Source organism: Mya arenaria, chromosome 12, assembly GCF_026914265.1.
Source record: "Mya arenaria isolate MELC-2E11 chromosome 12, ASM2691426v1".
Taxonomy (NCBI): Eukaryota; Metazoa; Mollusca; class Bivalvia; order Myida; family Myidae; genus Mya; species Mya arenaria.
The window spans coordinates 2245980-2318068 of NC_069133.1; the positions used below are offsets into that span (position 1 = coordinate 2245980).

General features: G+C 37.2%; 1 protein-coding gene across 6 annotated transcripts; it reads left to right on the top strand.

The window, feature by feature from the left end:
• The first annotated feature begins 1501 nt into the window (after positions 1-1501).
• LOC128212534 (pleckstrin homology domain-containing family A member 1-like) lies at positions 1502-58432 on the top strand. 6 transcript variants are annotated; one of them, XM_052918022.1, is made up of 15 exons: positions 1502-1563; positions 7178-7330; positions 12364-12429; positions 15043-15088; positions 22920-23017; positions 23765-23857; positions 26746-26841; positions 27373-27441; positions 32364-32425; positions 35083-35149; positions 37109-37183; positions 39326-39354; positions 42533-42555; positions 50784-50885; positions 57014-58432. In XM_052918022.1, the coding sequence occupies exons 2-15, from the start codon at positions 7190-7192 to the stop codon at positions 57031-57033; spliced, it is 987 nt and encodes a 328-aa protein (XP_052773982.1). In that variant the 5' UTR covers positions 1502-1563; positions 7178-7189; the 3' UTR covers positions 57034-58432. The 6 variants fall into 6 exon arrangements, 4 of the variants coding, with proteins under 4 accessions (XP_052773982.1, XP_052773979.1, XP_052773980.1 ...); XR_008257472.1 differs by lacking the exon at positions 42533-42555; XR_008257473.1 differs by lacking the exon at positions 39326-39354.
• Positions 58433-72089: the final 13657 nt, after the last annotated feature.

The following is a 72089-nucleotide window of genomic DNA, read 5'->3' on the forward strand; positions in this document are numbered from 1 at the left end:
TGTTCACGAGGTGAAATATCTTGCGATCTTACACTGAAACAAACAATTTTATATTTATTTTATGTTAAAAACTGATATGAAATTACATGTAAATGCAGTTGTTGTTTTTTTTTCAGAAAAGCGAATCAAACTGTTTTGTGAACGTATCGCTATTTCATAAATGACGTCGTGTGATATTTGATTTGGCAGAGAGAGCGAAGAAAAATCAACACAGACACAGTGAAATATAATTTGAATTTCATTGACAAATCTATATATATAAATCACCGGAAAGCATATAATAAAAACTATTTATTGACAGCATCGACTCCGGTTGCATCGTCTTAATCGGTATATTATTTTAATGAATTAATATTACATATGCTATTATTCCGATGGGCTCTACAATAAATATTTTACGCTGTTTGCGAAAGACCTGGGTGACTTTTCAAAACCGCAACACAAGCGGTGAAAGGTCTAATAAAAACATTAAAAAGTATTTGTCGTTCGGTAAAATCTTAAGTTCGAACACAATTTTAACACCCCTCAATGGCAATCGCCATCAGTAACATATTTCAAAAGTTATCACTACAAAAGAGAAAAAGAGAGAAATAAAACCAAACACAAAAAAGTCTTGAAAGATATAAAAAGCGAACTGCAAAAATAAACAATGACTGAATCGTCATACCTGTAACAATTATTCCAATCAAAACAATACTATTTCGGTTCTTGTTCAGTTTGATTGTGATTTTCAAAAATTTCATCGGGTTTATAAAGAAACCGATGACAGTCCCTGAAAATGGTATTACGCCTCTTTTGTTTACGTATGAGATCTAATTGGCTACAACTGTCGCAGATAGCTGGAATTTTGTTCACGTCAGTAAAAATCCCATCATGTCAAGTCAATCTTTACACAGACAAAGAAAAATTAAATTGTTCACATATACATAAAAACATATGTTGACTTCAAGAGATCATATATTATGATATGTTAACAATGATTATCTATTGTTCACTCACGCGATCAGCCTAAGAATACACAGGTTTTTAAACAATCATAGTTTATTTTCTCAGCTATACTTATATCTGGGACCAATGACAAATCCAACTCCCAGCTTATATATACTATTATAATAATAATATTATAGAATTTGATTTTCTTGAATAAAGTGATATATGAAGTTCCCAATCATATTTTGGATGGGAAAATCAACGGTCTCGTGAAATAAGCCTTTCTTGGGCACTTTCTCGTGCGCCTGATAAGATTCTACTACAATGGCTTCTTCCAAAGCATTATCGTAGTGATTTCCCCTTGCAAGTATTGGCGAATGCTGCATAGTGATAACTGCAGTAATTGCAAATGAAATGACAAAGCCCCAGAGCAAACATATCCAGGCAAAGGGTTACATTGGTCCCGGATCTGCTGTATATTTGTTTGTTTTCCGTATCATTTTAAATCTTTCACACTTTAAAACGCCTTAAACCAAACCCGTTTTAACGTAGGCCGATATGTCTTAAACAACGAAAACTTAGTGGATTGTAACCTATATAACTTCCTGCTTCATTTTGTAATAATAAACAAAGGTATTTCTTTCTTTCTTTTTATATATGTAGTAGTATGTACTGTATGATTTTGTCACGTTTTCGCTGATAACATAAAGCAATTGTACTGGGGACGCAAACTACAGTATTAAACTTTAGATCCACGAAAATGTATAACAATTATTATACTACTGCGACAAGGTCTGAACAATTCTTCTACGGCATTCTATGAAAAATGACAATCACCTTTGCCGTGGCAGGACTACTGTTGGGAATAGGTTTATTTTTGACTATCAATAACCGGTTCCACTTAAGTAACCAAATGTCGATGGTATGATCAGTTTTTGACAATACCTTAATTGAAGTTTAATTCTTGTACAATAAATCGTAATCCTTAACGATCAGGTCTTTTTCAGTGCATATGACAGCTGGCTGCTCATTAATTCAGCTATTTTTAACGGGTAGTGCATTCTGTTTATGAATGCTTACATAGTTCAGAAATACAGACTGTCCTAGCCTAGTTCAAATAGTTGTACGTTAACGGATTTCTTTACAATTTTTGTTGCATGTATGGCAAATCCTTCACGTACAACAATTTGTACAAAAAGTGGATAGTTATTATGATCGGGATTCTGGGTTAAAGCATATTGTGTCCATGAAATATCATAAAAACAAGAAATATCACTAGATAATGTTATTTTATATTTGTTCCGTACACAAAAAATAAATATCCAATGAATTATTATGAGTTTGATGGGGTTTTCTTCATTTCATTCTGTCAAATCATAAAGATATATACATGAAGAGCACCTGCAAGGCTGCAGTTTACAGTTTACAACAATCGGAACACTTCGGCCATGGCCGAGTTGTTACGATTATATTTACGAGGACTATCTCGAAGCTTGTCAGAGGTGGCCCAGTTATTACGATAAGGGCAGACAATGTGAATGTCCGTCGGGCATGTCCGGTATATTTCAATTTTGACCGACGAAACTTTTGTTTTGGTCGGTCACAATGTCCGGTGAAAAATTAAAGTCAGCACCGTTTAATTTTCGGAAAATTTACTTTCAGTTTCTAAATAAATGTTCAGAGTTATTTTTATATCATGATTATTCAGCGTGTTAATCCGTGTTTCACTATTTGTAAACCCCGTTTCGACATGTTTCCGTAAAAGCCGATAAAACGCGTAAGGTTCCGATTTCAGCTGGTACTCTAATACTTTTATTTTACGGAAATGTTCGGAAATTACAAAATTCCGTATGTAGTGGTTCCCGGCAATCGTGTTAATTTAAATATGATGATTAATATACCTAGCTGACTTTCTTTCCACTCTGTTTAACAATTGCCAATAACAAGAACTCTACTTTCGTTTTTGCATAAATGTTGTGCCTGAGTTTGACTTGTAGTACAATTCGTTACATTTTATAACCCTATTGTATCTTTAATTTAAAGATGAATTAAAAGAGTAAGATCTAGCTGTTTCATGGGTAGACAAACTAAATAGTTTTTTTGGGGGAGGCAAGGGAAGAAAAAAATTATGACATTTATAAGATCCGAATATTGATTTTTTTTTACATTATGTTTGGCTTTTTTTGTAATTTATTATAGTACTGTAGGACAAATCTCACCAAAAAGATCTAAACCTGTTATAATGGGGAATTACAAAACTTATTTAAAAAAGAGGCTTAAAATCAAGGTTTAGGCTGATGTTACTGAATACTGTTTGTAACATTGCGACAGGTAAGAATTTGGTGCGACAGGTAAACTTTCAGTGTTTACCTGTCGCAATGTCCTGTGAAGAAGGAAAAGTTTTCGCGTTTTCTGTAAGGGTCGAGTTGTTCGGCTTGGCATAATTGATGTCTGTGTCAGTCAAGTTTTGTTTTATTGGAAAGGTAAATCGTGTGTTTTAATGAATTGTAATCATGTTTTGTGCAAAAAAGCTTTTCACTTGCACGGTAAAATAGGAATATATTATCCATTTCAAACATAAAATACTTCACTAAATACAATTTCAATATTTTTCAAATCCCCCCAGTTATGCACAAAACCTGTTCAGACGTTAGCGATTGGAAGAATCCTGTACAACACGTCTATTATTTTAGACTAGTCCTAGCCAAGCTGATATTGCAGTCTGTTATCATTGGCAAAACATATCTGACCGATAAGGCTCTGTGAAGTCATTGAACAAATAGTCATCAGTACGCCAGCCAGGATTTGAAAAGGGCAGGGTGCCAGATCATCATAGATGGCGTGAGCCCTCCTAATAAACGTCAACTACAAACAGATAATGACAAAAAAAATCGCCAATCATGAATATGATCAATCAAAACGTAAAAGTGAATTCCAAAACTCCTGGAAGGAAAACAGACCATGGCTTCTACATGGATCAGGGCTCATCCTAGACAGAAATTTTAGGGAGAAGTGAGAACTGGGGAGGGTGCGGGAGGGGGGTTCCCCCTCCTATAGGTCGGAAAATTTTGAGATTTTAAATGTCAAATGGTGGGTTCTGGTGTGTCCTGGACAACTTTTCTATGCATTTAAATAGGTGTTTGAATTGTTTTTAAAATAGTCATACTGGTTGTTTTTAGTTGGAATTAATTTGTTGTATATACCTTTAATAAAAGTCAAGTTTCAAACATTTTATTACATGCAAACGGTTAACCTATCATGCACACATACATATATATAAGAATTTGAATACATGATGGCATCTTGTAACTCAGTTACACTCTTGTTTGATGTGTAAGAGGGTAAGGGCCCATTCATGAGATGGCCAAGTTCAGCACCTATGGCCACGGCAAGCTGGAGGTGGTACTGAAATTCCTCCTTGGGAAGCTCCCGCTTAGCCAGGTGGTAGGCAGTCTTAAGGAGCTTGGGGTCAAGCTCGTCATCCTTGGACAGTTTGGCCAGTACGATTTTCCTCATGGGTTCCTGGGAATGCAGAACTGTCTCTCCAAGGCGGCCTTGTGCTGATCTGCTGAAAAATATTTTGCTGAAAATACACATATTTCTTTAAAGATATTTCACAGTATCTCGTCATTTTCAGCTGTCATTTAAAATAATTTGGGCACATATTACAACATGTTTTAAAATATATAAAACCAGACACCTTAAAATTAATACCACTTTGAATTTATTTATCTGCAGACTAAGCAATGCTTCTATTGTTTTAATAAATACTTACACAAGCCATGTCTCTGATGATTGGTTGTTTTTGCTGGTTGGTCATGTCCAAGGGCGTAGGCGTTGTCCAACTTAGCACATCTACATACTTCGCAGTGCCATTTTTTATCTGCATCTTGTTTGTACCAACTGAAATTATTTTGATAATTTAACTTTTTGAATGATTCTTATTTGAACTGTCGATCATGTCATCACTATCAACATCGTCAGCTTTACGTTTCAGGCCTGGGGAATCCCGCAGAAGCCACGTAGAAAGCATGATTTCTATTAAACAGAATGCAAAATATCTCATATATAGAATATTGATGTGAACCGTTCGAAGAAAAAATAATGGAAGCATTTCTGAAATAAAAAAACAACAAACCTCAAACTGTGATTCGCACTTGCCCTTCTCGCTAACTTCGCAGTAATCACACCAATTAAGTTCATTTGTCATCAGTGCACATCATTTAAACCACTATTGTCATAAAGTATAAATCCTATTTGGCACAAATTTACATTTACAAACATCGGCAAGTGTAAATATAAATCCCTTACCAGACAACGTGAAAACTTTTTCTTCTTCACAGGACATTGCGACAGGTAAACACCTTAAGTTTACCTGTCGCAACAAATTTTTACCTGTCGCCATGTTAGCAAACAGTATTCGGTTACATCAGCCTAAACCTTGATTTTAAGCCTCTTTTTTAAATAAGTTTTGTAATTCCCCATTATAACAGGTTTAGATCTTTTTGGTTAGATTTGTCTTACAGTTCTATAATAAAAAAAAAAATCAATATTCGGATCTTATGTCATATTTTTTTTCTTCCCTTGCCTCCCAAAAAAGCTCATATCTGGTTCGTCTACCCATGGAACAGCTAGATCTTACTCTTTAATTCATCTTTGAATTAAAGATACAGTAAGGTTATAAAATACGACGAATTGTACTAGAAGTCAAACTCAGGCACAACATTTATGCGAAAGTAGATTTCTTATTATTGGCAAAGTTAAACAGAGCGGAAAGAAAGTCAGCTAGGTATATTAATCATCATCTTTAAATTAACACGATTGCCGGGAAGCAGTTCGCTGAAAATAAATACATAAGGAATTTTGTAATTTCCGAACATTTCCGTAAAATAAAAGAGTACGAGCTGAAATCGGAACCTTACGCGTTCTATCGGCTTTTACGGAAACATGTCGAAACGGAGTTTACAAATAGTGATACACGGATTGACATGCTGAATAATCATGATATAATAGTTAAAAATAACTCTGAACATTTATTTAGAAACTGAAAGTAAATTTTCCGAAAATTAAACGGTGCTGACTGTAATTTTTCGCCGGACATTGTGACCGACCAAAACAAAAGTTTCGTCGGTCAAAATGGAAATATACCGGACATGTCCGACTGTCCGACGGACATTCGCATTGTCTGCCTTACAATTTTATTACATCGATGAAGTAGCGCATGTACACAAAGTCAATGGTGCAAACACGTGCCTCGATTGAATAAAACAAGCGTTCTCATTGGCCGAAGTCAATGGAGCATATTTACTAGGTTTAACATGATTGGCTGTTTGTCAACTGAGCTGACAGGCGGAAGGCGGAGTCGCTCTGTTTTGACAAGTGTTAGTTCTTAGCGATATTGACTTTTTGAATTTTGAAAAAGTCGGCGAAGTTGACTTCGCTTTGATCTTAGAAAATAGCGAAGTTGAAGCGGGCAGGGCGACTTAATCGCCTAAGTCGCCTGGTAGGATGAGCCCTGTGGATAAAACAGAAACTCTGCCTGTCCATGAGTACCGGGTTGAAGTCATTGAAGAGGATAACCATGTCCATTGTGAAATACCAGTCAGTGGTGCTGCCTCTGAACTCCCGCTTAAAGAGCCCTGTCTTCGCGTTATTACCGGAGTTTGATCATGTGATTAGTTTCATCAAACACTTTGACAAACCTATTTCCAAAATAATGTTTTGACAGTACTCCGTCTGACGGCCGTATTGTGAAAAGGTTTGTTGAAGTGTTTAAAGAAACTAAACTCTCAATTAAACTCGGGTAAAACACCAAAGGCGGGGCTCCGTAAGTGGTGTAGACTGCGCTTTGTTTCATTTAAAAATGGTGAAAAAATATTGAAGTAATTTTTGTGTAAAGTCTTAATTCGAAGCAAAATATTGCCTTCTGACGTAGCATTTATGATGCAATTTATCACGTGGTATACACACATTGTAAACTTCTGTACTAATATTTAAATCAGGATAGGTAGCTTTAACTCTATACTATTGTGCAGTTGTAAAAGATTATATCCAAAAACAGGTAGGAAGTACGCTGGTGTCTTGAAATTTAATTGACTTTGAAACAGTTCCAAAAGGGGTCTTAGCCCCTTCACCATGCTTTTTGCATGAATACCTCATACTTAAACAGACCCCTTGTTATTTTTCAGGATTGACATTTATTAGCTCTATGATCCCTTATATTTATGTCATATAATTGTTTTCACAGAAGATGTAAGGCATGTCTGGTGTTGGTGAAAAGTCGCGGGAACTATGCGGGTTTCTCAAGGTGGAGGACAGTAAACACCAGTTCTCCAAAAGACGTTTCTTCCATCTTGATCTCAACAATCAAACACTCAGTATTTACCTTGATCATCCAAATGTAAGTACACGTAGATCATAAATGACGACACCAGCATGAAATTAAGTCGTGATATACTGTTGATAAATAAATAGTGTTAAAACCTGACATCATAAGTGAACAGGTCCGGCAGATCTTCTGAAAATGATGGGTGGATGACCGACATATTTTGAGATGACTAAATAGCGAAAAGGTATTTGAAAGCGAAATGTCTGTTAAAACTTTCGCTGATTATTTGCCTTTGCGGTATTTAGTCGATCCCATACTGATATTGACGTCACATAACATCACCAAAAGTCGGCCATTTCGGATTTCCGATATGCGATCATGATATTGATTCCCGGGAATAAACGAGTAAATACGATTCATCAGTAAAGGCATTTTATTACAACAGTTTTGATTGGTTCTTGGTTTGCAACAAAGTACAATCAAAATCGTCGGCACTCAATTTACTTTGTCTGCAGTCAAAATGGCGGCGGTTGGTGGAATTACCGGACGACTGAAAAACCAGAAAGCACCTTAATGGCGGCGATGTTTAAATATTTTTTGCGAGACCAGGTGTTTTTTTTTACTAAACGACATGTCAATGTAAAGTTTATGTTTTTTTTTTTTTGTAAACTAAATCAGAAAAGCATTAAAAACAGTTGACAATCATTTGTTTACTCTTTATGTATACTATTACATATTTGTTCGGACAGGCAAATATTTTTTCAGACAGGCAAAAACTTCCAAAGTGCCTGTCCGGTGGACAGGCAGAAATTTTACAATTTCGGGAGACTGAATGAAAGGAAGTGCAGTGCACAAAAACCATAAGAGTATTGTGCATATTTATAAAGTTATCTCCCCTTAATCATTTTTTCATAATTGATACTTGTCACAACCCTACTCATAGGACTGAAATAAAACTTGGTATATACATGTAGACAGATGGCAATGAGAGGAAGTGCAGTGCTCAAGAATGAAAATCATACCATACATATTAATTAAGATATCTCCCCTTAACAATTTTTCATGATTGGTGCTTGTCCGGGTGATATGTTGGAAACTACATGTACGAAAGGGATTGAAATGAAACTTCAAATATATAGATGTCAATGAGAGAAAATGCAGTGCACAGGAACCATAATCCTGCCCTGTATATTTTTTTAGTTTTCTCCCCTTGACCTGATATTTTTCATAATTGGGTACTTGTCAGGGCCATATCTTGGAAAAGTACTTGATGGATTGAAATATAACTTTAAATGTAGATATATGTATACAAACTTTGTAAGTTAGTAGATGGAAAATGTACTATAGAAACAGTCTACATCTGACTTAAGCTGTCTGTAGTGAGATAGGTGTTTTATTTGGCAGAAGTGATCACCACAGCATGAGCACAGACCCATATCCCTTCCTTCAAGGTCAAGCTCACAGCAACCTTCTGAACTTAGTGTGTTTTGATACAGAAGCCTTACTGATAATAGTTTGTGTTTGGTCCATATTTTTCTCACTCATGGTGGAGTTTAAAATATTTGGCAGAGGTGACCACCAAAGCCTGAGTATGTGTCGAGCACATGACCCATGTCAAGGTCACAGCAACCACCTGAACTTAGTATGTGTCTGTAGGTCTGTTCCATTTTGTCCGATCTATATCTTTCTCATTCATGGTCGGATTTTAAAATCATATGGCAAAAGTGACCTACATAGCACAAGAATGTTTCTGCACAAGACCCATGTCCCTATCTTAAAGGTCACATGACCTCCGAAACTTAGTAAGTTTTGATATATAAGCCTCACTGATAATGGTTTATGTCCTGTCCATATCTTTCTCATTCATGGTCTGATTTTAAAATTATTTGTCAGAAGTGACCTACAAAGCATGAGGAAGTGTCATGGCACAATACCCATATCCCTACCTTCAAGGTCACAGCAAGTGCCTGAACTGTGTATGTTTTCCAATATAAGCCATACTGATAATAGTTCGTGTCAAGTCCATTTCTTCTCATACATGGTCAGATTTTAAATTTTGAGCTTGGCTGATTTCTTCCATTTTGAAAACATGGTATATATAATATAATTGTAAAACCCCATGGTGTCCTTGCTGGCATGCAAAACTTGCAATAACTTTGGACATTACTCAAAAACTGTTCAATGTTGTTACACATGTTTCCAGGGTTATTACCCTTAGCATGCAGTGTTCAAGCCATGATTTGAAGTGCTAGGTCAGAAAGGGCACTTTTGATGTGCATTGAATGAGCCTTCATGGGGCACTTGCAAGGATCAATGTTCAATTCATATTGTGTATGTGTTGTTATGAATACCTAAACTGTTATCTTTACTTTAGCGTCAAATTATTATAATACTTTGAAGAGTCACCCTGTGGTTGGTTTGTTGGTAGGTCAGTCGGTCTGTTGCATTTTTTAGCTTAACTATTCGAAGAGAGCTTTCCTACTCACCCAAGCATCGGCGATGGTGTCACACCTTGGTTAAGGTTTTGCATGTAAGCCCCTTTAGATCATTATCTCAGCAAATGCATCATGTATTGCATTGAAAATTAAGATATGTTTTCCCAAATATCCAACCTACTTAATTAATCAAGTTAGATAACACTAATTTAAATATAATGCAAATAATGGGCCTTTATTATTTGACTTAGAAATTCTGGTTAAGGTTTTGCATGTAAGCACACATAGGTTAATATCTCAGCAACTACTTAATGTATTACATTGAGACTTTATACAATGGTACTCAACCATCCAACCTACTCAATTAACCAAGTTAGATAAATCTAGTTTGCATTTAATGCAAATAATTGCCCTTTATTGTTTGACTTAAAAAATTCCGGTAAAGGTTTTGCGTGTAAGCACACATCGGTTAATATCTCAGCAAATGCATCATGTATTGCATTGAAACTTAAGATATATATTCCCAACTACCTAACCTACTAAATTAATGAAGTTAGGTAACATTTTTTATGAGTATAATGCAAATTATGGGCCTTTATTTTTGACTTAGAAATTCTGGTCAAGGTTTTGCATGTAAGCACACATTTTACCCTCTTGCAGTGTTATTGTCCTTTGTCACTTTTCCTTGTCCGAAGCATAAGTTAAAAATTACTGGATGGATTTAATTAATCTTTATACAATGGTAAAGCACAATGAGAGGAATTACAGTGTGCAAGAACCATAAATCCATTTCAGCTAATTACAAAGTTATTGCCTTTGTCACTTTTTCTTGTCAGGAGTATAACTTTAAAACAACTGGATGGAATTAAATTAAATTTCATAAAATGATAAAGCACAATGAGAGGGATTACAGTGTACAAGAACCGTACCGTAACTCTATTCCAGCTTGTAACAGAGTTATTGCCCCTTGTGACTTTTTCTTGTCGGAAGCATTACTCGAAAACTACTGAATGGAATTGTATTAATATTCTTTCAATGGTAAAGAACAATAAGAGGACGTGCATTGTACAAAAACCATAACTCTATTTCAGCTCACTACAGAGTTATTGCCCTGTTACTTTTTAGCCTGACTATTCGAAGAATAAGGAGAGCTATCTTAGTCACGCGAGCGTTATAGTTTGCGTACCACCTCAAATATTTTCAAAGTCCATTGACATATGGCTTTGAAACTTTGCACGCTTGTTCACCATCATGCCCCCAACCTATACACTGGAGGAGGTAACTCTATCAAGCATTTTGACAAAATATTGCCCCTTTTTCTACCTAGAATTTACATTAAAGTTTCCGTACCACCTCAAATATTTTCAAAGTCCATTGACATATGGCTTTGAAATTTTGCACACTTGTTCACCATCATGCCCCCAACATGTACACTGGAGGAGGTAACTCTATCAAGCATTTTGACAAAATATTGCCCCTTTTTCTACCTAGAATTTACATTAAAGTTTGCGTACCACCTCAAATATTTTCAAAGTCCATTGACATATGGCTTTGAAATTTTGCACACTTGTTCACCATCATGCCCCCAACCTGTACACAGGAGGCGGTAACTCTATCAAGCATTTTGACAAAATTATGCGCCTTTTTCTACTTAGAATTTACATTAAAGTTTGGATACCACCTCAAATATTTTCAAAGTCCATTGACATCTGGCTTTGAAACTTTACACGCTTGTTCACCATCATGCCCCCAACCTGTACACAGGAGAAAGTAACTCTATCAAGCATTTTGACAAAATTTTGCCCCTTTTTCTACTTAGAATTTACATTAAAGTTTCCGTACCACCTTAAATATTTTCAAAGTCCATTGACATCTTGCTTTGAAACTGTGCACACTTGTTCAGCATCATGCCCCAAACCTGTACACACAAGGAGGTAACTCTATTAAGCATTTTGACAAAATTATGCCCCTTTTTTTTCTTAGAATATACATTAAAGTCCATTGACATCTGGCTTTGAAACTTCGCACACTTGTTCATCATCATACCCTGACCTGAACACAGGGGGAGGTCACTGTATCAAGTATTTTGACAAAATTATGCCCCTTTTTCGACTTAGAATTTACGTTTAAGTTGGCGTACCACTTTAAAATTCAATTTATGTAAATATCTCAGCACATCATGTATTGCATTGAAATCTAATCTAACAGTGATCCATGCATGTTTCTCCAAAACTTTTCAATCCATACACTGGAAAGCGGCAGAATAGTCAAGCTTAAATACTCACTGGATTTTAATAAAAAAAACACATTGGTTAAGCATGATAAGTGGACCTGAATCCCTCATGCTAAGTTTGATACAACAATGTGAACAGGGCTCTAAACCCTGCATTGACCTGAATCCCTCATACTCAAATGTTAAGAATTGGTATTGTTGAATTGTTCTCAACCATGAATTAAAAAAATGATCCAAATTTGTCATTTGTTAAAAGGCGACTATTACAAAATTTTGGTTTTCTCATTTTTACCACCAAAAGTAAAAAATAAAACAGTCATAGTGCAGCTGAACTGTTTCCTACATCTTGTAAGAAAGGAAATACTCATACTGGTAGTTAATAAGTTCCCATACAAATGTTATTATTGTTTTTAATATGTATTTGTTTTTTTTAACAGGATTTGCCAAAGACATGCAAGACAAATGAGCCATATGAAGTAATATATCTTAACTTTGTGTCACAGGTGAGAACAGAGAATAATTATGTCTGCGTTTTTTTTATTTTCCCTTTTAAAAAATGAAATTTTGAAATTCTTTTTTAAAGGGTCTATTGAATGGAATAAATATTTTGATGATAAATTGAGTAAGCTTAGTTCATAGATATATTATACTTGTTTAGTATTGAAGATTTTATGAATTTAAATGAGATTTATTTATATACAGTTGAAATGTAATTATTAGGGATGCAATCGAATGGCAAAATTGATATTCGAATATTCGTTAATTCTTTCGATCGAATATTCGAATATTCGATTACCAATATGAATGTATAAGAAATGTAGTAAACAACTTTTATTGTTTGCTTTAGTAATAGCCGGGGCATTTTAACCCTTCTTCGTTGTAGCCGGTATACGCGAAGGACCCTGATTTTTCCAAACATTGGCAATGAAATTCCCCATTTACAAAAATATCGAACAAAAGCAATAGCCACTGAAAAAGGCGAAGATCGTAAATGCCTGGTTGAATGTCATGATGCACCAACGGGTCGTTCTGTAGGACGAGCGGCCTCGTTCTGGGATTGACATCTACTAAATATAACTATGAAAACACCAAACCTACTCGGAAATTAGATAAATAATAAAACGAAAATAACCCTGAATTTTGACCCATCTACAGTCTTCGACGTAACCCACTCGACCATCGATCGAGTCGAGCTGTTTTCCGCTCGGTCGACTGAAAAAATCAAGTCACTAGCCCGCCCTGTGGAGTGATTTTTCCCGAAAAATAATTATCCGAAATGTTTTACCTATCGGTATCCGTATCTGTTACAACAGGCTACCTAGACGCTTATTGAAATGCGCTTAATAGACGCTTACACTATTACTGGTTTACCGCTATTCGCATCAGATTGATAAACGCTTATTCAAAATGTAACATTTCGTGTACTTGAGGGACGCTTGAAAAATTGAGAACGGGATACAGTCTAATCGTGTAGCTGTCATTTCTTCACACCGAACGATGTCGCTTCACGTTATTTCGAAGGAGCTACCCCGAAAAGAAAGGCTCCTGGTGACAGGCCTGATGCTAAAAAGGAGGTAACTAAGGTTTATGAACAGGCAAGAAAACGAAAGTTCCAGTCATTTTGGACTGTGAACAGGCCATGGCTTTGTTACAGTGAGGGTATTATGACTTGTAGCATTTGTAAACAGTTCTCCCCAACCAATGACAATGCCTTCGTCAAAGGTACAACATACTGAATGGATGGTAGGTTAAATAAAGCAAGAATTGATATAGTTATTAAAAAGTATATGAAACTATATGAATTCAAAAGCATGACAAACAATAATTGAATAATCTACATGTTTAATACAATGTAGATGTTAACAATTTCAGACCTCTACACCATCTGGCCAGAAGAGACGAGTTGGAGAGGGTATAAAGCAGCCTGCCAGACCCAAGGAGGTCATCACCCTTACAGACTCTGATCTCGACAAGGCAGATGAGATGGACCAGGCAGACGAGGTGACAGACACAAGATCTCAGTTACAATATAACTGTTTGTACTGAATTTTACAATAATTATTAAATACTATTTTCGGTTGAACAGTTATTTTGACAAATAAATTTTATGCAATTTCATGCATTACATTTAGTCAACTAGGACATCGCTGGTGCCAGAGAAGATGATGTATGATGGAGACAATAGTGACGGAGAAACCGAATGCGAGATGTCAGAAGACCTACCTTGTGTTTTCATTGTTGATGGAATACAGTAGAGATTAAAATGAGAAAACAGTTTACTAGTGTTATAGCTTTATTACCTTACACATACATTAAAATATCTCTGTTAAAAAGTTATTTTGGTCCGGGCTACTGAAACTTGATTCGGGCTAGTGCTTTTTCCAGGCTGCTAGCCCGACTGGGCTAGTGCTTGAAAAAAATTAGTGCGAAGACTGCATCTATTGTATAACAATGACCTAAATTGCTATTCTATACAGTTACATTTCAAAGCACGAATGTTATATCGAAACATGGAAAACAGCATATAACTAGCACACGTCATCCATATCATTACGGCGATTTGAGCAATACTGCACAGCTTAATTGACAGCCATGACACCACTTTGGTTGCCGATTCCGTTTATTATCCAATAATGGTCATTAGAATTTACCGAAAATAATTGAAAGTTGTTTGATGCCACTTGTCTTATAGCCAGTTTTTGTAAAATTACGGGTACTGTTTATAGTCTCTGACTATGTGTCCCTAATTAACATATGACGCGTGTACCGGTATGGTGTCATCACGTCACGCCTCTGGCATTTAGGGGCCAATCGTTGTAAAAACAAGACATGCTAATATATACAACAGCACAGATGTAGGAAAAAGGTTTATTATTATATTTACCAAACAAAAAGCATCGAATATTCGAATACCAATTTTGACATTCGAATATTAAACGTTCGATCGAATATTCGAATATTCGAATATTCGTTTGCATCCCTAGTAATTATGTATAAATTATCATTATACCTACATCCATATTGTTATGCTTAAAAGATAACAAGGAACAATAATGATTTTTCATTATAATATTACCAAACATTTCAACAGTGTACCTGCTGCTTGTATATTTCAGGTTAGCGATGCACGAAAGGCTCGTCCCAAGGCTGGCTATTGCTTCTGTAAGTTGACAAGTTTGACTGAGAGTGAGGTGGTCTAGTGTTTGTCATATTCTCATTGCCCACATTCGAGCCCTGGAGAGGCACTTATGATGGCCTAGGTTTGAGCCCACCAGCCAGAGCCCAACAGGGGCACTTTCTCATGGTTAAAGCCGATCAGGGGCACTTTCTCATGGCTCAAGCACATCAGGGGCACTTTCTCATGGCTCAAGCCGATCAGGGGCACTTTCTCATGGCTCAAGCCGATCAGGGGCACTTTCTCATGGCTCAAGCACATCAGGGGCACTTTCTCATGGCTCAAGCCCAACAGGGGCACTTTCTCATGGCTCAAGCCAAACAGGGGCACTTTCTCATGGTTAAAGCCGATCAGGGGCACTTTCTCATAGCCCAAGCCCATTTGGGGCACTTTCTCATGGCTCAAGCCGATCAGGGGCACTTTCTCATGGCTCAAGCCGATCAGGGGCACTTTCTCATAGCTCAAGCCCATTAGGGGCACTTTCTCATGGCTCAAGCCGATCAGGGGCACTTTCTCATGGCTCAAGCACATCAGGGGCACTTTCTCATAGCTCAAGCCCATTAGGGGCACTTTCTCATGGCTCAAGCACATCAGGGGCACTTTCTCATGGCTCAAGCCGATCAGGGGCACTTTCTCATGGTTAAAGCCGATCAGGGGCACTTTCTCATGGCTCAAGCCCATCAGGGGCACTTTCTCATGGCTCAAGCCCAACAGGGGCACTTTCTCATGGCTCAAGCCAAACAGGGGCACTTTCTCATGGCTCAAGCCAAACAGGGGCACTTCTCTCATGGCTCAAGCCCAACAGGGGCACTTTCTCATGGCTCAAGCCCATCAGGGGTACTTTCTTAGCCCTGGCTCAAGCCAACCTTGGGCACTTGCTCATGGCCAGAGTTTGAGCCTACCAGGGTGCTTTCTTAGGGTCAAGGTTCAAGCTTATCAGATGCATCAAGTTCAAGCTCATCAAGGGAACTTACTTTTTTTACCCATTTTTAAGCAAACCAGGGGAAACCTTCTCATGGCATAGGTTCAAGCCCACTATAGGCACCTTTTCATTGTCCGATTTTGAGCTAGCCAGGGGCACTTTCTCATGGGCCATTTTTGGACTCGACAGGGCACTTGCTCATGGCACATGTTTTAGCCCTCCATGGGCACTTGCTCATGGCCCAAGTTATAGCCAACCAGGGGCACTTTCTTATGGCCAAAGTTCCAGCCAACAATGGATACTTCCTCATAACCCAAGTTTTCGACAGGGGCACTTCTAATGGCCCAGGTTCAATCCCACCATGGGCATTTACTCATGGCCCAAGTTTGAGATCGAGCCTATTAATGACACTATCTTATGGCCAGGGTTAAAACCCACCAAGGGCTCCTTCTCATGGCCAAGGTTTGAGTCTGCCAGGAATACTTGCTCATGAATGCCCTCTCAAAATTTACATCAATACTGCTCTCAGCCCCTGACACATACTCATAACATCATTCATTAAGCTAATTGCTTTTATCACAATCAAGTTAAAATGAATTGATTTAACTGACTGCACAAATTACTGCGTCTGATGGAGATCAAACTCATAACCCTTCGCGCTGCTGGCAGACACTCTACCCCACATTATTTATAAAAGTTACGTCTATAGCAAGACTGTACAGTAGTGACTGTACATATCTAATACCCGGTTACACCTTTTCCTTCAATTTTAAAATTCATCCTCTAATTTCAAAGACTTATTAGGTATATCAAGCAACTTAAGCTTTTACATTGGGGTGCCAAAGGTTACAGATTGCATAAATTGCTAAGTATGTGCCTCGGATGGAAATCTGACCCACACCCCCTCTCTCTCTGCCGGCAGACACTACTGCATCGCTATAAATATTAGCTTTAAAGTGAGTTTGATCCCTACCAGGTTCTGGAATGGTAGAGAGGAAATAAGTGTTGGCCTTTCATCCAAGAGGTTGTGGGTTTCATCCCCACCAGGGTGAAAATGGGTTTGTTGTTCATGCGTCTGCCTCTCTACCAAGTGGTTGTGGTTGGCATTCATGCCAGGGTTGTTTGTTCAAGCCTACCAGGGGTACCTTCTCATGGACCTTTTTAAATGGACAGCTGTCCTGGCCCCAATTTCTCAAAACTTCTTAAGCTTAACAGTCTTAAGTAGTTTATTTCAAATATTCAAAACACATACTTAAATGTGATTTTGGTAAATTAAATATGGTTATTTGTGATATCCATGAAAGAAATTCCTATTTAAGGTTGAGTAACTAATGAAGTTAATGCTATGTGAAATATTGGCAAAGAGAAGTAGTGAGATTAGCTTAATCCTGTTATAAGGGACTGGCACACTGTCAGTGTCTGGGCTTTTTGTGTCGCCTGAAAAGACGACATATAGGGGTTACTTTTGTCGGCAGTGGCGGCGGCGTCCCATTTTCGCTTCTCCGGGGTATATCTCCTAAACTATTAGTGGTATCAACTTGAAACTTCATACGTACATAGATCTAATTGAGGGCAAGTGCAGTGCACAAGAACTGTTACTCTTGCTTCCATATTTTTAGAGTTTTGCCCTTTGTTATTTTTCATGCTTAAAATTTTGTCCGGGGCATATCTTGTAGAATATAAGAGTTATCAACTTGAAACTTCATATGTAGATAGATCTCATGGAGGGCAAGTGCAGTGCACAATAACAGTAACTCTTGCTTTCTTAGTTTTAAAATTATTGCCCTTTGTTAATTTTCATGCTAAAGTGCAGTGCACAATAACAGTAACTCTTGCTTTCTTAGTTTTAAAATTATTGCCCTTTGTTAATTTTCATGCTTAAAGTTTTGTCCGGGGCATATCTTGAAGAATATAAGAGGTATCAACTTGAAACTTCATAGCTAGACAGATCTCATGGAGGGCAAGTGCAGTGCACAATAACAGTAACTCTTGCTTTGTTAGTTTTAAAGTTATTGCCCTTTGTTAATTTTCATGCTTAAAGTTTTGTCCGGGGCATATCTTGAAGAATATAAGAGGTATCAACTTGAAACTTCATAGCTAGATATATCTCATTGAGGGCAAGTGCAGTGCACAATAACAGTAACTCTTGCTTTCTTAGTTTTAAAGTTATTGCCCTTTGTTAATTTTCATGCTTAAAGTTTTGTCCGGGGCATATCTTGAAGAATATAAGAGGTATCAACTTGAAACTTCATAGCTAGATATATCTCATTGAGGGCAAGTGCAGTGCACAAGAACCGTTACTCTTGCTGCCATATTTTTAGAGTTATTGCCCTTTGTTAATTTTCTTGCTTAGGTTTTGTCCGTGGCATATCTCGTAAACTATAGGAGGTTTCAACCTGAAACTTATTCCGTAGGTATATCTGATTGAGGGTTCAAATGCCACCTACACTTGAAAGTTAAATGGCAACATCATTGTCTATAAATGAATAAAATGCCAATCTAACAGCTATAATGTCGACAGTAAATAATTCGTCAGGCGACACATCCAACTCGCGGAGTTCTAGTTATCTATACAGACTTAAAGAAAATTTTACTGGATGAGTAACTGAAATTGTGTTCAGCAAAAAAACTAACCATTCCCATGCATGATGTTCCATCAGTTTTATTATTAGTCAAAGCACTTTAATTGAAGAATAAATTAAATATACTAGTATATTTATTTGCGGAGACAATCATAAAACCTATCCAGCCAAGTTTGTGTTGCTAGCTCTCAGAACTACGGTACTTTATAAAACATCTGTTCTGAATGGCTGAATAACAAAAATAAACTGATATTTTATCAATGACATTTTATTATTGTTAGTGACATTTTATGAAGTTATCATTACATCCAGAAATGATATATTTTTAATGAATATGATTATTTGAAATCACATCAGCAGATGTCACATGTTTGGTATTGATGAGAAATGTATCAGACTTACTGTTGTTTTCTTTCTCATTTTAACAACACTAATGAATAGTTATAATACATGAATCTGTAAGATTTACAAAGGGGCTGGGTCCTTTTGGTCATATTGGTGAAGTGGAGGTGTACACCTCTCACCCAAGAGGTTGTGTGTTCGATCCCGCCAGTGTAAGGATGGTCTAGTAGAGGTGTCCACCTCTCACCTAAGAGGTTATGGGTCCAATCCCTGCCAGTGTGATGATGGTCTAGTGGTGTAGGTGTCCGCCTCTCACCTAAGAGGTTATGGGTCCAATCCCTGCCAGTGTGAGGATGATCTAGTAGAGGTGTCCACCTCTCACCTAAGAGGTTATGGGTCCAATCCCTGCCAGTGTGATGATGGTCTAGTGGTGTAGGTGTCCGCCTCTCACCTAAGAGGTTATGGGTCCAATCCCTGCCAGTGTAAGGGTGGTCTAGTAGAGGTGTCCACCTCTCACCTAAGAGGTTATGGGTCCAATCCCTGCCAGTGTGAGGATGGTCTAGTAGAGGTGTCCACCTCTCACCTAAGAGGTTATGGGTCCAATCCCTGCCAGTGTAAGGATGGTCTAGTAGAGGTGTCCACCTCTCACCTAAGAGGTTATGGGTCCAATCCCTGCCAGTGTGAGGATGGTCTAGTAGAGGTGTCCACCTCTCACCTAAGAGGTTATGGGTCCAATCCCTGCCAGTGTGAGGATGGTCTAGTAGAGGTGTCCACCTCTCACCTAAGAGGTTATGTGTTCGATCCCGCCAGTGTAAGGATGGTCTAGTAGAGGTGTCCACCTCTCACCTAAGAGGTTATGGGTCCAATCCCTGCCAGTGTGAGGATGGTCTAGTAGAGGTGTCCACCTCTCACCTAAGAGGTTATGGGTCCAATCCCTGCCAGTGTAAGGATGGTCTAGTAGAGATGTCCACCTCTCACCTAAGAGGTTATGGGTCCAATCCCTGCCAGTGTGAGGATGGTCTAGTAGAGGTGTCCACCTCTCACCTAAGAGGTTATGGGTCCAATCCCTGCCAGTGTGAGGATGGTCTAGTAGAGGTGTCCACCTCTCACCCAAGAGGTTGTGTGTTCGATCCCGCCAGTGTAAGGATGGTCTAGTAGAGGTGTCCACCTCTACCTAAGAGGTTATGGGTCCAATCCCTGCCAGTGTGAGGATGGTCTAGTAGAGGTGTCCACCTCTCACCTAAGAGGTTATGGGTCCAATCCCTGCCAGTGTAAGGATGGTCTAGTAGAGATGTCCACCTCTCACCTAAGAGGTTATGGGTCCAATCCCTGCCAGTGTGAGGATGGTCTAGTAGAGGTGTCCACCTCTCACCTAAGAGGTTATGGGTCCAATCCCTGCCAGTGTGAGGATGGTCTAGTAGAGGTGTCCACCTCTCACCCAAGAGGTTGTGTGTTCGATCCCGCCAGTGTAAGGATGGTCTAGTAGAGGTGTCCACCTCTCACCTAAGAGGTTATGGGTCCAATCCCTGCCAGTGTGAGGATGGTCTAGTAGAGGTGTCCACCTCTCACCTAAGAGGTTATGGGTCCAATCCCTGCCAGTGTAAGGATGGTCTAGTAGAGGTGTCCACCTCTCACCTAAGAGGTTATGGGTCCAATCCCTGCCAGTGTAAGGATGGTCTATAGAGGTGTCCACCTCTCACCTAAGAGGTTATGGGTTCAATCCCTGCCAGTGTGAGGATGGTCTAGTGGTATAGGTGTCCACCTCTCACCCAAGAGGTTGTGTGTTCGATCCCGCCAGTGTGAGGATGGTCTAGTGATAAAGGTGTCTTCCTCTCACCCAAGAGGTTGTGGGCTGATCCCCACCTGGGTGAAATGTCTAGTGGTTTAGGTGTCCGCCTCTTTCCCAAGAGGTTGTGGTTCTTATTCCCACAAGGGTGAAAGTGGTCTTGTGGTTAAAGATAGGTGTATGCCTTTCATCCTTGAGGTTGTGGGTCCAGTCCCCCCTAGTGTAAGGATGGTCTAGTGGTATTGGTGTCCGCCTCTCACCCAAGAGGTTGTAGGTCTAATCTTCACCAGTGTGAGAATGGTCTAGTGGTAAAGGTTTTTTCCTTTCATCATAATGGTTGTTCGTCAGAGTGATCTCCGCCCGTGTGAGAATGGTCTAGTGGTATAGGTGTCTGCCTCTCACATATGAGTTTGTGGGTTTTTACTCTCCACCAGGTTGAAAGTGGACCTGTGATATCGATGCACACTTCTCACCGAAGAGATTGTTGGTTTGAACCCCACTAGGGTGAGAGTGGTAGGCCTCCCCTTTCATCCAAGATGTTAGTGGTTGATTCTTTCCCCTCCAGGATGACAGTGGTGTACTGGTATAGGTGTATGCCTCAAGAGGCTGTGCGTACAATCCCCACAATTATGAGAGTGGTGTGGTGATAAAGGTATCTGCCTCTTACCTAAGGGGTTGAGGGTTTCATCACCATCAGGGTGAGAATGGTGAAGTTGTGCAGGTGTCTGTCACTCATCCAATAGGCCGTTGGTTTATCCCCACCAGGATGAGAGAGTTCTAGTGGTGCGTTGCAGATGTCTGCCACTGATCCAATAGGCTGTGAGTTTATCCCCGCCAGGATGACAGTTGTCTAGTTGTATAGGTGTTTGCATTTTACTCAAGAGGTTGTGGCTTCAATCTCTACTGGGATGAAAGTTGTCTAGTGGAACAATAGTCTGCCTCTCACCCTAGAGATTGTGAGTTTGATACCCAGCAAGGATACTATCTCATGCCTCTTTAAAGGGACACCATTACTTTTTTCTACCAAGGAAACTGATGTTAAGAGTGATTCACATTAGAGTTTAGCTGTACTCACAATCATACGAAAATAAATTAGTATTCCCTTATTGTTATCATTTTCAGAAGTGGTCAGTTTTTAGCTCTCCTGAGCTATTAGAATTGGCCTTAGTCTGTTGTCTGTCAGTATGTATGTCCTTCAACAAAAAATTATTGGGTAAAACTAAAAGACATCTTCTTTGAAACCATCCAACCAAATTTTATGAACTTCACTGAAAGCTTCCCAGGGTGACCTACATAAATACAAGATGGCTACAACAACATCAAAATGGCCTATTTCCTGATTTTTCTTTACCAAACATCTCCTCTCAAATTACTGAGGCAAATTTATTGAAACTTTACAGGAATCTTCATTGGGTGCCAATCTACAAAAATACTATAAGGCGTCGGGATTGGTCAACAGCAACAAAGAATGGTTGACTTTCTGTTTTATGTTTTAAAAATCTATCTGAAATATCCTTTTTCTTTATCTGTAAAAAATTACAACAAAATGTTATTACCTAATTAAACATCAACAAATTCTGAGCAACTTTCCAACAAGATTGTTATGGTTTAATTGTTAAATATAAAAAGTTTATACAAAGTGGAAATTCCATATTGTTAAAATCTGATAGTTATGTCATATAGAAACAAGGGCAGCAAATCTTGCTGCATTGTCTCCCTTGCTCTTTAAGGTCATGTTGGGATGATCGTCTATTTTAAGTAGCAAGGAAATAGATTTTATTCTTTATGAATTCTTCAAATTAATCACTTCCGAGGTTATTATTGTTCTTTTTATGGAAAATATCAGCAGCATTTTTCTTTTTATGAACTGGTCTGTAAGTTAAGCTGTGTCTTTGACAATATCAGTTATAGTCAGCGCCTTCCTGGGGAGCTAAGCTCAATAATGACCCACTACATGATATTGGGTGTATTACACAACAAATGTTTTTCTTTACATATCTCAGGTGAGCGAATCAGGAGCTTTATGGCCCTCTTGTTTTTATTTATAGCTTAATATGCTTTAATCCTTGATGTCTATTAATGGGCTCATATTATTAATGATGTGCGACCTTCACCCGCATCAGGTAGAAAACAGTGGTAAAGTTATGCAAGTATTAACTGTTGTTGTTGTTTCTTTATAACTTCAGGTATCACACACACTGGTGACCAGTCCTTTTATCAAGCAGAAAATGAAGAGCAGATGAACAAATGGATTGAAGCTCTAAATGAGGCCTGTAAAATAACGGTATGCTTAAATCATGGATTAAAGGATGATGCAGTACGGTATTGTTAAAAATTGATGATTCGCCATAAAAGTCAGCGATTATCGATATTACAATTTTATACATTTTTAATGGTTGCAAATATTTTTAGTGGACCATGCTCATTCCTTCACCAGTAGAAATAGCTATGTTTCTGAGCATTTTATTTTCAAATAGTCACTTGTCTTACAGACATTACGAAATTCAAATTTCAAAATTTGCAATGGTGTACTATCAGCAGTTCCGTCCAACTGCATTTGAAATTTTGTCAGTCGGAAAGAAAATTTTGTCTGTCCGAATAAATTTTTGATTATGACAGTAGTTTTTGACAATCCCTCACTGACTCGAAATTAAATTGTTATTTATCGACTTTGTGGCAATGTTTATTTCTTATTACCCTTACAGCTTTCTTAGTAATTGCATGGCATGTTTTCGTGATGTCTGGTCTTAAAAGACCGAAAAACAATAAGAATAAGTGGGTTTTACCAAAACCTATCAGTGTGGCACCAGGCTAACTCATAGCAAAAGCAAGTATATCTGATTTATGAACTATAACTGCTGCTAGAACATTAGCCAAACTGAAATTGTCTGGAGAATTATCCCAGAAAATATCTAATATATTACTATCCACAAATTTGAAATCACTGACTCCAGACACTTCAAAATTATTTGTACACTGTATGGTTACATACAATCAACATGTATCATGTATGTAAGCTATCTACCCCCAGGTTCACGACTATGAGGTAAAGACAACGAAGCTGGCTCCACCCAATTCGAGGAACGAGGTTGCCGGTGGGGTCATTATAACAACCAAACCAGAGGTCAGTGTTGAAAGTCATAAAAATGAGATATTCGCACAATAAACCTAAATCCATGGAATACTGTTTGTCTTCAAAAATAGGAACATGTCCTTCTTTGTTTAGTTTGAATATTATACGAACCATACAAGTGTTGTAGCCGTTACTTTGTATTTATTGATCATTATGATGATTTTTGAATCAAGCCTCTGTGATAGCAATTAACAATAATACAACCAGTTTGTTAACACTGTGAGATGTAAGTTATAGGTGTTTTGCTATCAGGAGGGGTTTACTTCAGGAAACTTCACCCTGTCATTTCTTGATTACACCCCTGGGCACACTTCTATATATAATTAAAAGGTTAAGACTGTCAAACATTCCTTTTGATTAAAACTTAAAACAATATTTATTTCCTCTTCTGCAGTATCCGGTCTCTCTTTTATAACACCCTGTCTCCCTCCTGTCCCTCTTCTGTACCACCATGTCCATTTTGTGCAGCATGCTGTTCCTTTTCTTTACCATCCTGTCCCTCAGCCCTCTTCTGCAGCAACCTGTCTTTCTTCAGTACCACCCTGTCCCTCTTCTGCATTATCCTGTCTCTCTTCTGCTCCACCCTGTTCTTCTTCTGCGGCATCCTGAGGCCTCTTCTGCAGCAGCATGTTTTTCTTCTGTATCACCCTGTCTCTCTTCTATACCACCCTGTCTTTCTGCATCAACCTGTCTCTCTTCTGCAGCAACCTGTCCCTTGTTTGTACCACCATGTCCCTCTTCTGTACCACCATGCCCCTCTTCTGTACCACCCTGTCCCTCTTCTGTACTACCCTGTCTCCCTTCTGCAGCACCCTGTCCCTCTTCTGCACCACCATGTCCCTCTTTTGCACCACCCTGTCCATTTTCTGCACCACACTGTCCCTCTTCTGCACCACACTGTCTCTCTTCTGTACCACCCTGTCCCTCTTCTGTACTACCCTGTCCCTCTTCTGCACCACCCTTTCCCTCTTTTGTTTCACCCTGTCCCTCTTCTGCACCACCCTGTCCCTCTTCTGTAACACCCTGTCTCTCTTCTGCAGCACCCTGTCCCACTTCTGTACCACCCTGTCTCTCTTCTGCAGCTGCCTGTCCCTCTTCTGTACCGCCCTGTCCCTCTTCTGCACCACCCTGACTCTCTTCTGTACCACCCTGTCCCACTTCTGCAGCACCCTGCTATCTTCTGCAGCACCCTGTCCCTCTTCTGTACCACCCTGTCTCTCTTCTGCACCACCCTGTCCCTCTTCTGTACCACCCTGTTGCTCTTCTGCACTACCCTGTCCTTCTTACGTACCACCCTGTCACTCTTCTATACCACCCTGTCCCTCTTCTGTACCACCCTGTCCCTCTTCTGTACCACCCTGTCCCACTTCTGTACCACCCTGTCTCTCATCTATACCATCCTGTCCCTCTTCTATACCACCCTGTCCCTCTTCTGTACCACCCTGTCCCTCTTCTGTACCACCCTGTCCTTCTTCTGTACCACCCTGTCCCACTTCTGTACCACCCTGTCCCTCTTCTGTACCACCCTGTCCCTCTTACGTACCACCCTGTCCTTCTTCTGTACCACCCTGTCCCTCTTCTGTACCACCCTGTCCCTCTTCTGTACCACCCTGTCCTTCTTCTGTACCACCCTGTCCATCTTCTGTACCACCCTGTCCTTCTTCTGTACCACCCTGTCCCTCTTCTGTACCACCCTGTCCCTCTTCTGTACCACCCTGTCCTTCTTCTGTACCACCCTGTCCCTCTTCTGTACCAACCTGTCCCTCTTCTGCACCACCCTGTCCCTCTTTTGTACCACCCTGTCCCACTTCTGTACCACCCTGTCCCTCTTCTGTACCACCCTGTCTCTTCTATACAACCCTGTCCCTCTTCTGCACCACCCTGTCCCTCTTCTGCACCACCCCGTCCCTCTTCTGCAGCACCCTGTCCCTCTTCTGCAGCACCCTGTCCCTCTTCTATACCACCCTGTCTCTCTTCTATACAACCTTGTCTCTCTTCTGTACCACCCTGTCTCTCTTCTGTACCACCCTGTCTCACTTCTATACCACCCTGTCCCTCTTCTGTACCACCCTGTCTCTCTTCTATACCATCCTCTCCCTCTTCTATTCCACCCTGTCTATCTTCTATACCACTCTGTCCCTCTTCTGTACCACCCTGTCTCTCTTCTATACCATCCTCTCCCTCTTCTATTCCACTCTGTCTCTCTTCTATACCACCCTGTCTCTCTTCTGTACCACCCTGTCTCTCTTCTGTACCACCCTGTCCCTCTTCTATACCACCCTGTTCCTCTTCTGTACCACCCTGTCCCTCTTCTATACCACCAGGTCTCTCTTCTGTACCACCCTGTCTCTCTTCTATACCACCCTGTTCCTCTTCTGTACCACCCTGTCCCTCTTCTATACCACCCTGTCTCTCTTCTATACCACCCTGTTCCTCTTCTGTACCACCCTGTCCCTCTTCTATTCCACCCTGTCTATCTTCTATACCACTCTGTCTCTCTTCTGTACCACCCTGTCCCTCTTCTATACCACCCTGTCCCTCTTCTATACCACCCTGTCCCTCTTCTGTACCACCCTGTCCCTCTTTTGTACCACCCTGTCCCTCTTCTGTACCACCCTGTTCCTCTTCTGTACCACCCTGTCCTTCATATGCAGCACTTTTTTTGAAGCCCTTCTATCAGAGAGGCTAGTTTGAAGTACAAGTTATAAAGAATGTTGAATTTCAAAACTAATGGTGTTCAAAAAGGTTTTGAATATTTAATAAGGATTTCGTATTGTACTAATATCGATGAAGACACCCTTTGATACTAATTCATCATTTTTACACAATTGTAGAAAAACATTTTGCATTTTCCATCAATAAGGAATATTCTATTTTAGAACCATGACAGCGGTGCAGAATCAGTTGAACATAACCTTCCAGCCCTGTCACTGCAGTGTTATAAGTCTGGCTATGCTGTGAAGCAGGGTGCTCTGGTATGGTACCCACTTCTGTACACTTTGCTACAAGTTACTTGAAAATTAGATTTTATTGAATTTGTTTTTATGTTTGTTAAAAATGACAACCTTACTCATGCTGATGTTAAGTAATAGTCCTAGTTCAGGCTTTCCTGAAAATGATAAGATTTTACTAAATTCTTTAAGCTTGATTGTTTAGCTGATAGCTTATAGAATCACCCTCAAGCCTGTTTCCTATGTAGACAACAGTACTGGTATCCATTCTGAGAGGCAGTGAGAATGTAACCCTTGGGGGATTGAACCCACAAACTCTTGGGTGATAGGTGAACACCAAGGTGTAGTACCGGTGCTAGACCTTTCTCACCCTTGTGGGGGTCAAACCCGCAACATCTTGAGCACTCTCACCTGGTGGGATTCGAACCCACAACCTCTTTGGTGATGGTGAACACCTATATCAGTACGCAACTCCCACTTAGACTGGCATATTGATATTAATGTAGACTGAATCAAGTTATTCATTATAAAGGAATTATGCACTCTATATTTCAGCGCAAAAATTGGAAGAAACGGTATTTTGTCCTCGACTCAAATGGATTTTCATACTACAAACATGACCAGGTACACTATTTTCCGAATAGAGGAAAAGGTCTTGAATTGAAATACATGGATAATTTTCTTGATGGTGAAAATGTACAATTTTGAATGAGCGAAATCATTACAATTCAAACCTGGACAACATGCTGACAACTTACAATAGTCAGTAAAATTAAACTTAAAGATCAATTAGTGTGGGGCCCATTTTATTAATGATCCTAGACGTAAGTTGAAATTGCACTGGCCTTGTTGCCATCTGTGATGCTCATACAGTTTTAAGATTTTTGAAGTTTTGGTAAAGTTTATGTATTGAAGCGAGCCACTGATCCCTTACAATAGTGAATTACTTTGTTTAAGAAGATGTCAACTGTCTCTGTGCACAATTCTGGCTGGTGCTAATTTTGACCACTACGTATTGGTCATTACAAGACACATACATGGGATATAATGTTATTGGCCATTTGAAACAAACAATTATTTAATAAGTTTAGGAAATGTTTTTATCAAATTTTGATTTAACTGTCAATAAATCATATGGAAGATGTTTTTAAAAACACATTTGTTGCCCAAAATGAAGGTTTCATTCATTTTCCGGTTAAATATTAATTAGTATACTGAAATTCAATGTTAAGTTATATTACACTAGTGTAATATAAGATAACATCTTTTGCTTATTTTACTCTCATAAAAGCAAAGTCACATGATTAAAAAAAGGTGATATTTTTGTGGTTCTCATGTATTTCTTCTTGTTGCTTGCATCATCTTTTCTGATGAAGAATATTTGCCCACTGCATAACCTCTTTGTTATACCCCCCAAAACAAAGTTTGGGGGGGTATACTGGAATCGGGTTGTCCGTCTGTCCGTCTGTCTGTCTGTCCGTCCGGTTTTTTTTGTCCGGGATTCATCTTTGTCGTTATTGAACAAATCTTTTTCAAACTTTCAAATATTAATGACCATGATGTAAACCTGTGCCTCCGTGGATTTGGTCAGAGTCGCATGATCCTGAGTGGAGTTGTGGCCCCTTAATGAGTTAAATTGGGCAAAATTAGCTTTGTCCAGGATTCTTCTTTGAAGCTATTGAGCAAATCTTTTTCAAACTTTCAAATATTAATGGCCATGATGTAAACCTTTGCCTCCATGAATTTGGTGGGAGTCACATGATCCTGAGTGGAGTTGTGGCCCCTTAATGAGTTAAATTGGGTAAAATTAGTTTTGTTCGTCCTACTCCTTCGTCATTTTTGAATGAATCTTTTTCAAACTTTTAGCCATGGTGAGAACATTTGCCCCTGTGATTGTGGTTGGAATCACATGATCATGTCTCCAATTATGGCCCCTGAATAAGTTAAAATAGGCAAAAATTATACAGCTTTGTCTAGCCTAATCCTTGGTCATTTTTTCTCATTTTTTCTATAAATCTTTTTCAAACTTTCAGATGTCAATGACCATGATATGAACTGTTGAATATGTGATTTGGTGCACCTGTATTAATCAGAATGTTTGCATGGCCTTAAAAAGACCTTTAATTGATTTTGTCCTTAAAAAGACCATCAAAAGTCCTGAAGTTAGGTGCATACAGGCCTTAAATTTGTTACAATATTCGCTTTGGTGGCCTACTCCTTTGTCATTTTTCAATATATTTTTCTCAAACTTTCAGCTATCCATGACCATGATGTGAACCTTTGTATATGTGATTTTGTGCACCTGTATTATTTCCTTGGTACTCATGTGTGGTGCTTTCTAATGATACCATAACTAAGGCCAGGGCAAACAACCTAGACAGGGAAGGGTTGGGGGGTATTCGTTAGCCTTTGGCTTACAGTTCTAGTTCAGTTTGTGTACAGCAGGGTTCGAATTTAGACTCGCATACTCGCAAAATGCGAGCGACATTTGCAAATTGCGAGTGACTTTTATTCAAGCTCGCAAAATTCTGCGAGTGCTTTTTCTAGACCACAAAATGTTAAAAAGACAGTAGAATAAATATGAACTTAATTCCGCTGCGTAGTTGAGTGTAAACACCATATAAGTGGCATGTTTACACTACCAGTATAAAAAAGATAGTACGGAGTCACGCTCTAGTAAGTTTTCAAAAATAGAACATATACGGAAAAGGCCGAGTTTTATCTCGAATCTTTCCGAGGCGTGCATAATACAAAGTGAATACAAATGACGTAATCATCGCGCACTATACTGTATGTAAACCCCATCAACCTTTGATATATTTCCGCCGAACTGCCAAAGTGAATAGACTTCGTCGATCGATATATTTCATGGTCCAGAACATCCTCGCTAATTTAATTTTACTGTTTCTTTCATTTATTAAAATTTATAATGTTATTGCTTTTAATACTTATAGATTTAATGAAATCTGTACCGTGCTTGTCGAATGGATATTACCCGATGGTGAGGGTAAATATACAAAGTGAACAATGTCAAATTATTGGACAGCTTTGTAATCAAAAAGCGTCTAGCATCTGATGAGTCTTTCCGTACTCCCCAAAAAGAAAAAGCCATAAACAAGTTCTAGTAGTTGAGTTACTCAAGATTGATACGTTTTAATATTCATAATTTGTCTTAGGTGTAAATTTCTACTTAAATTAGACAATATTACAAGGGAATAAAGCAAATAATCAAATTGCAAGTTGATTTTTCATTTTGCGAGTTGCCTCAAAAAGCACTCGCAAAATTTTGCGAGTGCTCCTCAAAGTTAAATTCGAACCCTGTACAGAATGTTTTTTAAATGATTCACGAGATTTCATCATGTATAGTCTACACTGTTGATTAAACTTGTTTGGTATGTTGTTGATGAATCATGTAGAATTTATGGTTGAGTAGTGTATCTGTCATTTTGATGAAAATATTGAAGAAAAATTGATTACATTCCACTTATTGTGACACTCTAACAAAGAGAAATGACATTTAAAATGTGACATGATCTGATATTCTGGAAGGAATGTAACATGTGTTCAATGATCAGTATTGTTAACTGTATTGAGCCACGAGTTAAGATTGAAGAGATGTTTATGATGCAGTGGTTGAAATCAACAGAAGCCCGCTAGCCCTGCACTGGTAAAATGTCTTCCTGGATTGCTAAAATTCTGAATTTTATATAGCAGCAACTCACCCAAGAGGTTATTTATCAAACTTAGGTTAAAGTGAGAAATTTTGCTAAACTTATCACGACTTTCAAATGTCATTGCTGTTATGCACCAGTCAATACTAACCACGCCCCCCCCCCCCCCCCCCCCCAGGTCCAGGGAATAGCGGGGACTTTAACTTTCGGTCCAGCCAACCCCGGGTAAAATCCCAGTCCTGCAGGGACGAACTGATGGTAAAATCCCATCCAAATGTCCCCGCACCCCAGCGACCCTAGGTAAGGCCCATATCCCGCTACAGTTGACTGGTGCATTATTCATAAAGTGTGGACATTAGTTCATATCTTTATCTATAAATGAATACTGTACCTTTACCAGCTATGGGGTCATGCTTACGAACCGTCTCAAGTCTAAGTTCAGACTCAATGGCCAAAACTGCAATTCTTCCTTTCATTGTAACTTTTCTTCTAGTAGAGTATTGATGAAGAAATTTGCGGAATGTAATTACTATTTGAAGCTGACATTTGTTTTTGTAATACAAACTGAATTAAGATGATTTTTTGGTAATTTAATAATGATTTTTTGGTAATTTAATAAGAGTCATTTTCAGCTCGACTATTCGAAGAATAAGGAGAGCTATCCTAGTCACCCAAGCGTCGGCGTAACCACTTATGTTAAAGTTTTTGGAAGAGTTTTTGTAACACCTCAAATATTTTCAAAGTCCATTGACATATGGCTTTGAAACTTTGCACACTTGTTCACCATCATGCCCCCAACCTGTACAAAGGAGGAGGTAACTCTATCAAGCATTTTGACAGAAATATACCCCTTTTTCTACTTAGAATTTACGTTAAAGTTTGCGTACCACCTCAAATATTTTCAAAGTCCATTGACATCTGGCTTTGAAACTTTGCACGCTTGTTCACCATCATGCCCCCAACCTGTACACAGGAGGAGGTAACTCTATCAAGCATTTACACAAATTTATGCCTCTTTTTCTACTTAGAATTTACGTTAAAGTTTGCATACCACCTCAAATATTTTCAAAGTCCATTGACATCTGGCTTTGAAATTTTGCACACTTATTCACCATCATGCCCCCAGCCTGTTCACAGGAGGAGGTAACTCTATCAAACATTTTGACAAAATTATGCCCCTTTTTCCACTTAGAACTTACATTAAAGTTTGCGTACCACCTCAAATATTTTCAAAGTCCATTTACATCTGGCTTTGAAACTTATCACGCTTGTTCACCATCATACCCCCAACCTGTACACAGGAGGAGGTAACTCTATCAAGCATTTTGACAAAATTATGCCCCTCTTTTTACTTAGAATTTATGTTAAAGTTTGCGTACCACCTCAAATATTTTCCATTCAATTTATGTAAATATCTTAGCACATCATGTATTGCATTGAAATCTAATCTAACAGTGATCCATGCATGTTTCGCCAAAACTTTTCAATCCATACACCGAAAAGCGGCGGAATAGTTGAGCGCGCTGTCTCTTTGACAGCTCTTGTTATTTTACATATTCAAGCGTTTTAACTGAATTAGATTACAACATGTTTTAGCAGGCGGGAACCAAATTCTGACTTCATGTCAGTTGAGTTGTAAAACAGGAAGTCTTAACAATGATTTAAGTGTGGTACTTAGTTTAAACATAAAATATTTTACAACGATTGTGAAGAAAGTTACGATGTCTTATACTAAGTCACTCTTGTTGGCAAGTGGTTGCGCTAGAATGTGGTCTTGTGTTGTTGGGGAAACTGGAGTACCCGCATTTCCATCATCAGGAATATGTAGGTTTTAATCTAATGAAGTATTTTAAATGAACTTTTTCCGTATTGCAGGACAAAGAGCCTATCAAAACCCTTCCTTTACACGAGATTCTGCAAGCAAGGCTTGTGGCAGGGTAAATAACCTTTTTCATATGTTCCATTTTTCTAACAATATATTTCCACTCCTTGTAATCAACCATCAGTCACTTTCCCAACGATGGCTATCATGGCTACCACACCATAACTAGGTAAGGCTGTTTAAACAAAGCAGATAGGAACATCTGGGTAAAATTGCCACGTTTTTATTTACAACTCTATTATATGTTAATATAAATCATTGTAATTTTTTATGTTAATCAAATCATGTAGAGATAGGAATAGATAAAGCATACAGCTTGAATCTTATTTTCATTTGAAATAAACATTTTATCATAGCTTATAGAATGTTGTTCCAAGTCATTTCCCTTGGTAGAAACCAGTATTGTGCTGGTATTTATAAAGCATTTTGTAACTTAAGTCACTTTTCTTAATTTAAGAAATTTAAGAATCACAATAGTCATATGATATAGAAACTTAATAATTTCTAAAATATACTATTTTCATTGACCTCAATGGGAAATACTTTGATGTTAAAAACACCTACTCATTTCTTCTAATTTGATAATAAAGTTTTAAGACATCAACTTAAGTGGATTTCTTAAAACTTTCATAGTCAAATTATTTGGTAAATGACTTAAGAAGATTTAAGAACACTGCCCCTGCTATCAAACCCTGTACCTCTTGGGTACCGTAAGTTGCGGACGTCAATACCACTAGACTGAATCTAACCTGGTGGGTATCGAGCCCTGAATCTCTTGGGTGATTTGTAGACACCGATACCACAAGACCACTCTCACTCTGGTGGTATCAAACCCACAACCACTTGGGAGAGTTGCGGAAGCCGATACCACTAGACCACTCTCACTTAGTGGGTATGGAACCCACAACCTCTTGGGAGTGTTGTGGACACCGATACCACTAGACCACTCTCACTTAGTGGGTATGGAACCCACAACCTCTTGGTTGAGCTGTAGATACCGATACCACTAAACTACTCATACCCTGGTGGTATTGAACCCGTTGTCTCTTGGGTGAGTTGTAAGTACTGATACCACTAGACCACTCATTTCCTGGTGGTATCGAACCCACAACCTCTTGGATGTGTTGTGGACATCAATACCACTAGACCACTCTTACTTAGTGGGTATCAAACCCACAACCTCTTGGGTGAGTTGTAGACACTGATACCACTAGACCACTCTCACTTAGTGGGTATCAACCCCCACAACCTCATGGGTGAGTTGTAGACACTGATACCACTAGACCACTCTCAACCTGGTGGTTTTGAACCCACAACGTCTTGGGTGAGTTGTAGATACTGATACCACTAGACCACTCTCACAGTGGTGGTATTGAACCCACAACCTCTTTGATGAGTTGTAGACACTGATACCACTAGACCACTCACGTCCTGGTGGTATTGAACCCACAACCTCTTTGATGAGTTGTAGACACTGATACCACTAGACCACTCTCAACCTGGTGGTATTGAACCCACAACCTCTTGGGTGAGTTGTAGACACTGATACCACTAGACCACTCATGTCCTGGTGGTATTGAACCCACAACCTCTTTGATGAGTTGTAGACACTGATACCACTAGACCACTCACGTCCTGGTGGTATTGAACCCACAACCTCTTGGGTGAGTTGTAGACACTGATACCACTAGACCACTCACGTCCTGGTGGTATTGAACCCACAACCTCTTTGATGACTTGTAGACACTGATACCACTAGACCACTCTCACCCTGGTGGTATGGAACCCACAACCTCTTGGGTGAGCTGTAGATGCCGAAACCACTAAACTACTCATACCCTGGTGGTATTGAACCCGTTGTCTCTTGGGTGAGTTGTAAGTACTGATACCACTAGACCACTCATTCCCTGGTGGTATTGAACCCACAACCTCTTGGATGTATTGTAGACACCGATTCCACTAGACTACTCATACCCTGGTGGTATTGAACCTCTTGGATGAGTTGACGCTGATACCACTAGACTGATCTCATATTGGTGGTTATTGAACCCACAACCTCTTTGGAGAGTTGCGGAAGCTGATACCACTAGACCACTATCACCTTGGTGGTTATGGAACCCATAACTTCTTGGGAGAGTCGCTGATGCCGATACCACTAGACCACTCTCACCTTGGTGGGTATCAAACCCACAACCTCTTGGTAACGTTGCAGATGCCGATACCATCAGATTACTCTCACTTAGTGGGTATTGAACCCATAACCTCTTGGGAGCGTTGCAGATGCCGATACCACCAGACCACTCACACTCTGGATGGTATTTCGAACCTACAACCTCTTGGGTGAGTTGTGGACGCCGATACCACTAGACCACTCTCACCACTGGATGGTTTCGAACCTACAACCTCTTGGGTGAGTTGTGGACGCCGATAACACTAGACCACTCTCACCCCTGGATGGTTTCGAACCTACAACCTCTTGGGTGAGTTGTGGACGCCGATACCACTAGACCACTCTCACCCCTGGATGGTTTCGAACCTACAACCTCTTGGGTGAGTTGCGGTACCACTAGACTAGGTTGACCTTTGATTTACAAGATTGTCAAATGGTCAGTTTGGCATCCTGGATTAATTCTCAGAATTTCTGTATGGTTTGATAAATGCATACCACAACCACATGGTGGAGTAATTACATACATTGTTCTGTTGTTTCAGGGAGCACCATCCACATCGCCAAAACCTGTTTGAAGTTCAAACTGCTGATAGAACATACTATGTTCAGGTATAGTGTGCTGTAACCTTTTTTGATGAAAAATCATTTATGTTCTTGGGCTGTATTAAATAAACATGAGAGATTTTACTTAATTTCAAGATAAAAATCCAAGTTTTTTTATTGGACTGTAAAAATAACTGGCCAATGGACTGAACAGAATCACTAATATGTGCCTAAGGACAAGGATAAGAATGATATTTAAAACAACCAATGATTAAATAATTTCCCATTAACATTTTGTTGGATTACTGAAAAACTAAAGAAAGCCGATGTTATATAGTGGATCAGGAAAGATTAATTAAACATGTTGCCTATTCAGCTGAGATGAATTGTCACAGTGCTCCAGTGGGCCTAAATAGCAATGTGGGGCACCCTGCTGCCCTCTTCCAGCACCCTGCTGCCCTTTTCCAGCCCCCTGCTGCCCTTTTCCAGCCCCCTGCTGCCCTTTTCCAGCCCCCTGCTGCCTTTTTCCAGCCCCCTGCTGCCCTTTTCCATCCTCCTGCTGCCCTTTTCCATCCTCCTGCTGCCCTTTGCCAGCCCCCTGCTGCCTTTTTCCAGCCCCCTGCTGCCCTTTTCCAGCCCCCTGCTGCCCTTTTCCAGCACCCTACTGCCCTTTTCCAGCACCCTGCTGCCCTTTTCCAGCACCCTGCTGCCTTTTTCCAGCCCCCTGCTGCCCTTTTCCATCCTCCTGCTGCCCTTTTCCATCCCCCTGCTGCCCTTTTCCAGCCCCCTGTTGCCCTTTTCCAGCACCCTGCTGCCCTTTTCCAGCCCCCTGCTGCCCTTTTCCAGCCCCCTGCTGCCTTTTTCCAGCACCCTGCTGCCCTTTTCCAGCACCCTGCTGCCCTTTTCCAGCACCCTGCTGCCCTTTTCCAGCACCCTGCTGCCCTTTTCCAGCCCCCTGCTACCTTTTTATTACACCCTGCTGTGCCATTTAGTTTGACAGAGTCAATTTTCAGAAATATGTATAAAAATGATAAATATACATACTTTGATCCTATTAAAAGTAAGTAAATATAACCGCTAATGTATTTATAATGAACTATTAGTATTGAAAGCAGTTACAATACATACACGATAAGAAATGAACATTTGCCTCTGCAAGTGCCCAATAAGGCTCATTCAATGCCTATCAAAAATCCCTTTCTGACCTACCACCCTGCCCTTTTCAAATCCTGACTGGAGCACTGAAATGATAATGCTTGAAAAGTATGTCATAGAAAGTATTACAAATAGTATCATAAAACATTATTTTATCATATGCATTAGTAGAAGTACTTTACAGTGAAAAGAAACAGTGATTATGAGTGTGTTCATAAAATGTGCAATAAAGTGCTCTCATTTCTTTACACATTAAAAATGCACTCTAACTCCCAAATAAGGAGTGTCATAATTAATACAATTGTTTTAATTTACCAAAAAATATTAAGAAATATAGAAATTAATGGTACATATGAAGGATACCGTGTTTGATTTGAAAGAAAGGTGCAGAAAACACGGTATTTCTACCGTATTTCTACCTTATGAGACAATATTTGATCACTGTAAATCATTTAGGACCCACCAGACATTTAATATTTGTATGTTTTCAGCTATTAAATACACAGTTACAATCTAGTTATCAGTTATTAAAATTTTCCATAAATGCATTATATATAGTAAAAAGTTAAAGGCTTATCACTCAAATTGTAAAAGTTTCAGTGCATTTCATTTATGTCTCATTAAATGAGCACTTTTCATGTATTTGCAGTTAATCAGATAGTGGGCCAATCTGCGATACTTTTCACAATTTTTGAGACTGATTCAACTTTGCTTGTTTTACTTAAATATATCGGCATATTGGCACATCATAAAATATTTCCCCAGTAAAAGTTAGCAATGATTCCGTAAATGACATTCTTAACTTCAACAAAGTTAAGAACTATTGGCTCAGTGTCAACCAAATGATATTTTACATTGTTCCTATTGCAGTGTGAGAAGTCTGAGGAATGTCAAAAGTGGGTGTCCTCTATCAACCAGTATTCCCACCAGTTGTCTGTCTGTCATGTAAGTATACACTGGGAAATGACTCCATTGGACCATATTCATAAAGCTTTTAAGATTAAGTTAAATTTCTTATTCCACTACTGTACTGGCCTATAATAGTGATGTGTGTGAACAAGTTTGCCCATCAAGTGTCCGTCTCTGATGTGGGAAAAAGTCACAAACAGCCTCCTAGGGTCATATTCATGTGTATCTTGAATCAAGTTTTTATACGCCCTGTCATAGAAAAAGAAATTATAAGGTTAATTAGTTTTACGGGCAGCTCAGGGCAGGCAGTGTCCGGTATGTTGTCCAATCAATAACTTTAGAAGCCTTTGTCTAATCATCACCAAATGTGGTCAGAATGTGTATGGGCAAAGAATCTTTGACAAATTTCATAAACTGCCATATTGATGAAGACACTGGAAAGTTATTGCCCATTATATAAAGAAATTACCTAAAATTAATCTGGTCCGATCAATATCTTAATAAGCCTTTGCCTAATCATCACCAAATTTGGTCTGAATGTGTCTGGACATAATATCTTGGACAAGTTTGTTAACCAGCCATATTGCTTAAATTATTTGAAGCTTTTGCCTTAATTGTAGAAATTACCTAAAATTGGTCTTGTCCAATCAATAACTTAAGAAGCTTTTGTCTAAATATCACCAAATTTGGTCAGAATGTGTATGGGCAGAATATCACGTTCAGGCCACTCCAGAGTTATGACCCTTAAATTGGTGAAAACTTTTTTTACAGTGTTTGCTTTATTAATTTGGCTTAACATGCAACCACTTTTCACCAAACTGGATGTCCTAGAAAAAAATGGCTTATTTTGTGACAGTTGGCACTCTTGTTTTTCATTTTTTTTTTCAAATCAACAGTTTCCACATCTGTTTAGTCCACTGGAAGGCTAATTTACCATGACTTTAAATCATTTTAAAGATATTTGATTAACTGATATGTAGATATCTGTTTCTTTTTAAACCTAAATTTTCACTTAAGTATAAAAAAATGGAATTGTTTAAGATGCTACATGAATATGACCCCTGATGTACATACATGAATACTGATAGTAGTAAATACAGGTAAAAGTACTATTCAACGTACATCTATTGAAAAGAAAACAAGTAGTTCAATGTCCTACTGGCCGACTACTGATGGTAACAGACACTCTCCCAGTGGATGTACTAGCGGTAATTTTTTGTGTCTATTTTGTCACAGATTGTATTTTATTGTTTTTTTATTCATTTATTTATTGATAAAATCAAACATTAGAGTGACACAAGGTGACCAGGCCCTAGATTATAGCGCCATAGTCAATGACATTAGGTGGAGATGATCTACAGTGACATTACATTTTGTACTTTACTGGGAGTGTCGTTCATTTACCTTTGTTTCCATCGGTAGTAAATAATAATTCATTGTTGAATGTGATGAACAGTGTACTTAAAAAAAATCTCATATTGTGGGCTGGTATTCTTAAAAAATCTCATATTGTGGGCTGGTATTCTTAAAAAATCTCATATTGTGGGCTGGTATTCTTAAAAAATTATAATCCTTTCTTTACTTAAGTCAATTTCCTGAAATGTTCATAGTCAAATTTAATGAAAAGTACAAGGGTTTTTAACATTAAAGTATGAATATTTCATAAAATTAATAAAAAATGAAATATTTCAGATATTATTAACTTGTTATATTATGTGACTTATGAGATAATTAACTTACGAAAATGACTTAAGTTAGGAAATTACTTAAGAAGTTACATTAATACCAGCCCAGGTCAATATGATTGATTTGATTTTTATCGACAATACGTAGGGGCCCTATCTATGAGTGTACAAGAAAATATTATATGGTCAGTTTTAAAGTCAAGGTCACAATTTCAGATCAACTGACTTAATCACATCATCTCTGCTAAACTGACCAATCAAACCTGTATATTCACAAAAAAGATATCATTGCTACTTAGAAACATTGTCATACAATATTTTCGTTATATATTATGGTGGCCTAGTTGTTCCTTGCTCTTATTCGTGAGTTTGGGTATTATGGCAAGTCAAATAAAAGATCTATGATGCTAACTGTACAGAGTTTTGTGGCATCTGTCTTTGTTTGCAGTATATCAATGTAGCGATAATTCAATATCATACTTGTCCATCTCAGGGCCTTGAACATGTGAACAGTTTCACGCAGTAAGTAAAGGTTCACATGGTTCTCAAACATACTAAAAATACTTCACAATATTTGCAAAAATGTTCCTGCACTTAACATTTCACATGGGTCATGCAGTTTCTAATTGTTAGTCAGTTTTTAAAGTTCAGTGGTTATTGCTTTGTTTAAGACTCAAGCTATGTTTTATTTATCTTAGTTAATTTAATGGTTTCGGGCCTTGATATATTTGGAACTGATTTATGTTGGTCTTTGGTCTTGCTTCTACTTAATTAAGTTAACTTTTTGTGAAAAGCCTCCATGTCAACAATTTCAGGGCTAAGCTTTTTAGCAACCAAGTGTAAATGCTTTAATAATTCCAATAAAATACAAGTTAGTAATACAATTTTTAGCTCAACTATTCGAAGAATAAGGAGAGCTATCCTAGTCACCCGAGCGTCGGCGTCGGCTTAACCACTTTTGTTAAAGTTTGCGTACCACCTCAAATATTTTCAAAGTCCATTGACATATGGCTTTGAAACTTTGCACACTTGTTCACCATCATGCCCCCAACCTGTACACAGGAGGAGGTAACTCTATCAAGCATTTTAACAAAATTATGCCCCTTTTTCTACTTAGAATTTACGTTAAAGTTTGTGTACCACCTCAAATATTTTCCAATTCAATTTATGTAAATATCTCAGCCCATCATGTATTGCATTGAAATCTAATCAAACAGTGATCCATGCATGTTTCGCCAAAACTTTTCAATCCATACACCGAAAAGCGGCGGAATAGTCGAGCAGGCTGTCTCTGTGACTGCTCTTGTTGTACTGTACGTTATAATGAGTGGTAGAGTTGAAAGAAAATTGAGAAATAAAGATACCAAAATGAAACACATTATAAAAAACTAAACCCATATGGAATTCCCTGTTCAATTTTAAGAATGGAAATACTAGATAATCTGTATGTACTACCAAATACATTTGAAAATAAATCATTTTAATCTTAATAGCCGGGAATTGAAAATCCCATTTTATTAATTGCATTATGGGTGGAATTGGGCAAATTTCTTATTTGGTTTTTAGCTGGATTTTACACGAAAAATTCTGAGTCATAAATTGGCAAAATGGGTGGTGGACACCCAGGCAGGTGGTCAGTCAGTTGTTACAATGTCGTGAACAGTTTTAAATTGTTCTTTTTCCATGTCATGAATAAAACAGTCTTTATCTGATCATCATGAAACTTGATCAGAATATTTGTCAGCATAATTATTAGGACCAGTGTGAAAATGGGTCACCTCAGGTCAAAAACTAGGTCACCTGGTCAAATCAAGATAGAGAATTGTGTTAATATATTGAACAGTGTATATCCAATCTTCATGAAATTTGATAAGAGTAATTGTCAACATGATATATAAGACCAGTGTGAATATGGGTCATATCAGGTAAAGAAATAGGTCACTTGGTCATATATAAACAAAATTTTGATTGATTGATTTATTATTTTCATAAAATCACCAGTGTTTATCCATCTGCAAAACAACAATAAGATTTTTTCTCCCAAAATAAGACCAGTGTGAATATGGGTCATCTCAGGTCAGAAACTAGGTTGGACCAGTGTGAACATGTGTCTTCTCAGGTCAAAATCTAGGTTGGACCAGTGTGAACATGTGTCATCTCAGGTCAAAACTAGGTTGGACCAGTGTGATTATGGGTCTTCTCAGATCAAAAACAAGATTGGACCAGTGTGAACATGTGTCTTCTTAGGTCAAAAATTAGGTAGGACCAGTGTGAACATGTGTCATCTCAGGTCAAAAACTAGGTTGGACCAGTGTGAATATGGGTCTTCTCAGGTCAAAAACTAGGTTGGACTAGTGTGAATATGGGTCTTCTCAGGTCAAAAACTAGGTTGGAGTAGTGTGAATATGGGTCTTCTCAGGTCAAAAACTAGGTTGGACCAGTGTGAATAAGGGTCATATTTGGTTAAAAACTAGGGCGGACCAGTGTGAATATGGGTCTTCACAGGTCAAAAACTATGTTGGACCAGTGTGAATAATGGTCATATGTGGTTAAAAACTAGGGCGGACCAGTGTGAATATGGGTCTTCTCAGGTCAAAAACTAGGTTGGACCAGTGTGAACATGTGTCATATCAGGTCAAAAACTATGTTGGACCAGTGTGAATAAGGGTCACATGTGGTTTAAAACTAGGGCGGACCAGTGTGAATATGGGTCATCTCAGGTCCAAAACTAGGTTGTTCCAGTGTGAACATGTGTCATATCAGGTCAAAAACTAGGTTGGACCAGTATGAATATCGGTCTTCTCAGGTCAAAAACAAGGTTGGACCAGTGTTAATAAGGGTCATATGTGGTTAAAAACTAGGGCGGACCAGTGTGAATATGGGTCTTCTCATATTAAAAACTAGGTCAGACCAGTGTGAATATCGGTCATATGTGGTTGAAAACTAGGTCAGACCAGTATGAATATGTGTCATCTCAGATAAAAAACTAGGTTGACCAGTGCGAATATGGGTCTTCTCAGGTCAAAAACTATGTCGGACCAGTGTGTATATGGATCATCTGTGGTCCATAAATAGGTCGGACCAGTGTGAATATGAATCACCCCAGGTCAAAAACTAGGTCGGACCAGTGTGAATATTGCTTGTCTCAGGTCAAAAACTAGATCGGACCAGTGTGAATATTGGTCATCTCAGGTACAAAACTAGGTTGGACCAGTGTGGATATGGGTCATCTCAGGTCGAAAACTAGGTCAGGTCAGTGTGACTATGGGTCATCTCAGGTCAAAAACTAGGTCGGACCAGTGGGAATATTGGTCATCTCAGGTCAAAAATTAGGTGGGATCAGTGTGAATATGGCTCTTCTCTGGTCAAAATCTAGGTCGGACCAGTGTGAATATGGGTCATCTTTGGTCACAAACTAGGTCGGACCAGTGTGAATATGGGCAAAATTTACTTTTTCTTCAATAATCAAACACCCAGCTGCAAAATTGCTTTTGTCCAAATGAAGGACTTCCTTTACTGAGGTGTCCCTGTTAATCCCTTGTTGTATTGTTGCCATACCTCATATTTTTCATTGTTTTTTTGACATGTTGAGTAAAAGACGTATTTAATTCATAGAATGTTTTGGCCAACGCACATTTAGTGGAACTTTGAATTCATAATGCTGTTATCAAGTGGAAAAAAACATGTTTTTTTTCTTCAGATTACATGCCACCCCAAAAAAGGGTAGGTTTTTCATGTAAGAAAGTTGAGATAAAGAAAGAAAAGATATTTTTGTAAATTAATTATCATAAAAATAATAAAAATAATAATAATGAAAATCTGCTATAAAATTAATAATAATAAAAAAAGAATCAGCTATAATAATAATAAAAAAAATGAGCTTTTATAATAATTTTAACAGTAATAAAAATAATTATAATTATAATGGTAATAATAATAATAATAATAATAATAATAATAATCATAATAATCATAATGGTAATAATAATAATAATAATAATGATAACAATTAAAAGAATAATTATTATAATAATCATAATCATAATAATAAAAAACAGCTAATATTATAATCAGCTATAATATTAATAATATAAAAAACTGCTAACATAATTATCATAAAGATAGCAATAATAATAATAATCAGCTTTAATAATAATGATGATAATAATAATAATAATAATAATAATAATAATAATAATAATAAAAATAATAATAACCATGATATCAGCTTTAATAATTATAACAATAATAATAATTATAATAAAGTAATAATAATAATAAGGCTTATGTCTCCCCATTTCAAAAAGGGACACATACTGTTTTTGTCTGTATTTTCATTAGTCTTTTGTCCATAGAATAATTCAGAAAAAACTGGAAGGAATAGATTTAAACATGAAACATAGATCGATTGAAATGTGAAGATGTGCACCTGATGAGAGTTATAACTCTTGGTCACTTTCTTGGGAAGTTATCTCTCCTTGATCATTTTTTTTGTAAATTTTGAAACTTAGTTCAATCCATTACTCTAAAATTATTAAAAACAACAACAAATAAATTGAAACTTTGAACATTGGTATATGACAATGCCAACTTGTGCAAAAAACAAGAATATTAACTTGATAGCTGCAGAGTTATCTCTCTTGTACTTTCTTTTACAAAAACATTGCACAATGCATTACATGAAAACTACTTGTAGGAATTAAATGAAACTTCAAACATTTGTAGATGGTAATGTGTAATAAGCTTTAATAACAAGCTTAAATACTGCTAATGGCATGTATATTAATGAGATGATGATGACCCTTTTATCCTTGAAGTTAGCCCTTCTGTCATCGTTATTACCCAAAGAAATCTTATTACTAATACTGACAATACCCCCCTAGCCTTACCATCACTGTAAAATTTGTCAAACCTCCATTACCATTCTATCTTCCTGTTACCTTTCCCTTCATTTTAGGTAGCCCTTTTTGTCAGGTCAATACCTATCCCCCTTTCCACTCATTTTCCATTGTTTTACCCCTCCTCTTGCTGTTAATGCCACCTTTCCCATCATTGTTGGTAGCCCATTTGTCAACTCAATACCCATCCCACTGAACATTGATGTTAAATAATTTACAACACCCCATACAATGTTTAAATGTATTTTTTATTATAAAAGATAAGTTCTAAACATAAATGAAAAATAAATCAGTAAATAAACTATATAAATATAATTCATCATGTATATTATTTTTTTTTTACCCAAGGAAGATCTTGGCCAGTATTCAATATTGTTCTTATCCTTCTCATCAGACATGCCTCGGTGATCCATTAAGTCCATTGGAAATCTTTTATTTTTACAGTTCAAACAAAATGCTTAAATCTTAATCTTAGAATTAAGTGAAATTAAAGATAATGTTTGAATACAACGGTTACCCCTTAACTACTTGTTTCCCTCTTACATTCAAACTTAATTGACATGTCCATTCCACTTGCATCATGAGTTTGATTTTGCACCAAGGTTAAGTGTGATTTTAATACGAAGTATAATTTGAATCAATAAATACGAAGACAACATTTGTTTGAAAGTTTTTAAGATCTCATACTTTTTTAACAATTTTAATCTAAGGCTGAAATAAAGGAATTGTGTTGGCAGTGGAAAAATGTTGATCTACAACATTCATTATTATAATATATGCGATAAAAGGATAATTGAAAAATAATTTTTTACATGATTTTTTGTAAAGCTGACCAAATAAATCTCATAATTCTCATATATATGCCATATTTCTGCAGATTTTGTTCAGAATTCCAGGGCATTTTTACTACCCTTCCTTTTTAACTGAAAAGCAGTGTATTGATAATACATATTGTAATGAAATGTTTTGTACAAAGCAGTCATGTATTTTGTTTTATATGTGGGGGATGAATATCCCCCAATATGTGACTGTGGGTATGGATGAACTGCTGGGGAATATGGCATGTATGCATTCTTTTACTGAAATGGCCTGTGTTATCATCTAGCAACTGTAGGACAAGGACAAATTGTAAAGATGCTTATTGCACTTGTGTGACACTTTCGGGACATTTTTAAACATTGTATTTTCATGTCAATATGGTATTAGAATAAAAGAAAATGATTTATGAGTGAAATAGGCCTTAGAAAAAATCCTGCAAAGAACTTTATGAGAAAAATTTTTATGCTAAAAGTGGACTAAGGTGTCGGGGCTAAATTTATGGGTAGGTTAGAAAAATGTGTACATACTTATATATTCTTACACTTAACATAATTTTTATTGTTAAAGATAGACCTGGTTTGCTATAACTTAACTAATATTTTTCTGTATTTTTATTTCAGAACTTTACCTCATACATTCAAGAAGATTCTGTTACAGTAATTGTGATTTGTATTGCAATATTTTTGTAGAATTTTGCTAGCCTAGTTCTCAGATCCTCTGCATTCTCCACACAGTATTTCACAAAGAATTTCCTCAAAATTCTATTCATATGCACTTCTTTTCTTCTATTTGTAAATGATTGAAGTAAGTTAAACTGGAAACAGGAATCATGCCATATATAAGCAAACACATTATTGCTAGACTATTTTTATGTATGGTCGGCAACCACAGAACAATATTCCGTTTACACTGCTTCATTCATTACTCATTGTTACCAGATTTTCCTGTCCAACTATCCCATGGTACTCATTAAAACAGAGCAAATACGTCCAATGTGTATCAGGATATTCAATGTGTATCAGGGTATCCAACATGTTTCAGGGTGTCCAACGTGTATCAGGGTATTCAATGTGTATCAGGGTATCCAACATGTATCAGGGTTTCCAGGGTGTATTAGGGTGTCCAACGTGTATCAGGTTATCCAATGTGTTTCAGGATATCCAGTGTGTATCAGGTTGTCCAATGATGGTCATATGGTACCAAGGCAATACATGGAACAATAAAAGCATTCCCAATAGCCATTTTGAGCGGACATTCCTGTTCATATACATGTGATTTTACACAAGGATAAATGCTTTATTCAAACAGAGCATAAATTGCTTTTTGCTTGTAAATAAACAATTCAAAGGGAGATAATTATGTTTTCTCAAAGAACATTAATATCAGATATTAAAATTATTTCCCTTGTTTTATATTGTTGCTAGCTTTTGTTTTTGATCTTATTATTCTATAAAGTTGAATTGTAATTTCATTTCATTTTTAAAACATTTCATTTACCTTGTAAAGCATTTTACTTAAATACTTTGTTTCATTCTGAAGCCTTTCACTTACTAAAATTAAAATACTCTAAACACAGCTGCCCATTGTTGTCACTTAACCACTATAATAAACTTATCTTAAGCTGAGGAGAAATTCCCTTTATAAGGTAATCCCACCATCATTCATATTAAAAATGCTACTGGTTAAGTTCATTTTAGAGCTTCAAAACGTTAAGTTTCAATATTTTTAATGTTTTCACCGAGAGCGTTAATAGTATCGTCAGTATGGTGTTATTCAAAAATGTAATCCATGCAAAAATAATATAATGGTTAACAAATGTAAATGAATCAAAGAAATGATCTTGATGGTAATTTCTAAAATGCGCTACACATAACACATCTTTGCATCCTAATGATGAATGGCCCACCTTAAAGCTGCACTCTCACATATTGACAGTTTTGACTTTTTTGTCTCTGAATCTGCTTATTTTTGAGTCTATGCCTTCAATGTAGTCATATAAGACGACTCACAATAGAACAGATCTCAATTGTATGGACATTTTCTAAAGCATACCGGTAAGTAACTTATAGCCATAAAAAATATATATTTTGTTAGCAGTCTTATGTCACTGGTTTCTGGGCATTTACAAAAAAAGAAAAGAAAAAAAGTTGTCAAAACAGTCAATCTGTGAGAGTGTAACTTTAAATTGCACTGAGGATGCAGTGTATCAAGCCATACTGCAGCCAATATTGCACCCAAGAGGCCTAGCAGACGTTAAAATCTCTAACACCACCATGATATTATGTCAAAAATTAAAGAACCAGTTAACTGTTTGTCTTATTTCCAGAGAAAATTGGTTAAAATAGATGCATAGATATTCTGTATACCTCTACCATCATGGCTTGGCTTATCAAATTAAAGTTAAATTTTACTGCACATGTCTCACTACTGCACCATTATCCTGCTTCATGTTTTCTAAACATTTCAATCTTACCTTGGAATGACCAGAGCTCATAAAGAATTTGCTTTTCAGCAAAATGCTCTTCAGCAAAGAGTTGAAATCATGATAGAACTGACCATAGTATTTGAAACTAAATCTATTCATTTTCATATGAAATTAGTATTCTGTATTAAACCTGTCCCCATTACAAACAATGGCTTATAACCAGGTGAAGTTAGGTTGGCTGGTACCCAGCACTACTGTCTTTCCTTGCAGGGATGTAATTTATCTTCCGATTCATGGATTACCGTGGATCTTATGGCTCCAGGGACCAAAAAATATATAAAAATAACCTGATTTAAAACAGTTAACTGGTTGCTTTTGGTTGTTATTTTATATATTGATAGTATTGACACCCCAATTTGCTTCAAATTCGAAGTCAGGAGAGCCTTGAAAGGTTCTTCTTAAAAGCCAGTTTTGCTGCTGCAGCAGGGTGCTTCACCCCCTTTCAGCCTCATTTGGGACCTAAAGCACCCCATGAACCCAACGCTGTAATGGTTTCACCCCCCATTAGGGGCCTAAAGCACCCCAAGAACCCAATGGTGTAATGGTTTCACCCCCCATTAGGGGCCTAAAGCACCCCAAGAACCCAACGCTGTAATGGTTTCAACCCTATTAGGGACCTAAAGCACCCCAAGATCTCAACCGTGTAATGGTTTTACCCCCCATTAGGGGCCTAAAGCACCCCATGAACCCAACGGTGTAATGGTTTCACCCCCCATTAGGGGCCTAAAGCACCCCAAGAACCCAATGGTGTAATGGTTTCACCCCCCATTAGGGGCCTAAAGCACCCCAAGAACCCAACGGTGTAATGGTTTCACCGCCCATTGGGGGCCTAAAGCACCCCATGAACCCAACGCTGTAATGGTTTCAGCCCTATTGGGGGCTTAAAGCACCCCATAAACCCAACGGTGTAATGGTTTCACCCCCCATTAGGGGCCTAAAGCACCCCATGAACCCAATGCTGTAATTGTTTCACCCTCCATTAGGGGGCTAAAGCACCCCATGAACCCAACGCTGTAATGATTTCAGCCCTATTGGGAGCCTAAAGCACCCCATGAACCCAACGGTGTAATGGTTTCACCCCCCATTAGGGGCCTAAAGCACCCCAAGAATCCAACGGTGTAATGGTTTCAGCCCTTTACCTGCCAAGCAATCACATCTCTGTCTTTTTCCACTAAAATAGCTATCAAAATTTGTGTTGAGCAATACATATGATGATATTAATTGTAACAATTAAACATTTCTTTTTTTAACAGCTTGTAATGGGATACAGTTGTACTTAAGACTATAATTATTACATAGTTCATTTGGCGTTTTGCTAACCAAATTTTAGCTCTGGGTAAGTAGGAATTTGTCAATCCGTCTTGCTTGTTGATCCCACTTGTGGTGAACTTGACATGGTTGACAAAATGGCAGTTCAGTTTATATATGCATGCATTTGTCCAGTTGTCCAATTTTAGTGTGTTCATACTGTAACTTGATTGTGCATTAAGGTATTTTAATATAATTTGCACAAATGTTCACCATAAGATGAAAGTTGTTGCTTGCAAGGCCCAAGTATGTAGGTCAAAGGTAAAGACCACACTCAATTTATTATTGGTAAAAATCCTAGTATTTTGGCTTGTCTCGGCTGCAACTTGGCCATGCATTCGGGGATATTGAAATAACTTGGCACAAATGTTCACCATGAGAAACAATTGGTACATGTCTTTTTATGTGTAGGTCAAAGGTCAAGGTCAAACTCAGGGATCATTGGTCAGAACTGTTCCATGATTGTGACAGTGGTGGGTTTGACAAATGGCTTACAAAAAAACTTGTAGGTCAGGAAGTGCCAAACAAACTATTCATTAATTGTGGCCTGATGTATCAAAATATGTGCAACCTTTATAAATTCTGCTCCTTGTTCCTGCACATGAAGGTTGAGAATTATTTAAATGTATTTAATATATTGAAGGTGTACATTTTATTCCTTGTGTAAATGTCTCAGAAAACCAGCTCTGCTTCTGGCCCCAATATCTCAAAATATCTTGAGTGTCACAGGTTTAAGAAGTATATTTTATGCAGTCGATTTTATATACCAAAATAATCTTTTTCATAATTATTATGTCTCCCCCTCTCTGGGGGAGACATATTGTTTTTGCCCTGTCCGGTAGTCCGTCAGTCCGTCCGTACGTCACACTTCGTTTCCGATCGATAACTGGAAAACCGCATGACCTAGGATCACCAAACTTGGTAGGGAGGTTGGTCGTGAGGTGTAGAGGATCCCTATTGTTTTTGGGGTCACTAGGTCAAAGGTCAAGGTCGCGACGACCCCCAATATAAAAAACATTTCTGCTCAAAATCTTGAGAACGGTTTGAACTAGGTTCACCAAACTTGGTAGGGAGGTTGGTCGTGAGGTGTAGAGGATCCCTATTGTTTTTGGGGTCACTAGGTCAAAGGTCAAGGTCGCGGCGACCCCCAATATAAAAAACATTTCTGCTCAAAATCTTGAGAACGGTTTGACCTAGGTTCACCAAACTTGGTAGGGAGGTTGGTCATGAGGAGTAGAAGATCCCTATTGTTTTTGGGGTCACTAGGTCAAAGGTCAAGGTCGCGGCGACCCCCAATGTAAAAAACATTTCCGCTCAATATCTTGAGAATGGTTTGACCTAGGTTCACCAAACTTGGTAGGGAGGTTGATCATGAGGTTTAGAAAACTCCTATATTTTGGGGGGTCACAAGGTCAAAGGTCAACGTCGCTGTGACCTCTAATGTAAAAAAATATTTCCGTGCAATATCAGGAGAATGCTTTGATCTAGGTTCACCAAACTTTGAAGTGAGGTTGGTCATGATGTCTAGTTGATTTTGCGATCAGTTGGTCAAAGGTCAAGGTCACTGACCTTGAGGTGAAGAACCGGTTTCTGCTCAATAACTCAAGAACGTTTACACCCAGGAACTTCATACTTGGTATGCCAGTTAGTCATGACTAGTTGATGGCCCCTATTGATTTTGGGATCAGAAGGTCAAAGATGAAGGTCACAATACTGTGAGGTAAAAAATGGTTTCCGCTCAATAACCAAAGAATGCTTCCACCCAGGAACTTAATACCTGGTATGCCAGTTGATCATGACTAGTAGATGACCCGGATTGATTTTCAGGTCAGTAGGTCAAAGGTGAAGGTGACCTTGAGGTAAAATAACAGTTTCCGCTGATTTACTAAACACAACTTCGGCCCAGGAACTTCATACTTGGTTTGCTAGTTGGTCTTGATTATAAGATGACCACTATTGATTTTGAGGTCAGTAGGTCAAGGTCAATTTCTTTGTCACCAGTACGTACGTCACACTTCTTTTGGCTCAATAACTGATGAAAGCTTGGACCCAGGAACTTCATACTTGGACCCAGGAACTTCATACTTTGTATGCAGGTTGGTCATGACCAGTAGATGACCCCTATGTTTGTTCGTCTCCAGTCCAAAAGTACAAATTTCATGTCCATCATTGATTATTTCTCACCTACGACCACACAATGGGGGAGACATGCGCTTTTTCAAAAAAGCAATCTCTAGTCTTTAATCTAGTTTTTTCATTGAAAGTTTCAACACTCTTTAAGATGAGAAAATTACACAATTGAACATAAATAGTGAGCTTAGCTGGATCCATTATGAGAGATTTAAGATGTTTTGAGGAATTTAGGGATGATATCTAGGTACTCTCTAAACAAACAACAAAATTTACTTTTTATTAATTACATGTTGTTTTCCCCTTTCCAGGAACACAGCTTTCTAAGTCCGGTCAAGGACGGCCAACAGTCGTCTGTCACCTTGCAGCGCCCAACAAGCCAGGAACCAACAAAACCCAGCAGATCAGTCTGGGTATGACCTTGACCTTTCCTGCTGACCTTCAACTCGACATGCGTGACCTTTAATCTTCAAGCATGCTACTAACTTGAACTTTGATGGCATGGCCTGTCTGAAATACCTGTGCAATGACAATGTTTCATGTTGAATGTAATAACTATAGAGTCTTTGAACAAGTGTGTGTACCTCATGATGTAGACCAAAGGTTTCTGGTAATAAATAAATAATTCCTGTGCTATTCAAGGTGCAAAATCACTCCCGAGCAGACCTTTAATCTTCAAGCATGCTACTAACTTGAACTTTGATGGCAGTCCTACTGCATGAATCTATGAAAAATAAAAATCAATTCTTAACTGAAAAATGATGATTTATAAAGGAGAAATTTTGATAAACCTTTGTTCTACATTTTCAGAAACGCACAATAGAATGCCGATCCTTGATAGTTTATGTTCACTATGTGACCTATACTACACCATATTTTCAGTTTCTGTTTTGTATTGGACTTTATTATTTTGTATTGTTATTATTTTGGCTTGTCCCTGTAGTTTCTCTATCCTGACAGGAATTTCATATTTATAGCAATTTTATATTTATTTTCATTACCTCTGGATTAAATTTCTATTTTGCATGAGCTGGACAATTTAACTATCACCACTGCTGCCTATCACTATGTCAGGCCAATATCAGTTAATTGCTAGAATTTCATCCATTTTTTTAAAATTATTTTTCATTTTTCTTAGATGACTGTTTCACCGTTGAATACCGCTTTTTCTTATTGCATAAAGGGACTATATACATGTGTTTTAGAGGCGCCACAAACACAATCATAACATATCAAACAGTGGGTATGTACAAAAGCGTTGTTTCCGGACAGTACTGGACAAATCCACAAATACAAATCTTAGTTCAATATTTTTATTTGAGTCAATAAAATTTAAAGGGGTGGTGGAAAACAGGAGGTGGGCGGGAATGAAAATCTAGAAATTAATTTATAGTCGCCTTACAATACTGACATCTTATATCGTTGCTTAAGGATTTTGTTCTTTCTTAGTTCTGTTTATGATCTTCATAATGTAGAAATAGTGTAGTGCTAGATATATCATGGATACCATTATGATCTCATTAGACATATAATTATGTTTCCTGCATGACATTTTATCAAGAATTTAAGTATCTTTTATGCGTTTTCGGTAAACATGGGAACCTATATCTGAGCGCACATACTAAGTGTCAAATATTTTTTTCATCTTTATCGGAAATACATGATTGATTGCTTTTTCCAATTATTTAACTTTTAAATGTTATCAATTTTGACACTAAAAATGCAGTTATTGTAAGTTTGACGTAGACTCAAAAGTGTGTGAGGTGTGTTTACTGACCTCATGGTGCAGGAAATTGAAATAATACTTGATGTCAAATAAGCTGTTAGAAGATCGCAATTTTGAAAAATTACAATAATAATTTGTAATTTGTTTCATTTATCAAATGACTATTAATTTTTTTGTTTTTTTCTCCGAAAGTTCAAAATTTTATTTACTGAGACACAAAGTATTACATTATAATTTTTTTAATTTACGGACTGTTGTGGGTTAATGGAATGTTCTTCCCTAGAATGGAAGGTCAATTTTTCCAGGGCTTGTCACAGGAAACACTTGTTTGGTATGCAAGTTGCCATTTAGCCTGCTATGTTTCACCAACAAATAGTGTTAAATGTGATCCAGGACTTCTAGTAAATGGGTAAACAAAGCATAATAAATTATTTATTAACTAGTAATTGGGTTGTGCAGTGCACAGAAACGCGCCAAATACATGATAAAAATTATACTCAATTTTAAGAAATTGTTGTGACATATATTAATAACGTTTCCTTACAAATTTTTTTGAGAAATGACTGATGCTGACCTGGCATAAACTGCATGGTGTTTTTGTTCATTGTTTGTTTGCTCCTCTTTTTTCCAAAAAAAAAATCCAGATATTTTGATTGTCTCCGTGAAGTCATCGTTGGTGAAATACTTTGATTTACATGTAAAAGTACGGAGATTACTTTTTTGTCAGCGTCGTCAGATGAGTTGTGTGAAATCTCAACACTTTAGTTTATTTGTCCTATTTCATAATATTAAAACCATTATTAAATATATAAACACATAGACATGAAACTTAGTACACAGTTATGGTACTTATACCAATTTATACGGGCATGTGTAGCAATCTCAATCCTTAATTTTAGCATATTTTATTTTAACAAGCTGATGTACCAGTATATTAATGATAAGCTGACAAGTAAAGTCACTAATTCACATTAACATTTATTTAGTTTCTGGTAGATCACATTTAAGGAAACCTTGGACGTTACCAAAAAATAGTTCAAGATATTCATATGAACCTGGTACAAATGATATGATAGACAATGTGCACATAACTCTAGCTGAAAATAATAATTAAATGATAAAATAATTATTGAGTTATTCCCCTTATTGGAATGAAAAAAAACAACAGATAAGTGTTTGGTTTTTGCTCCATGCTGCTCCTGTACTGCTCTCTGATATTATGCCTTCTCTTGTCATTTTGTTTTGTTCAGTAAACGTTTGTAGGTACCAAATATACACTGCTGTGCTAGTACTATATATATAAATTGTAATCTTGCCTGAAATGGCATACTAGTGAATGTCTGATTTTACAGATAAGATATCATGCAAGATTGTTTTATTGCTGATAATATATAACATTCCAATGTTTTGTATCTTGTCACTTTAATATTATGTATTTATTTTTATCCATGTAATCCATGTGTGTCTAGAATCATGACCTGCCCATACCTGTCTGACCAGGCCCAATCAGGTGCATTTATCAAGTCATGTGACAGTTCTTGTTTCTTTTTTTGACATTCCATTCCACTTTGATGAATATATATCTTATCAGTTAAGTCGCATTTTTATATTTTCATGATAGTGTATGCAGCTATAGCAAGATATAACTATCATTAGTTTACATGTTATAATGAATGTGTCGTTTTCTGTCCTTTTAAAGGTGCTGCCCTACGTGTGTAAAACTAGTGTAAAAAGCATCATAGCACCAGTATATTGTGAACTATAAGTTAATTAGAATCAATTAAACACAGAAAATATGTTTTATGACGTGTTGATAAGCTCAACAACCAATTTTCATTTAGTTCCTTTAAATGATTTGTTTCAATGTTTAGACAATATATAGACTCAAATGTGTTTTATGTGCCATTTTCTGAAATCAAATCCATTTGATATTTTACTTTTATGTTTTAAAACCAGTGAGTTTGTCTGTACATTTGTCATAATACTTCAAGTGCAGATCATGCTCAACTGATACAACTTTACTTATTTCAAAAGGCATTTAACTTAATGTACGAATTTTACATCCGTTTTACGTCCGGTACTTTCATGGAAAATGTTAAGTGTATATCAAGTTTTGAGTGTTCAAAATTACATAATTATACATGCATTGTTCATGTGTTTACCACTTATTCCAGTATTCACAAAAAAAGTACTAAAAGTGTGGATTTTGGGCCAATTTTGCGTACAGCACTGCTCGATTTTATTGATTTCGGAAACCGATTTGAATAGATTAAAAGTGGTGTTACGGTTACCCACAAACATCATTCTTATGACAGCAGTGAAAATGTTTGTCAATAAAACCATTTTGTTTTTCCTGTTTATGTACTGTTTAAAAACTTATATATCTTATACTCAATGTTTATCAATATTTGTTAATCTTCAATGCATTTGTTTGCTGATTCTTAGTTTGACCTTGTTATTGATTTTAAGAAAATGTTGAGTTATTGTCATAGCATTTGTGTTGTTGACATCAGCACCGTTGTCCAAAAGCTTTCACCTTGGCCTCTCAAAAACTGTTTGAGATATTCACACGAAATATTGTACAGATGTTATTAGTGGCAATATTAACAAGTGTAGCAAGGTACATAACTCTGGATTTATCTTTAGTAAAAAAAAACAAACCCTTGATAATTTGAAAAGGTCGTGCCAAAAAGCTGATCTTGGTCATAAGTTAATGATTGTTTAAGATGGTTCAATGAAACTTTGTGCACATTTAACTAGTGACATCTTGCTCATTTGTAGCAAGGCCCATAACTCTGACTTAAATGAGTTATACCAGTTATTTGACTGAAAAAAATGGATGGTCACTGGCGTTCCCTCTGTATCACTCTTGTTTCTTGTATGCATGGAAGTAACAAATAAAGATATTAAATGTTTTGCATGTCTTGAATTGTCTGTGTGTCTTATTTGTTTGTTTGCCATTTGACCTTGGAGCTGTGGGCACACAATGGTGGTAGCATTTTGCCCACTGTTGGCTGATCAGTATAAAACATTGATAGAGAGGCAGCTCTTACTATTATAATTTAAGCAACCTTCCTGACATGTTTTTTTAATTACACTGATAAAGGTTAAGGAAATATAGTAAATGAATTGTTCTATGACATAAACATTATTAGTATTTTCCATGAATGAGCGTGTAAGATCCAAGCGTACATGTAGGGTGTTTTGCTGAAAAGATGTTAACAGAGTTTTCTGCAGAACACCCTATGTGAGGGTTGATATGAACCTATCTTACAAGAGCGACCATGATTGATGCTTTTCTCCAACCTCGGTTAAACAAAATATCGTTTAAATGTATTTTAATTAGTTTTTAACATGCGGGTATAATTTTTGTATTTGCCCGTGGGCAATGTAAGGGTTTTAAGCATGGACAAATGTTTGGATCTACTTATCTGTGATGTGAGAAATGTAAATCTGCACGGTTGACCCCAAAGAGCGAAGATCTATGGCATGTTTTTCTCCATACTTTCTTGGCATGTCTTCAGATTTGTTCGTATTTAAAGCATGCTAATTCTGACAAAATTGTTGGATCAATATAGCCGAGGTAAGTTGACTAATTCATTGATCGTGTATTGAGTAATTGTGGGGAAAAAAGGAAGTGCAATACTATTAGTATATCTGTTAGACATTACAGGTATGGCAAATCAAATCTGCACAAGTCTACTACAAACTTATTGCAGATCACCCAAGGACAAAGTACATGCACATGTACCGATTGTGATTGGTCCAAGTAAAACTTGGATTGATACAAATATATGTCAATAAAACTAATATCGACGCAATGATTTCACCTAAGTAACAGAAACATATGGCATGTTTTTCTCAGCTTCCTTTGTTTGTCTTCAGATTGGTTTGTCTACAATTCTGCTTGTTAAAGGTCACCATTTTTTACCTAGTCTTCGTCAAATATGGTTAGAATGACTAGTGTGTCTCTGTGAAATCTACTAAGGTGAAGTTTGATTATAGTCATGTGGGATAAAACAGAGGTCAATTATTAAGGAAAATATTGTCATCGCATTTACTATAATTAATCTCTTTAAACGTGAATAAATATGTTATCTAAAAAAATGCCCTTATTTAAAAAAAATCATGTGAGGTCAGTCAGGTTAAAGCATAGGTCACAAGGTCAACTTATCTAGCATCATTGTAACAACTATTTGGGGACATAGTTTTATTATCTCAGTCTAGATGAGACCTGGTTTAATTTAGGTCATAAATGAATGGGTCAAATATGAGTCACATTGAGGTCAAATGATTGGGGAAAAAAGTTACCACTTTTGAGGACATCCATAAAACTAGTGACCAGCCTCATGAAACATTTTCAAACAGTTTATGTTTATAAAATATATGGCAAGTTTATACATTGGCAATGCAAGGTAAAAAACTAGGTTACAATGTCAAATGTTTAAGTAGGTCACTATGTTACATGTAAATGTAACAACTCCAGAGTGAACATTTTCTAAACTTATTGACGTGCCAATGAGCTGAATGCGTTTTTCTTTCAGTTCTCAAATGATTGTCAAAATTAGAGTACAAGATCAAATGTTCAAAACAATCAAAATGCCACATTCCTACCATCTTCGGCAACCTTGGTATTTAATTCCGTTAAACTTCATAAATAACGAAGCACAGCGTTTGACTCGTCACTTCATTACATGTGTGTGTCCTTTCGAAGACCGTGGTAAAAGGTTGTTGGTATTTTAAAATATCCATCTGGTATATACATTATATAATTATACAAATGTCCTGGTGCACTTTCTCTATTGCTTATTGTAGAACACCCTTGGCCCAACTGACAGTCAGTCGCTCCGAGTGAAATCAAACATCCGAGGAAACAAGAAGAGTTGGCCACTCTGGTGATGTCATTCACGGTCCGCCATGGCTCGTTTTCATGTCCGAGGAGTACACGAGTGATTCGGTGTAGTTTTTGTCAGACATTACAAGTGTATGGCTATGCAAAGTGTTGTTTAAATGACTTTATTTAGACCAGTGCTTATAGAAAATAGTGGTTTACCTTATATTTACATTTGCAAGCATCATTTCGGTCTTTACCTGCATCCAATTACATGCGTGGTTAATTACAAATTTACATTAGCAGCTTGTATAAATTGTGAGAGATGTTCGGATTCACCCGATTAAAGTAAGGGTCCGCGCTGTGACATTCGGAACTCCTCTGCCATTTTTCATCGAAAACAACCTCGAATGTATGCCAGTACATAATTAAAAGTAGTTCGTATATTTTATATAATAATATTACATAAAGTGTTGTGTTTTAAAGTGTTCGTATATCTCAGTTTAAATTGATTGCCAGTGAAGTGTAGTATTGCATAAATAATCAAGATTCCCAAGAATAAAGTTATTAAGTTGAACTGCTGAATTGAAATTACTACGCGATTTCCTTGCAGCTTAGATAAATGTAAAAATTTCTGACATTGTAAATCGTACATAAATATCCGAGGTTGTTTTCGACGGAAAGTGGTCAATGAGTTCCTATTACAGTGTCGTAGCTACATATATGCCTTGTAGGCCCGGGCCTACAACTTTTTTGAAACATGACAAAATTTAACTATTCCAAATATGCAATAAAAATTAATAGCTACTCATGAACAACTCAAAAGTTTGTAATTTTTAACCAAAGCAAGTTTTATGTTTATTCAAACTATGGAGTATTGCTTGATTTTATTGTAAACATTGCAAATATAATTAAGGGTGTGTTAAATATGTGCATATTAATGTCCCCAGACACACATAACAGCATCGGGCCTACAAGTTATTTAGGCATAGCTACGCCCATGCCTTAGGGCGCTGTGATTGTACTGCTTGCTCTTTTATTGCAATATGCTCTTTATATTTTTAGGCATTTCGTAGTTAAATAAGTTTTATTGTTTTTAGTAGCTGTTCAATATATGACAGCTTTGTCAGAGCTCATTCTTTTATAACGCATATTGCCTCATTTCGGTTGATATTTTATTTCATAAAATATTCATCATTTCATTTGTCAGTGCCACTTTTTATGTTAGGTATTAATTTTGAAATAGATTTTAGTTCAGGCATTCCACTTAATTTATTTAAATTAAATTTTAATAGAATCTAGTATATTTTATGCTTCGTATTGTGTTTTTTTTATATTAACCATGTATTTGCAGTGACTTTGTGCCATTAAATATATACATAGCAATAAATATATTTGTAGTAGTATGTCTTCATATAATATATATATATTTGGGTATACAACCCAATGTCCAAACAAACTACAGCACACATATTTCCAGTACACTGTTTCTTTTAGCACACACACTTGTCTATCAGTCATTATCCAGTGGTCCTCTTAAAAAAGCTTCAGCGAAAATTCAAATTTCTAGGGATGCGAACGAATGGCAAAATTAATATTCGACTTTTCGGTAATTCTTTCGAACGAATATTCGAATGTTCGATTACCAAACTACATCTTTTGAAAGTTGTAGGAAACTATTATAATATTCGCTAAAGTAATAGCCGGGACATTTTGTCGTAACCACTACGCACGGCTGACCCTGAATTTCACCAAATGAGCCTCTGAAATTTTTCATTTCAGAAAGACAAAAAGGAATACATTATGAACAAAGATTTGTTTTTAAATTTATATTCCTCTGCCTTCATAATTTGTAAACAACGTGAACTGGATTTCTGGTCAAATGGCGTTATAAGAAAATGGAGGGTCTTTCCGTAGGACAAACAACCTCGTTCTGGGATTGACCTCTACTAAAAAAATACGGAAAAACCAAAGCAACTCGGGAACAAGTTAATTTCTTAATTGGGAGAGGAATTTAAATTTACCGAAAATAATTGGATTTTTGTGTCACTTGCCAGTTATTGTAAAATTACGGGAACTTTTTAAAGTACCCTACGATATTTCCCTAAATGACATATGACGCACATATAGTTTATTGTTATCACATTCTCACCTCTGGTAGTATGGGACAATCGTTGTAAAAACAGGACAAACGAATCTTAAAAACACAACAACGGAGTTGTAGGCAAAATATTTATTGTTATATTTATTCAACAACAAAACATCGAATATTCGAATACCGATTTTGACATTCGAATACCAAACGTTTGATCGAATATTCGAATATTCGTTTGCATCCCTACAAATTTCATAGGTCAAAATTCATTGTTAGTTTTGTTAGTTTGCTAAAGATGTGTCCAGGTGAATGAACGGCTACCGAGTCATTCAATGTGTCTGTAATCCAATTTGATGTTGGACCAGTTGCATAACTTGAGGTTAACATTACTGCCAAGTTTCATTAGATAGAGTGAGAGTTGCCCAGCGGCTTTGGAATCGCACCCTTGTAATAAATAACAACAACATTTGAATTCCCTTATTATGCAATAAAAGAACAATATGTTTCACATATGATAAAAAACGTATTGATTGATCTAACCAAATATTAGATAAAATCTTAACCTGCTCGTATTCGTATGTATGCAGTTTATTTTAAATCAGTGTACATAAGACGGTACGTGCGTTGTACGGGAGATAGTTATACACACTGCTTTTGTTTGCAAATCGAAACTAGGATCGGGACATGAACGAACAAAAGATGCTTTTATTATGAAACTCTATGATCACACAGTTTTAAACCTTTTATTTTATAAGGCAGACTGTGTGTGATGTTAATAGTTTCAAACAATGACTGCATCGTATCTTTGAAAAGTTTTTGCATTAGGTACTCTGAATTGTATTCCTCCGTCTGCAGATTGAGTTGGGATCTCTAACCATACAAGCACTTGGGGTTTACCTATAAGTTTATCATTATTTGTTTTATTGTTAAGTTTCCTCAAGTTAATGCATACTTTGAAAATATTTACCTTTTGCGTTTTATCTTTATTTGTGATTGCTGGGATAAGAGTGAGGTTTGTGCATATAAACCGGTTTAAACCCCAAGTAAATTTACACTTTACTGACCGTTCCAGGGCGATACCAAACAATCCTTGATAAACATACCTAGTTTTATATATATATATATAGTATGTATGCACTGTGCTGTTTGTGGAGTTTTGTGCTGTTCTTCCATGTTTCTTGTTTGTGATTTTATGTTCTATGTCTCTGGCGTTTGCCCAGTGCCATTAAACCGGGTTTATGTTTAAACTTTTTGCTACTGAGCTTGTTTCTGTAGCTTTTCGCATAAATAATAAAATAATGGCCGAATTTTCAGATAACTTGGAAAAAACTGACGATGATTTGGACTCTGTCTGTGGTAAGGTCAGTGATAAGACTTTAATTTGTCAACCGTGTCAAGAGCCTAGGATGGAGTAGATAATTCAGCTGTAAAGTGTTGTACTGACTGTGAGGATAATCTCTGTAAGACATGCGTTGAATGTCATCAAAAGTCTAAACCACCTAGAAACCATGTTCTTGTGTCATCAGATGAAATACCTGAAAGAAAAGAGCTGTGCGTTAGTAAGAAAAAGGCCCTTTGCAAGTTACACGAGGGTCAGGAGATAACATCATTTTGTAACCAACACCAAAAACTCTATTGTTCAAAATGCATAGCAATAAGTCACTCAGTCTGTGTCGGAGTGGAAAACATTGAGGACATTGTTGAAAATGTTGAAAGATGGGGAGAATTTAAGGCATTTACTGATAAACTAAAGATAGTAATTAGTAAATACGAAGAAAGGAAGAAGACAGCAAGAGCCAAAGCTGAATGTATACACAAATCAGCTGAAGATGCAACATTGAAACTAAAAACATTGAAAAGCAAAGATGTGAAAAACAATCAGAAGATAGAGCAGACCTGCGATACAGTTTTGGTCGAGATTCGATCGTTTCAAGAGGCACTGTCCAAGGCTCAAAATGCTGAAGACAAGATAAAAGGATTTACTTTGCTGAAAACGTTTGCAAATAGCGTTGTATCTATGGACGCAAATAGTACAAAAATGGATTCCGCTTTGCAATTCGGACGATATCGTGTAACAAAAAAAACAACATATATCCTTTAATGATAAGAAAAATAAACACTGGGTCAAAGAACATTGTTACTGGAATGTGTCTTCTTAGTTGCAATACTTTAGCAGAAGTCCAAGTCGATGAGGTAACAGTGATAAATATTGTTAACGCCGATCTTCATTCTTTGAACGAATATTTTTCTCAGTTTGATCATATAGTCATAAAAGCATTATACCATGGAAGGTTGTTTGTTTCAAGTAATTTAAAAAAAAATCATGTGCATATACCCAACGCCTTTTCAAAATTAAAAAAAAATATATTAAAATTCAAAAAAAATAAATAAAAATTCCTGTCACCTTTCCTGCTACACTCGTTCATTGCTACAAAGAAGCGATTATTGTACATAATCGAGAGTCAAGAGACATCCAAAAAATCGACTATGCTGGAAATATCAGGAAAAATCTAGTTCAAAAGACTGACATAAGTAAATGTTATGCATATGATGAAGACACCTAGTCTCTGTTTGCAGGCGGCAGTGGTTTGAAGGAATTCACCAAAAGTGGGTCTGTCAGGACGTTAATTGAACAAGAATGTGTGACAGGCATAATATTTGATGCAGGCGAGTTGTTCGTTGTCGGTGTTAAGAAAATACCAAACTGATGTATATACTGTTTCGATGAACGATGATTTAAAGACATTACTTTCTCAAAGTGAATTAGGAGCTGTTTCTTCATGTTTTGCTTTTGACAAGCAGTATCATTTGCTTTATGTTGGTTGTCAAAACTCAGATAGGCCGGTTTTTATATTCTGTGTGTAAATAGACGGATCGTGTCGACATATTCTGTATGTAAATATACGGATCGTGTCCACATATTCTGTGTGTGAATATACGGATCGTGTCCACATATTCCGTGTGTGAATAGACGGATCGTGTCCACATATTCCGTGTGTGAATAGACGGATCGTGTCCACATATTCCGTGTGTGAATAGACGGATCATGTCCACATATTCTGTGCGTGAATAGACGGATCGTGTCCACATATTCCATGTGTGAATAGACGTTTGTGAATAGACGGATCGTGTCCACATATTCTGTGTGTGAATAGACGGATAGTGTCCACATATTCTGTATGTGACTAGACGGATCGTGTCCGCATCTTCTGTTTGTGGATAGACGGATCGTGTCCACATATTCTGTGTGTGAATAGACGGATCGTGTCCACATATTCTGTATGTGAATAGACGGATCGTGTCCGCATCTTCTGTGTCTAAATAGACGGATCGTGTCTGCATCTTCTGTGTGTGAATAGACGGATCGTGTCTGCATCTTCTGTGTGTGAAAAGACGGATCGTGTCCACATATTCTGTCTGTGAATAGACGGATCGTTACCGCGTCTTCTGTGCGTGAATATACGGATCGTGTCCACATCTTCTGTGCGTGGATAGACGGATCGTGTATGCATCTTCTGTGTGTGAAAAGACGGACCGTGTCCGCATATTCTGTGTGTTAATAGACGGATCGTGTCCACATATTCTGTATGTGAATAGACGGATCGTGTCCGCAACTTCTGTGCGTGAATAGACGGATCCTGTCCGCATCTCCTGTGCGTGAATAGACGGATCGTGTCCGCATCTCATGTGTGTGAATAGATGGATCGTGTCCGCATAATCTGTACATGAATAGACGGATCGTGTCCGCATCTCCTGTGTGTGAATAGACGGATCGTGTCCGCATCTCATGTGTGTGAATAGATGGATCGTGTCCGCATAATCTGTACGTGAATAGACGGATCGCATCCACATCTTCTGTGCGTGAATAGACGGATCGTGTCCGCCTCTTCTGTATGTGAATAGACGGATCGTGTATGTTTACTCTGTGTTTGAATAGACGGATCGTTCTTGCATCTTCTGTATGTGAATAGACGGCTCGTGCCCGCTTGTCTGTGTGTGAATAGACGGATCGTGACCGCATCTCCTGTGTGTGAATAGATGGATTGTTTCCGCTTCTTCTGTGTGTGAATAGACGGATCATGTATCTGCTGTATGTGAATAGACTGATCGTGAACGTATCTTCTGTGTTTGATTTATCGAAATCGTGTCCGATTGTTGTCGAAAGAGGAGTTACCCGAACTCTTACCAATGGCGATGTTCTGATTATTTGTTTAATGTTTGTTGTTTGATCATTATTCTTTTAAACAGGATATTTGTTTTAAGTAATTGTAACTTGGCTGTCACTGTAGTTTCCATTTTCTTATTACGTTATGCACTTTGCCAATTGTCTTGTTATTTATGTGAATCTGTACGCGTCTTTGATTCATTCTAAGAAACTTTGTTTATTTATTTTATTATGAAAAATGTACCCATTTATATCAACCAATTGTTGTTGTGTTTTTCATTACATACAGATTACTGTGTTGTGACTGTAAACCCTTTCATTTATAATAAAACATGTCTATGGCTTGCTCTGTTATTTTATTGTTGTTGTCTTTTTCTGTTGTGTTTTTTTTATTATTTCCATTCAAGCAATACATTTTTATGAAAATGTATGGCGTTATGTCAATGAAAGGCCCAGTGCCACTTAGGATTAAATAATTAGAGAAAAATGAGTATAAAGCTGTAAGTCTCCGATAATGCCTGCTTAATTCCCGAGGTCCACACGATGCTTTGTTAAAAAGAAATGTATGGGAAATTAACAACGAAATTCCACTCGACCACTAAAGAACTATATGCTGATTTGGTAGAAAAAAAACCGGACGGAACATAGCGCTTTGCAAGCAGTAAATAAGCAATTACCGGATTAGACTGGAGTAATATATGTATATATCGTTTCCACAAAATAAGCCTAGAATTGTCAATATGAAGCCGATAATTAATACATCATTTTTCATGAAAACAAGAATATTTTGTCGCTGTCTCAACTGACACTACCTGTTTAAAAATAGCACATAACGGTTTTAACTGGGATTTACGTGGAAGACATACCCAGTAAATCTCGAATTGGAAAAACATATATACGCAAAAACTGCGAAAGACAGCGATGTGATACATCAGTAAGTAGGATTCAGTGTGTTGTACACAGCAATATCAATTTTATGTAAGTGTTTAACGCTTCTTTTTTTTCTTGCAATTGTATCATCTGGTGTCTAGACCCTTTAACACCGCCCATATAGCTCAGTGATAGAGCGTACGCCTCGGGTGCTGACGGTCGCCGTTCAAAACCCGGCCTCTTCAGACTTGAATACGTTTAAAGTACCAGCAGCTCACTTGAGTAGCGTTCGGCATTAACAGAGTGCTTTATACCGAACACGATGAAGAACCAAGAGGTCTCTGCAAAGAGCTAGGGTATCACACCCGGATCTCTTGTATCTCAGTCTGTCTTCATGTCTTCCAATGTTTGGATTTGACTGCGAATTTCAGTCAATTCTATCTCATGTCACTTGTGGCATTTTAAGTCGTGATAGCGTCACGGCGGGGTCAATGTATATTGCAGCCAATAGGCGCGGGGATACCTTGAAAAACTTAATTAAACAAATTGGCATTAAGAAAGTCACTTGATATGCAAATTTCATAATGACGAATGTTTTATAGATGTGATAGTATAAAAGGTAAATAAAATATTAAAATTATAGGAAATAAATGGAGTCAGGTAATTTTCTTGGTGGCTTATGATTCTCGTTCGAAATTCAGCCATGTTGATACAAATTCGTATTATTTTCCTTTTATACAGTAGCATATATACTATTTTCAATATTTTTCTATAGACCACTGTCGCCGTTCCCTGGTCCGAACGGCCCACGCATCGTCATCGCTGACCCTCGCTTTTTCGTAAGCAAGGACCTATTTGATTACATGATCTTGTATGAAATGCACTTTTAGCAAGTTCGTAGTCAATTTTAGATACAAGGATATGGCAAATTATTTGATATTCCCAATTCCCTCCCTTCGCGTGCCCCAATACTGCGGAATTCACTTCAAGTACGGGCTACAACTGTAATAAACAGAATTGAATTTTAACATATACAAGGAGGTGATTAAGACAACCAACAGACAGAAAATCCCTTAATAAATAAAAGAACAAAAGCAGCTCTCTCCGCTCAAGGAGTTGCAGTTTTTTAAATGCTCGTAAGTTACTTCTTCTATGGAATCATTTCTTTTACGTATATCGATTCTGACGAATGCACCAACAAACTCCAAATAAGTAAGAGTTCAATTTTGACGATATCTACAGTAAATACGTGTACGTACAGAATAATAGAAAAAAGTTCCCTGATTGTCATTAGCCCACACAAAAATGCAAACATCAAGTAAATGCTACCTTTTATACTACTGCAATTGTTTAACAGGTAAGCTTTGGCGACTGAAATATACTCTATGAAACTATTTTTGATGCATTCGTCAGAATAGAGCTACGCAATAGTTATATAACATTAAGAAAGATTTTAATGATTAAGAAGTGTGAGCGTACCGAACGAGCCTTGTTAATAACTAAGATATTACTTCAGATATAACTGACTTAGAATACAACCTCATTGGTTGAAACAGAGAAACGCAAAATCTTACGCAGTGTGTATCGGATGAATGACAGAAGGTCGAGGCTTTCACCCGCAAAAGTTGAAATTCGTAATGGTTAATAAGCCTAGTACTTAATGAATGCATATCTGCAAATCCAATGTAGGTATTCTAAGTAAAATTGACGAACAGAAAATTTGAAAAATTATCGCTGGTCATTAGCCCAGACATTTTTTTAATCTAAACACAGATCTGCTGTTCTTCCTGCTTTTCTGCGTCAATATTGGATGTGCAATATCAACTTGTGTTCTTCATGTTTTTGCCGGTCCATAATTTTGCTATTATATGTACTGTTTGTATACATTTACCTTGTTGCTTTACATATTTGTATATTGTCTGAATTGTAGTCGAAGACTGCTGCATGTATTTGCCTTATTGTTGATACATATATCCGTATACTTAGGGCGACAGAGCATGTTCTTTATACTCTGCGGAGCAACACTTTTTTTAAATGTATACATTTGTTCTCACCTACTGTTTTAAGAATATGTTTGTATTCAGTTCAGCTTGATAATTATTGCGCTCAGGAAAAACAAAGACAAATGTAAAATATAAATTTAATTTGGCCGAAATAATGGGCTGCTAGATTGTAAATGAAATTAACATAGATATAAAGTTTCGTCAAAAGCAACCAAAAATCCTCAATGCAAGGATACACTACATCAGAAAGCATAATAAAGTGAAAAAAAAAACATAATATAATATTCAATATCCTTAAATAAAAGAGGGAAGAAAAGGGGTAACTATGTAAGCAAAGATAAAATTGAGAACTTGTTCGACAAAAAGAAACAAAAGAATCGGGCGGGAGGGAGGGAGAAAACACACGTCCGAACCGGATTAAAACTAGAGAACAAGTGAGAAAGGCGCCAAAATAAAGAAGGGCGGACAATTAAACATTCGGCGCTGAGAAAGAGTTCCCTCCCTTGATAATTATTAAATTTTCTCAAAATTAGTAAAATTATGTTCTTTAATTGGCGCAAAAATGCATTGGCACCATTGTTTATCAGAATTATCTTTGAGATACGATACACACTTGTTGCTTAGTTTTACCTATGTTAATAGGATGTGTTATATTGGCATCTGTTTTAAAGATTGTTGAAATTGAATTATTTACCTTACTTTAATGAACAAACAGCAACTGACCAATATTCAATTGAACAGAATTTCTAATGTTTAGCCTAAAATTATTCATACTTTTATACGTCGATCGATGATTAACTCCCTGTACAAAGAATACGATTTTCATTCCAACAGTATACAATAAAAGACCACAGATAAATTTGAACGTATTGATCGTATTTAACCATTATTATTTTAAAGCAGTGAACATAAGACGGTAGTCTGGTTCCCTGCTTACTGATATTTCAAATATTACGTCCCGATAACAATAGTGTTAGGGGAAGGCACTCCAGACTAATAAGATGGTACGAGCGGTGTACGGAGATAGTTATACACACTGCTTTTGTTTGCAAATCGAAACTAGGATCTGGACATGAATGAACATCGTGTGAAGAACCTTGAAAGACATATAAAATAATGGCTGAATGTTCCGAAAACTTGAACAAAACTGAGGATGATTCGGACTCTGTCGGTGGTAAGGTCAGTGGTAATGTCTGTGAAAATACTTTAATTTGTGAACCGTGTCAAGAGGATGGAGTAGAGAATCCCGCTGTGAAGTGGTGTACTGATTGTGAAGACCACCTTTGTAAGACATGCGTAGAACATCACCAAAAGGCTAAACCATCCAGAAACCATGTTCTTGTTACATCTGATGAAATACCTAAAGGAAAAGGTTTATGTGCTAGTAAGAAAAGGGAACTTTGCAAGTTACATGCGGGTCAAGAAATAACATCAGTATCAGCAACTCTGTTGCTCAAAATGCATAGCAACTGGTCACTCAGTCTGTATAGGAGTGGAAAACATAGAGGAGATGGTACAAAATGTTGACGAATGGGGGGAACTGATGGCATTTACTGATAAACTAAAGAAAGTTTTAAGTAAATACGAAGAAAAGAAAAAGACAGCAATAGCAACAGCTGAATATATAAATGAATCAGCTGAAGATGCAATGTTGAAACTCAATATCATGAAAAGCAAAGATGTGAAGAACAATCAGAAGATAGAGCAGACCTGTGAAACAGTTTTACTCGAGATTAGATCTATCCAAGAGGCACTGCTCAATGCACATAAAGCTCAAGACAAAATAAAAGTGTTTACTTTGCTGAAATCATTTGCAAACGGCGTTGACTTTATGGACAAAAACTCTGCAAATGTTGATCCTACCTTGCAATTTGGTCAATATCGTGTAACAAAACAACCAACAAACCCTTTAATGATAAGACAAATGAACATTGGATCAAAGGAAACTGTTACTGGATTGTGTCTACTTGGTTGTAATACTTTAGCAATTAGCCAAAACGATGATGTAAAAGTGATAACTATTTCTAACGCCGACTCAAAACCTCAACTCGTGTACTCTAGTACATGTAGAGGTGGTATTGTCATAAAAGCATCAGGTCATGGAAAGTTGGTAATTTCAACTGAGTGTAACGCTACCATGTGTATGTACCATACACCTTTTGAAAATCCACCCCAAAAAATCATCATTCCGGTACCTTTTTCCGCTACACTCGTTGAGTGCTACAATGAAGCGATTATAGTACAAAATCGGGAGACGGGAGACATTCAAGAAATCGATTATTCTGGCAATATCAGGAAAACTCTAGTTGAAAAGGCTGATATAAGTAAATGTTATGCATTTGATGAAGACACCGGGTCTCTGTTTGCAGGTGGAAATGGTTTGAAGGAATTCACCAAAAATGGGACTGTCAGGACATTGATTGAACAAAAAGATCTATACAGTTTGACAGACATGATATTTGATGCAGGCGAGATGTTCGTTGTAGGTGTCAAGAAAAACACAAGTCAACCTTGTGTATATACTGTTTCGATGAACGGTGATTTAAAGACATTAATTCCTCGAAGTGAATTAGGAGTTGTTCCGCGGTGTCTTGCTTTTGACAAGCAGTATCGTTTGCTTTATGTTGGTTGTCAAAACTCAGAAAATGTTTTCAACCTCTGTGTGTGAATAGACGGGTCGTGACCACATCTCCTGCATGTAAATAGACGGATCGTGCCCGAATATTCTATAAGTGAATAGACGAGTCGTGCCCGCATCTTCTGTGTGTGAATGGACGGGTCGTGTCCGCCTGTTTTGTGTGTAAATAGACGGATCGTGCCCGAATATTCTATAAGTGAATAGACGAGTCGTGTCCGCCTCTTCTGTGTGTGAATAGACGGATCGTGTCCGCATCTCCTGCGTGTGAATAGACAGATCGTGTCCGCCTCTTCTGTGTGTGAATAGACGGGTCGTGTCCGTCTCTCCTGTGTGTGAATAGACGGGTAGTGTCCGCCTCTTCTGTGTATGAATAGACGGGTCGTGACCGCATCTCCTGCGTGTAAATAGACGGATCGTGCCCGCATCTTCTATAAGTGAAAAGACGGGTCGTGTCCGCTTCTTGTGTGTGTAAATAGACGGATCGTGCCCGCATCTTTTGAGTGTGAATAGTGATCGACAATTACCTGACTCTATCGGGGTTAAGAGTGTCAAAGGCGTTAAGAAGTCAATTGGATATACATGTATACATTTTGATAAGTTTACAATACTAAGATACTGGGACTGGGACTTCAAAGGATATTTGTGTTTTTTTATGTAAATAAATGGGTATTTCTATTATTTCTATGCTAAAACAGTTTTAACATCTCACAGTTCTAATATCATTTTTGAAATATACCTTTTTATAATTAATTCAAAATATTTTTTTTTTTACTTTAGATGCTTCTGTAATATGGGTCTTGTTGTACGTCTAACATTTCTCTTCAGTACAGTTTGTTTAATCAGGTTATTGTATTCTTGCTAATTATTAAGAATTCAATCATGAGAATTTTATTGTAAATAGTATAAGTGCTCAATTCTGTTAATAGTAACCATTACATTTGTAATAATTATTTTGATTTTCTGTTTTCAAATATGCTCCTGGGCTTGTATTTATAAAACATCTGAAATCATTTCCTTTCTTAGAGTCATGTTCTTAGGTAATGTATTTTACTGGTCATATTATTCAATAACCTTTTAATATATAAACTACTTTATTTTCATTAAATGTTTGTAATACACTTACAACTTTATGTTTAAAAACGCTTTTGACCATGAACATTTTAGGAAATATTTTATCAATACCAGCTCAGTTTTTATCATCATACCCCTTATAAACTGGAAGAGTATATAATTAGTTAAATCACCCAAAGCTTGCGTCACACTTAACTCATAACTTATAACATTAAACCTAAAGTTTATAATTCTTATTATTACAGCACCTGGATTTGTATGCCCCGGCCGGTGATATAATGTTATTTGATCTCCTATCCTTCCCACTCGATTTCCGATCAATATCTCAATTTAAACGCTTTCAATATAGTATCTAAAGAAAGTTCGTCCAAGGTCTAAATCGTTGTGACCTTTATATACAACCTTCAATTGAAAATCGGTTTCCGATAAAAAAAATGAAGAACCCTTATGCCAAGGGATCTTGAACTTACAAGGTAGGAAGGTCATGACCATGATATGAACTATATTGATTTTGAAGTCAGTGAAAATCGATTTGCATTCAATATCTAAAGAACGCTTTGGCTGTAAACATACAAGGGGTTCTGCATGAATTTGCTGAATCCAAATTTCCTATTTTTGCTGATACAAAGTTTCCTTAATAAAATATTTACTGCTTTGGATATAATACTGTCTAATTGAGACAGAAAGAAGTCACAAAATATTAACCCCGGGCATATTTATTGTGCTTAGTATCACGAATGACCGGAAGGAAATTGTGTTCATTTGGCTGAGCCGTAGTATAAAAGGTTTGAACATCTTTTGTTCAGCGCGCAAGACTTGGAGAACCGCTCAACTGGGCGTCAAGGGGGTTCGAGATACCAAAAAATACGGAAAATATATCCGTACTGTTTATTATTATACATTTTCTAAGCACAATGCTTTACTTTATTAACTGTGGACAACATATATCAACATAGAATAAATAAGTGTTAAACGTACACGGACTTGTTGAGTTATTATATTTATAAAGACATACTGGAAGGACTGTTCTATAAAACTGCGATCATGATTCTAAGGACTGGGTTATATACTTTTATGTGGTCATAGAAACGAGAGAGGGCCACATGGCTTAGGGACATCAAACTTGATAGATTGATTGATCATGACCAGCAGAACCATATTCATTTGGAGGTTTTTTTCTTTCACAATCCATAGTTTGCAAATCAATAGTTTAAGTTACAACTAGTTCTTGCTATGTAATAATGTGTGCAACATTTTGTAGCTGTTTTCTATAACTTGTTGATATTTTCACTGTTTTCAATGTTCTAATCCAGCTAACTTTTTGTAATTGTATGCATGAATATAATAAGAACAGCTCTTGTAAATACTTGTTCCAATATGTGTACAGGTCTATTTTAAACTATATGCTTTTATTTCCAGGTCACAAGCTCATTGCTATGTTTTGATATGTTATGCATGTTTGTTATTCATGTCGAAAAATAGCTAATTGAGCTAATGTTAAAATATACCCGACTTTAAATAAAGATTCTTGTATCCTGTATTTTGGGGTCAGTGGATCAAGGGTCAAGTTGGTTGTGGCCTTAAGTTGAAAATCAGCTTACCATCCATATATGAAGAACCCTATGACCCAAGGACCTCAAACTTCTTTGTATGCAGGTTGGTCATGACCTTTAGATGAACCATATTGTTTTTGAGGTCAGTGAGTCAAAGGTCAATGTCGTTGCGACCGTAAACTAAAAATAAGCAGGATCCTATCAGTAATTGAAAAACAAAACGCTAAGACACCTCGAACTTGATAAAGGTCCCTAAAACTTGACCAGCACCCTTATTATAGTTTGACCTTTGTTGGTCATTTAAAACGTCAAGGTCGCTGTTACAATGAGCTGAACATCCGAAGAATAACTGAAAAATGTTTGCATCCAGGTCCCTCAAACGTGATATGCTGGTGAACTGCATCTGATTTCTTTAGTCATATTTCAAAAACATTCGTTATGTTTTGCATGTACAGGTACATACAAATTTCAATGAAGTGCATTGGTGATACTATCGATGTTATCCTAATTATATGTATTTGTTCAATTCATTAAACATAAGCTTTATGTGATATACCAAATCCTCAGAAACCGTAAAACACATCGTAATACACATTCTTTTCGTAACTTCGCGACAATTCTTTCAATTCTTGAAAGAAAATGGTAATCTACAAATAACGAATGAT

Coding starts and splice junctions, on each gene's coding strand:
- LOC128212534 (XM_052918019.1), top strand. CDS start 7,190: ATGTCTGGTGTTGGTGAAAAGTCGCGGGAACTATGCGGGTTTCTCAAG. Junction 23,018..23,764: donor ATGAGGCCTGTAAAATAACG/GTATGCTTAAAT, acceptor ATCTACCCCCAG/GTTCACGACTATGAGGTAAA. Junction 32,426..35,082: donor CAAGCAAGGCTTGTGGCAGG/GTAAATAACCTT, acceptor CTGTTGTTTCAG/GGAGCACCATCCACATCGCC.